The 72,089-nt window shown below is 37.4% G+C and overlaps 5 protein-coding genes across 5 annotated transcripts in view; all 5 read right to left on the bottom strand.

The window, feature by feature from the left end:
• The window catches only part of SPTA1 (spectrin alpha, erythrocytic 1), a 96,942-nt gene extending 83,376 nt beyond the window's left edge, over nucleotides 1-13,566 (bottom strand). The window contains exons 1-10 of the mRNA XM_017503691.2: nucleotides 13,451-13,566; nucleotides 12,078-12,317; nucleotides 10,354-10,479; nucleotides 8,528-8,668; nucleotides 7,595-7,741; nucleotides 5,252-5,385; nucleotides 4,539-4,683; nucleotides 3,005-3,159; nucleotides 1,414-1,549; nucleotides 1,205-1,306 (exon numbers count right to left, since the gene is read on the bottom strand). Of these exons, the coding sequence (XP_017359180.2) occupies nucleotides 1,205-1,306; nucleotides 1,414-1,549; nucleotides 3,005-3,159; nucleotides 4,539-4,683; nucleotides 5,252-5,385; nucleotides 7,595-7,741; nucleotides 8,528-8,668; nucleotides 10,354-10,479; nucleotides 12,078-12,317; nucleotides 13,451-13,474 (1,350 nt within the window). The 5' untranslated portion in view covers nucleotides 13,475-13,566. The remainder of the gene's footprint in view (nucleotides 1-1,204; nucleotides 1,307-1,413; nucleotides 1,550-3,004; nucleotides 3,160-4,538; nucleotides 4,684-5,251; nucleotides 5,386-7,594; nucleotides 7,742-8,527; nucleotides 8,669-10,353; nucleotides 10,480-12,077; nucleotides 12,318-13,450) is intronic.
• A 9,025-nt stretch (nucleotides 13,567-22,591) lies between these two features.
• On the bottom strand, nucleotides 22,592-24,774 carry LOC108286126 (olfactory receptor 6K2). The gene has a single exon (XM_017503748.1). The coding sequence runs from the start codon at nucleotides 24,710-24,712 to the stop codon at nucleotides 23,708-23,710; it is 1,005 nt and encodes a 334-aa protein (XP_017359237.1). The 5' UTR covers nucleotides 24,713-24,774; the 3' UTR covers nucleotides 22,592-23,707.
• Nucleotides 24,775-38,286: 13,512 nt separating this feature from the next.
• On the bottom strand, nucleotides 38,287-39,278 carry LOC108286125 (olfactory receptor 6K3). The gene has a single exon (XM_017503747.1). It carries the CDS (start codon nucleotides 39,258-39,260, stop codon nucleotides 38,313-38,315), a length of 948 nt encoding a protein of 315 aa, XP_017359236.1. The 5' UTR covers nucleotides 39,261-39,278; the 3' UTR covers nucleotides 38,287-38,312.
• Nucleotides 39,279-42,678: 3,400 nt separating this feature from the next.
• Nucleotides 42,679-45,066, bottom strand: LOC108286115 (olfactory receptor 6K3-like). The gene has a single exon (XM_017503740.1). It carries the CDS (start codon nucleotides 45,064-45,066, stop codon nucleotides 44,116-44,118), a length of 951 nt encoding a protein of 316 aa, XP_017359229.1. The 3' UTR covers nucleotides 42,679-44,115.
• A 22,291-nt stretch (nucleotides 45,067-67,357) lies between these two features.
• LOC108286124 (olfactory receptor 6K6) lies at nucleotides 67,358-68,528 on the bottom strand. Its single transcript, XM_017503746.2, has one exon. The coding sequence runs from the start codon at nucleotides 68,374-68,376 to the stop codon at nucleotides 67,417-67,419; it is 960 nt and encodes a 319-aa protein (XP_017359235.1). The 5' UTR covers nucleotides 68,377-68,528; the 3' UTR covers nucleotides 67,358-67,416.
• Nucleotides 68,529-72,089: the final 3,561 nt, after the last annotated feature.

The following is a 72,089-nucleotide window of genomic DNA, read 5'->3' as shown; positions in this document are numbered from 1 at the left end:
TATTAGAATCCCATAGTTGTTGAGTTTTCAAGGACTTTGAGTTCTGCTCTTTCTTTGACAGAGCCTTGTTAAAAACAAAGCAAAACAAAACAAAAACAAAATTTATATTATAATGTTCCCACAGAGTTCTGGGAGAATTCGAAACGTGGTTACCTCAACCTCATCCACAGCACAGTGCTAGAGGCTGTGCTTAGTATCTAGTGAGATGCAAAGAGGCATGAAGCTCTTACTGTGACTATCATTCTAAGGAGTGTCCAGACTCTGCCACTGGCACAAAATCTCTCTGGGTCAGGGTGCAGAGGTGAAGCCCCGTGATGTAGAAGGTTTGAATGATGGCAATACTGATTTCTTCATTCAATGGAATGCTGGATGTTTAAGATTGTTCTGTTAGTTGATGTAAATTTGAAAATCACAGATACAGGAATGTCAGCTTAATCTGAGGTAGTATTGAGAAAAGAAGAACAAGTACAGATGTCAGCCACCACAGGCACTGTGCTAAGCACAGTAGGGGATCCAGAGGTGAATAAGGTGCAGTCCTCCTAGAGTTTACAGTCTAGAAATGAGAACGAGAATGTCACAAAGCCAGGCATATGTCAGGAGGCAAAATGGCATGAAGGTTTCAAATTAGGTAGAAGTTAGAGGATTGATGAAATAAAGGCTTAGAGATGAGGAAGCACACATTGTATCTTGAAAATTTCAAGGGACTCAACTTAGCTAAACAGTACAGTTAAATCTCTACATCTGTAGGTTCTATACCTGTACATTCAACCAACCATGGATATATAAAATATTTTTTAAAAATTCCATCTGCACTGAACATATACAGATTTTTTTTGCTATTTTTCCCTAACCAATACAGTATAACAATCGTTTACATTGTATTTACATTGTATGAAGTATTATAAGTGATCTGAAGATGATTTAAAGTATACAGGAGAATGTGCATGTGTTGTATGCAAATATTATGCCGTTTCTTGAGCATCTGCTGATTTTGGCACTTGAGTGAGGTCCTGGAACTGATACCCCATGGATAATAAGTGACAATTGTATATGAAAGGAAACAGTGTAAAAGTTGAGTTCATATTATTAACATGTTTAAAGGACTTATATCCTTTTCCCATTCAAAGATTATCATATTATTGTGAGATTATGTAATAACTAAATATATAATTGGAATTTCGCAAACTCTGTTAAACTAGATTACCTTTTCCCGAACTTCATCAGAGGCTTCATGACTGGCATCCAGGAGGGCTTGACCAGTCTCAGCAGCAGATTGAAATCGGTCATCGTAAGAGTCAATTTCATGCTGTGGCCACAAATCAAAATGTCTCAAAATGCAGCAAGAAACCTGGCATTCTGCCAAATCACCTGCCCCCCCCCCCCCCCCCGTACTGGGTAGCCTTTCTTCTCTACCTTATGCTGCTGATGCCTGTCCAGCAGAACTTCTCCACCAGCCACATCTGTTGGCAGCTCATCAGCGTTGATTGCAGCAGTCTTCTCCTTCATCCAGCCTGAGAGTTCATCAAAGTCAGATGAGAACCGATGGTACCTGTGGGAAAAGTGAGGTAAAAGACAGCAAGGAGAAAACAGATATGAAAGGGCATTGACCAAAGAGTTAGGTTTGGGTTGAGCTACCGTGTGTGAGATGCTCCTTGCTCTAATCCTATTTTCCCCTTTTCTTGATGTATTTCCTGTTATTTACAGTCAGAGTTTAGTGGTGCAGGTTCTAAGTCCTTCACTCCAGGTTGTATATTTCTAGGGTAGGTGTGTCACTGTAGGATGTGACCCATGGGCATTACATCTCTACCACCTCAAGGTCACACCTACCCCAGAGGTACTTAAAATGGAGTGAGATGCTCACAATGCAGTCAATAAACAATACATGTTGTTATAGAAATAAGAAGCATCTCATGGGAAGGAAGAACTGAGATTAGCATTAGGATTCCTCATGTTTCTATCTCATCTTTAACTCTATTAATGAGAAACAAGAACTGCAAAACACCCATTTTAAAAAGCTAAATGCTCATCATTTGTTTTTAAATCATAACCACAAGATAAGCACTGTCCTCTGGTTATTTAGGGACTACTGAATAATAAACCATAGGAAGGAATACTGAAATGAGGCCTGGTTATTAGGGGTTTTTGTAAGCTTGTAATCCACATTCAGGAAATAATACTGAAGTTATTTTGATGCTCTAAAGCTTGTATTTCATGTATTTCAGTTCCTTAGCTAGAGCCAGGTTTTGAAATGTTTCTTCAGTTGGTTTTCCAGTTTTTTGAGCCACTTCATAGCATCTTACAGTAATACAAGCAGGGGAAGACGGAAATCCGCAGATGAGTGGAGGTGTGATGTTGATCACAGTAGTCTCCCTTTATATTCAGGAGATACATGTCAATATACCCAGCAGGTGCAGAGACTGGAGATAGTACTAAACACTATGTACACTACGTTTTTTCTTATACCTATATGCCTATAATAGAGTTTGATTTATGAATTAGGCACAGTAAGAGATTAACAACAACAATAATAAAATAGAACAATTAAATAAGAATTACTTAAACATAACCATTGTGATACTAGGACAGTCAATCCATAACTTAGACTGCTACTAAGCGATTAGCAAGTGAGTAATATACAGCATGGTATGCTGGACAAAGGATTCATCTTCCAGTGGGACAAAGTGGACCAGCCAGACATTTTATCATGCCTCTTAGAATGATAAGCAATTTAAAACTTATAAATTATTCATTTCTGGAATTTTCCATTCAACATTTTCAAACTGTGGTTGACTGCTGGTAATTGAAACCACAGATAAGAGGTATGACTATATTATATCAGTCTACAAAGGTCTTCCTTTGGCGAGTTAAATCTTTTGTCTCTACTGAGCAGGCAGGAGAGCCGATTCTCTCGCTATTTGACTCACTTTACTCTTATGTTTGCTCTTGCTATTACATCTGGGCCCTGTAGAGATAGGTAGAGAAATAAAGAAGAGGGATTTCCCACCAATAAGTAGCCTGTAGTTTTGCATATCTGCTGGTGGCCAGGGCACGAATATGCTCCCAGTTGGAGACCAGATCCTCTTTCATCTGCTGGATCTCAGGTGCATCTGAGGGATGGGAAACTGTCAGCTTCTCTGCTTTGGCACATAACTCCTTCACCTTTGGGATAAAAAGGAAACCTAGTAGGAAGCCCAGTTACTCTGACTCCCCTTGGCAAAACTTCGTGGAAGAGGTGTAAAAAAAATCATATGAATAATAATAATTTGTAAATAGACATATGAATATATTTCTATTAATATACCAATGTATTATATTGATAATTACAGCTCTCTACTTTTCCATCTCTCATTATGCTAAGTAATTGACAAAAATGTTCTCATTTTATATTATTCATTTAATAACACCATGAGGTGGCAATTTTTGTTAGTTTTCTTTTCTGTGAAAAGTGAAAGATTAAGTATTTTATTTGCTTAAGATCATTCAGCTAGAAAATGTCAGGAGCAAGGTTCTAACCTAAGTCTTTGCTTCCCCACCCCCTCTTCCATTTCCCTAACTACTGCTGTGGGAGGTAGAAAGGCATTTCTGTCCAAGAGGCCAAGAAAATTTCAGTAATGCTGGATGATTTTCACCACAACCTCTGAGGAGCAGGGTTACTAGGGAAAAATGTGGATATTGGTGGCTTTTCACTTGTGATTAGCCCTTTCATTATATTCAACTACAATCAGATGATGTCTAGGGCTTGGAATTTCATTACCATTACTAATCAAATTATGGGATCTATTATTCATTATTAGGGAAAAAGACTGAAAACAATAAAGAGGAAGAATGAAAGAAAAAGTAGAATGTTGGAAGTTTGCAGAAACTGGACACAGGGATAGGGCTAAAATTAAATCACAGCAGGTGCAGATCTTTCTGTAGGCTGACTCCCCCGTGGACCCTCAGAAGTAATTGGTTTACGTTCTGGCTACATTTGTGAGGGGAAGAAGGAAAGGATGTAAATCATTTAAGAAAATAAGCTTGTTTCAAGTTCTAGCATGCCTGAGGTTTTCCAGGTTTCAAAAGGAAATCTAAAGGTAGGTTAAGCATTAAGTGTCTTGAAGTTTATTTTAAAAGGAGAAGAAAATGTTTTTCTAATCTTGAATACAAAAAGAATCAGGATTCAGTTGCAACAGAACAAAATGTGGTTAGATGAAAGGATAGAGTCTGGCCAGGGTGTATTTCACTCAGTGAGGTTAGGATCCATCCTTGGAGTTATATATATATATTTTTTAATTGTGAAATAAATTAGAAAAACACAAGAGAATATAAACATTTGTGTATTTGTAAATAACAATAATTCAAATGAAAATAAGGTATACCCAGTATCCACGTACGAGTTATGAACTAGAATGAGGAAATATATTCAAATGCCCCATAATTTTTTCTTCATTGAAAAGAGTGAACTTATTGTGCTTTCTGGAGGCATGGTATTAGGAAAGATAACCAACAATTGCCTCTTCTAGCTCGAGAGGCTAACCATTTCTCTGACAGCACCTTACCTTGTCACTCATGACTGCAAGATTTCTCTCAAGTCCCTTGTGACTATGAAACAGTCCTTCAGAGGCAACAAGATCTTTTCCATAGTCCTCCGAGGTGAGTACAGGTTCCTTCTCCTTGATCCACTGGATGGCTTCAGTCACATCCCTGCAGACATTAACAAGAGCTCCAACCAAAGAAGATAGCATGCATTGCAGGGCAAATGGTCCAACAGAGCACACAGCAAAAACTACCCTAGTTTACCCAGGAGCAATTACCCTTTCTTCCTACATAGGAGCAAAAAGTAATATAAAGTGTTCTTGCTTAATGGTTATTTCCATTGAGATGTGAAGGATCTGGGCTTCTTGACAGCTGAGCCTCTAGAGATATGTTCCATATCTGGGTCAGCTCTTTACAAATGCTTTGCTTCTTCCTAACTCCACCTTCCTTCTAATTATTAACCTGCTTCCCTTCCCTCTGCAGAGCTTCTGTTCCTAAATCACCAGTGCTATTTTTTTAAATTATTTTGATCTCCAATCTCTACATCGTTGGCCATAGAGTGGGTCACAGATTTCTTTACCCTCTCCTTTGCTGTCTCAAAGGCAAGTACATGATCCACCTTAGTTTGAAGTGTTGACCACTAATTGCTAACAGAAGTAGAAAGAGCCTAATACAAATGACACAGCTTTTATAAAGCACTTCAGAGTTTTCTATAAAGCAGTGGCCAGGTCTATACCTTTTGAATCGCTGGAGGTCTGCAGCACTGGACAGAGATTTCTGTCTCTGGAAAGCCAGACCATGAAGGCGCTCCCAGGCAGCATTCACCTCATCTTGCTTAAACTTAATTAAGGGTAGCTCAGGATGGTTTTTCTACCAAAAGAAAACAACACTGGAGTTAGACAGAGAAGAGATTGTATTTAAAAAATATTTAAATACTTTTCATTTTACGCTGGTTTATATGTTTTCAGAAGTGAAGACGCACCATTGTAGCCAGACACTGAACTGCATCATAGCCCTAGCCCCTAGCTCCTTGATGTACATTACCAAAACCTAGAAAAATGATCTCTTTTACGTAAGGGAAAGTGCTCTTTTGGGCAGTTCCTTAGTGAGATTGGGGCATTATTGCCAAGAGACCCTGAAAGTACCCTTTTATGTTTTGAAACATGAGAGATAAACTCATCCTGCTTCTACTCAATTCAACACACTCAGTATCCACGGAAGTATTTTATTAGCCTCCCAGATGTTGCATCTGTGCCCACAGCAGTGGACCAGCCTATTAGCACAGGCTTTCCAGCCCTGTTGTTATTTTTAGAGTTCCACCTTGCCAATGCTTGAAATCTCCATGAAATCCTGGAAACCAAGGAAAAGAAGAGGAATTCCTGTTTATGAAATACAATTTAATTTTCTCAAATATTCGTTCTGTGTGCCTTAACTTTTTTGTGGTCTTCACACCTTTGAGATCCAATAAAAGCCATTTTCCTCTTCCCAGAATTATAGAAACATGCTTTCACATATGCTTTTGCAGAACATTTCAGACATTTTTGTAAGCCATCCAAAGTAGTGAGATTTGTGAGTACTAGATTAGGCTAAAAGCATCAGTCTGTTTTGATACTTTGCAGTTTTGAGGCATTTCCATATGCCTAAGTCTCCTTATTCTTCCTGTCCCTATTTCTCTCCATTTTCATTCCCATTCTCAAGTTTCTCCAGACAGAATTTTCTATTTTCTGCTTCTCAAGTACATGGTTCTTTCTATTACAGCAGTGTAGAGCAGACAGTATAATCTAACTGTCTTGAATTTATTCTTTCTGCAGTAGACTGGGAAAAAATGGCATGCTATTTTGCTGCTCATCCCTTCAATAAGTGGAGTATGTTTCTTCAAGTCTTAGATTTCGGATAGTCTTTAACTTGCTTGCTGATAGAATGTAGCAGAAGTAATTTTCTATGCACTCCAGCACCTAGGCCTCAAGAAAACTTTCATTTACAATTCTCACCTTCTTGCAACACTGCATGGTCTACTGAATGATGACAGGTCACCCAGAGAAATCCCCCATCATCCTTACCAGGGTCCCAGATATAGGATTGAGGCCACTTTAGATTCTTCACCCCCGCTGAGCCACCTGACAACTCCAAACACTTAAAAACACCAGCTGATATCAGGAAAACAGCCCAGCAGAGCAGCTCAACCATCTGACTCACAGAGTCATTAACAAATAAGATGCTAAGTTGCCTGATTAGTTAGATAGTAATAGATAATTGAAAAACCCCACAGCAAGAGAAAATTTAGAAACTACTAGAATATGGCCTGAAAAAAAAATAGGAAGACAGATTATTTTTCCTACGCCAGCACTCATTCATCCTGAAGTCTTCTTTTTATTAACGCAGGACAATCATCCTCACTATAGAGTTGCAATCATAACGAAACTATAAATGGAAAAGCAAAATATAGCCAACCATTGGGGTTTATTTATTTTATACACATATACTTACATATACATTTAAACTTACATATATACATGTATGTATATATATATGCATCACACACTTAGGTATTTTCTTAAGTAAATAGAAGTAAAACTACTTCCATTCCTTCCTCAATCCTCCCAAATAATCATGTATAATGATCGTATGTATACACATATGTGCATGTATAATATTATGTATACATATATATGTATATATAATGGCAGTTCAACATTATTTTATATGCCCTGAGACTTTATTTTTGTGCTTTTTTCATGAAGAAAGAGCGCCCTATTAACATGAGTAATTAGTGTACTGCATGGTACAGGAGCTGTTATAAATGGCAATAGCTTCACTGCCCATTGTGTATTTAATTTCTCCAAATATACACACACACACTCTTTCTCCCTCTCTCTCTCTCAATCCTCCATTTCAATAGACTTGTAAGGTGTGGGTCCAGAGGGGAGAGGAAACTGCTCAGAGTATGTGACTCCAGGGACATGCCAGCTTCTGTTTTCTCATAATGCCCCATATCCGTCATATCCCACCTACTAATGGCCGGAAGTTATTCTTAAGGATCAAACCCTTTCCACGGAGCGAGTCTTTTGCCCCCACTCACCTCGGCACACTCATTGGCATATTGGTTCACTTCATCGACTCTCCCCTCTCTAGCTGCCAGGTCCACTTGGAAGTCTTCAAATTTCTTATGCAGAAGTTCTGTGCGCTCCCAGTCTTCACCTAGCTCCACTGATGTCACTATAGCCTCCTGTAGACACAGATAAGTTTATTTAGTTGCCAGCAAACATTTAGGAGTTTCTGCAGGTTAAAAGCTCAAAACCCTTGCTTGCATTCCCAGGACAACTCAAATGGAGATACTGGGGGAAATCGGGAGAAGCTCTCCTGGGAAAGGCCAGCAACAGAAGTAGATTTGTTAAGGTAGCACCTTGGCCCAAAGGAAAGTGCTCTTCTGGGCAGTTCCTTAGCGAGAATGGAGCACTATTGGCAAGAGACCCTGAAAGCTCCCTTTTGTGTTTTGAAACATGAGGGATAATGTTTCTACTCAATTCAGCATACTCAGTATACACGAAAGTATTTTTTTAGCCATTTGCTTATCTAAATCTTTAGTCCTAACTATTGAAGTATTCTTTAAGTATTTAGAAAAATAAAACCCTCCATCATTATAGGCACTGAGAGACAAAGGATTAGAGAAAGAGCTGTTCATACTCTCAGCCAGACCCCAGAGTAAGAGCAAAACATGGAGAGTTAAAAATCATGGAAGCAGAAGAGGGATGAGCCTAATTATCTTTCAATGCATGGTCTTTATATAAGTCTTGCCTCTTCCATATTCAGATCCATATATTCAGACTTACTCCATACAACGTCAACCTCCAGATACCCCTAGATTTTGGCCCCAAATTTCCTCTTCTTCCAAAGAACAAAGGCCGGGAACAGACATCCTGACTTCCTTGTGAAGAGCCTGTGGTAATTTGCTTGGGGTACCTAAGACAGAGGAGTGGGAGGCCCTACGTGCTTGCTGTTTTCAGTTCTTTACCTTGTCTCCGATCCACTCTAAGATGTCAGCACACTTCTGTATGTACTGCTGGAACTGGAGGGCCTGCAGCAGCAGGGCACCCTTCTCCTGGGTCAGCTCCAACAGCAGGTCCCACAGACGGCGTAGTTCCTCTATATGGGCCTTTAGGAAAGAGGGGCAGAACCACTCAGCTGCAGAGGCTGTGATCAGGGAAACACTCAGAGACTTGTGCAAAAAGGGACCTGGATAAAAATTCTTTCTCTCAATTACTCATGCATTAGTTGCTCAACAAACACTTAAAGGAGGAAACAGAATATATATGGAAACAGCTAATAAGCACAGCCAAATGTGAACTTATATAAGATAACATTTTGTAAAAATGCTTTGCAGTTTTAAAGGATGGAAAAATTATAAACAATAAGACGGGAAGGAGGAAGAAAGTATGGAAAAGTGCTCATTTGAACTGAGCCTTACGGAGCAGAAAGATTTTTGACAGTTCAGTAATAAGCATAGCATGTTCTAAGAACAGCAAGCAGCCAGGGCAAAGGCATAGGAGAAACTTAGCATAAATTGTCTGCCAGAAAGTGTGAGAGCTAAAATTTTTATAAGTTATAAGAAAATTATTGGCACCAAAACAGTAAGAGTGTTTTGGGACTACACAGTTTGAAACTCTATAGAGGGCTTTGAATGTCAGATTAACTCAGAACATTATGTACTACCTGTCTTATATAACTGAAATTGCCATCTATGTCATATCTTCAAGATTCTTATATTTTTTAACTACTCCATTGCTCTGGGTAGCATGTGGACCACATATGTCTTCAAACCCTGCAGTGGTACCATTTGCTGTAGCCCCAGTGATTCTGACAGAAATGAAGATGTTTCGAACATTTCTCAAATATTTTAATTAATGTAGATGTTGGTTATATGCAAAACTGTTCATAATACAAAAGTTAGTTCTATTTTATAGAAATAAACAAGTTTTGAGATTCTTCTTTAAAATAAGATGCTATTCTGGCTAAAAATCGGTGTTCCTTGAACATGTTTTGATGACAGAATGGGCTAGAATTGTTATGCTATGTATAGAAAGGCAGACCCAGTTTTAAGAGATATAATGCAAGTTTGTTTTGACAATTAAAAACTACACAAATAGTAAAATGTTCACTCACACAAACTGAATATACAATGTTAGCACAACCATTTGAAAGAGTTCACTGATCAAGTCCAAAAATTGCTGTTACATTAATAATAGTTTAGAGAGTATAAATGCTTATTGAAATAGCAATGATCTTCAGTTCTAGATGTTCAGAGAAGATTTTCTGAATACACAGAATTTTAGGAGTTTTTAGAAGTAATAAGAAGGGACAGTTTGGAGAGGTACAATAGTAGTTGTAGGATATGAGGTGTGAAAAGAAAGAGGCATCATAGACAAAGAAAAAAATATTTTGGAAACATTCAAATGAGAGAGAGCGTTCTTTGCTTGGAGAAGTTAAGAGACAAGGACATTGAGCTTAGAGGGAATAATTAGAAAGAACACTTGGAAAAGCTAATTGAACTGGGACATGTGGAACAGGTTTAGGTGGGCTTGATCTTGAGCCAAATTATCCTGCAATGGTATAGGAGGAATGTTATACCATTTAATGATGGCTTTCATATCATAGTTCTCTTCACCCCAAGAAACACAAAGATATCCCATCATTTTTCCTGCCTCAGCCCCAGTGGAAGATAAGAGGCTGGAGTCCTGGTTCTCAAGCCAGCCACGTCAAGGTTTATATCTGATATAATCAATTAAAACCCTGATAACGTAATCAACAATTGGAAACTTCTTCAAGGACCCATACATATACCTTAGTTTCTTCATGGGCAGAATGACCCTCAGTAAATCGTTCTTCCCTGGTTTTTTCCAGTTCAGACATGACTCTTGATTTTGCTTGCACCTCTGTCTCAAAGGATTTATGCTTCTGATATTTCCCCTAAAGTTTAGAAATCAGAGTTTTTGGCTAATTAAGCACAGTCTTCATGGGAAATGTTCACTCTAGGTACAGCCACTAAATACAGGCTCTCAAAGAGTCCTAGGCTCAGTTAGAGGCCATAAAGAGTCTTTTCCTGTCCCCACAGGAAAAGAAACTTTAGGAAGTTTTCAGTAAATATTGAAAACTATGTTGAGCCATATGACCCATGCTGAGCCTTATTTTAAAGGTTCAATAGACTGCCATAGGAATAAAAGAGCGTAACACACAGTGTCCTTACTCATCAGAAAAGAGGAATAACTGAATTTTTTTGGAAGTAGAGCACAATGAGAAAGATGATAGTTATAATAATGGCTGTTTAGAAAACTCAAGAGGTGTTTTTTTTTTTTTTTTTTTTTGCGTGCTGTGTCTGTTCTTGCGATATATAAATTGATCTACTTAATATAGCACATTATTTTGTTCTTTTTCTAGGTGTTTCATGTCCAAAATCAATTGCTTCTGATTATGACTATGTCACATGATATAATTTTAGGTGAACAGAAAGGGGTAGGAGTTTTCACCAAATTTCTTTTACTGAAACCTCCCATTTGAAGTTAAAAGCCATGAATAACAATTTAGGAAAATAAAACTCTGGTTCACTCATCTTTCTCTGAAGAGCGCCACATGCTTTAATTTTAGATGATCAGAAACGGGTAGGAGCTTTCACCAAACTTCTACTGAAACCTCTCATTAGAACTTAAGAGCCATGAACAGCAATTTAGGAAAAACGTAAGAGCCATGAATAGCAACTGAGTTAACCAGGTTAACTCTTATCTTTCTGAGAAGAGTGGAGAACAGTTGCTTCAGAAGCATTGATGACTCTTCACTCTATTTCCCTTCTTAACACCCCAAAATATCAAAATCACACGGTTTGTCAGAAATTTCTTGAATCTGCAGTTGACGGTTTGCTTGTAGATCAATTTCAGATGAATATTACAACCATCAAATTCTATATAGAACAAATTTCCTTTGCAAATAACACTCCGATGTTTAAGAAATTGAAGACATGGACTATTTAGACAAAGAATTTCTGTTCCTAACATGTAGTCTGATTTTTCTATTACATCACCCCCACTACAGTTAACCAGGTATATACTTAAATTACCATAATGTTTGTTTTGGATCTGAAAAAAATTGATGTGATTTTTTACTTTTGGCATTGATGAATGCTTGACCGTGAAAATATATAAAGTATCCTATGATTTTATCAATAAGCAATATCCTTGGTTAATGATTTAAAACAATACAGATTCTGAATGTAAATTCATTATAAGAAACAGTTCTGTGCTTTCAATAACTGAAAAATTGAAAAATTTGAAAAATCACATTTTGTTTGGTGTTTATGTTCTCAGTCTCACCTCTCCAACTTCATAAGGGAAAATGCACTTGTAGATTTTCTCTTAATTCAATTCTTTAACTTTCCATCCCGCTGACTTATTTTTGTTTCTAAATGGAATCTAATTATACCCACACATACCCATTATCATTAACATAAAGAAAAACCTATTCCCTCTCTAGAGATCTTAGGGTTTGCTCTGGGGCAGTCAAGAGAACTGAGTGACCTGTATATTAGTTGGGTCTTCATAGCTCTTATCACTTAAAATCTTGACTTTCTCCATGATCCACTTCCCCAGATCATCTGCATCTCGCTTGAAAACTTGTAAGTGGTAGGACTCCTCAAGCTTCTGACCCCTCTCAGCGACCCGCTCCTTGAACCTTTGATACCGAGTCAACACCTCCTGACGCCTCTCCTGGATCTCTTCTGCTGTTTCCAAAACCTTTGGCCCGCTGCTCTCCACAACCTGCAAGTTAAAAAGATTCTGTTTGTTGCTAGTTCTCAAATATTTAATGTGTTGCCCCGTTTATCTACGTCAAGGCATTTACTCATGTTGGACCCATGTTCAGATATCCTGAAGCCTGTACTATTGTTAGAAGGGCTGGAGTATATTTATATAATTTTAACCACATAGAGCTACCGTTCGGGTAAAAAGTTCTTGATCATCCAGAAGACTCTCCCTACTTTTTACATAAATTTGTGCTAGGATTTAAGTTCTATAGATATAATTAAATTGGACTGATCACGGAACAATTTTAATTAGCAAAATCACAGATTTCTGGATAGATAAAAAGAAATATAATGTTATTGCTTTCAAGGGCTAAAAAGGTGTTGACAAGTGCTTATTATTTTGAACTTAATAAATAATTAAGAATGGCTTGTATTAATTTAGTTAATGATATATGCAACCGTTTTGCAAATTTTGTTTTCTTCATACTTAAAGCTCATATACTGTTTACCCTTTATTTGCTTTCTCACAAAAACTATAAATCATAAGTTCAGCCATCTTCTACCCAAATATCACACAAATTTCAAATTATTAGCATGTCTGCAATTGGTTTTCGAAATATAAAACCTTTTACTGTCAAACAATATGCAAGTATCTTTTCCCATAGAGGGAGCCAACCTGTTTGTGAAAATATCCAGCAAAATCACCATAGGGTTCACCTTCATTCTTCTGGATATGAACATCATTTTCCCTAGCTTACCTCAGCCAAAATGTTTAATATAGAGTTTAAATTTTAGTTTCCTGTTATTCCTCCTTAGTATAATTGCTACTCTGTGAATTGCTATTACTGGCATGGCTTTAGAATTAGATCATTCCATGGAGACTCATATTGTTAGTGGATATTACTTTGCTTCAAGTTACCTAGTTATTCTCTATGGGAACCGACTTAAGTTATTACTGGGCTTTGGTGCTGCACAGGCATAAGCTCAATGTTATTGTTCACAAAAACAAGTTGAAATTAAAATTATCTGCTTGTGAAAACCCAAAATAATTATTAATGTTCCTGGGAAAGATAGTATGGAAATTTTAAAGGAGACAGCTTTCATAATAACATTAGTGACAATTAGCACAAAAGAGAAATATGTACTCACGGTTTCCTTTGTAAATTGCTCCATTTTTCCTAAAGGTTTAGAACCTGTCAAAATAAAATGTGTCAGAAAGAGAGAGGGAGTGAGAGAGAGAGAGAAATAATTCACATGGAACTGTCCAGTCCAATTCAAGTACAAATACAGAAACGTTAAGTATGTGGGAAAAAAAAAAAAAAACTCTTTCTTGATCCTAGAATCCCACCAGTCACAGACAATCAACATTATCTTTAGAAGACATATTCAGCTGAAGCAACTGCTAACTTTTACAGATATTGGGTGACTCAGCAGTTTTGGGAGGCTCTGGCTCTCAAAGTTACTCAATATGACTTCAAAAAATGAAAGTAAGGTTTTATGGATGAAAAATTAGGGGAAAAAAACCTCACATATACAAACTATTGAGTTCACAAAAAATTTGAAAATAGGGCTGACTTCTAATATATATGGCACAAATTATCCTATTTTATGTATTAATTTTAATGGAGAACAAAAGGAGGTAGACTTTTTTTTCCATAGGCATAGTTGTATTAGACTAACTTACAAAAGTGAAGCAAATAAGCAAAAAGAAAAGAGTGGGGTGGTCTTAGACCTTTCTATAAGGCTTTGGGGCTATCCATGACAAACTTCATTCCCCTTTAATACAATTTGAATAATCTAATTTCCATGATATACCAGAGAAGACTTTGATTCCACATTTGTGGTTTCCCCTGTTCTTGGATGTCACAGAAAAACTGAGAGTCCTTTACATTCTCTTCCTGAAAGTCTGGACTACTTTACTTTTCCATATAGCTTTATTACATTCAATCAAATTTAGTAGTAAAGGCAGGAACATGATTTTAGAGCGTGGACTATAACACATACACACTGAGGAACATTTGTCTGAAGTTGGGATAAGGAGGGGATATGATTTTATCTTTAAAAGAACCAACATCTATCAAATATTTAGATGATATTAAGATGATCAATTTATATTAATTCCTAATCATTAAAATTTCTATGAGGCATGTATTGAGAAAACAGTCCCTAAAAAAAAAAAAGTTTTATTCTATGGTAATCTGGTTTGAAAATATTTAGATAGTCAAATCTGTATCAATATGACTATCGTGGCACTCTGCTACTCATTTTTTTAGTCAATCTCCTCTTAGTCCATCAACATTATTCAACCTGTTTTCCTGTTCCAGAATCATCTTACCAAGAATGCCAAACATGTGATAACCTTGTGACCAAAGAAATAATATGACCCACTGTGAATAGTGCTGCAATAAACATATGTGTGCATGTGTCGTTGTAGTAGAATGATTTATAATCCTTTGGGTATATACCCAGTAATGGGATTGCTGGGACAAATGATATTTCTGGTTCTAGATCCTTGAGGAATTGCCACACTGTCTTCCACAATGGTTGAACTAATTAAAACTCCCACCAACAGTGTAAAATTGTTCCTATATCTTCACATCCTCTCCAGCATCTGTTGTTTCCTGACTTTTTAATGATCACCATTCTTATTGGCATGAAGTGATATCTCATTGTGGTTTGGATTTGCATTTCTCTAATGACCAGTGATAATGAGCTTTGTTCTTATGTTTGTTGGCCGCATAAATGTCTTCTTTTGCGAAGTGTATATTCATATCTTTTGCCCACTTTTTGATGGGATTTTTTTTTTCTTGTCAATTTGTTTAAGTTCCTTGTAGATTCTGGATGTTAACCCTTTGGAACCAACCGAAATGCTCATCAGTGATAGACTGGATAAAGAAAATGTGGCACATATACACCATGGAACACTATGCAGCCATCATAAGGGATGAGTTCATGAGTTCATATCCTTTGCAGGGACATGGATGAAGTTGGAAACCATCATTCTCAGAAAACTAACACAGGAACAGAAAACCAAACACCACATGTTCTCATTTTTAAGTGGGAGTTGAACGGTGAGAACACATGGACACAGATAGGGGAACATCACACACTGGGCCTGTCAAGGAGGGGGGGATTTAGGGGAGAGCTAGCATTAGGAGAAATACCTAATGTGGATGATGGATTGATGGGTGCAGGTGCAGTAAACCACCACGGCACACGTATATCTATGTAATAAACCTCCACGTTCTGCACATGTGTCCCAGCACTTAAAGTCTAATAATAAAAAAAGAAAAGAAAAATACTTACTAATTCTATAATGTTTATAAGAAAAATAGTATGGCCCAATCAGCAGAACTGATCAAACAAAAATAAAAGTGTCTTTTCAACATATGTGTTGGGAAAATTGCATATTCACATGAAAAATAATGAAATTGGACTCATACTATGTAAAAAATCAGCTGAAATGGGATTAAATACTTAAATTACAACCTGAAGCTGTAAAACTCCTTGAAGAAAACCAGGAAAAAAGCTTTATCAATTTTATAATACATAATGAAAATTATATATTTAGAATTATTTTATATAATTTTACAAAGGCGGGAGTAATTTGGAGGGCTGTTGTATTTGGCCATGGCTATCACCTCTGGGAGAGTCTGTACTTTACATGGTAGTTTAATCAGCACTGAACAGCTTGCCTCAGCCTCTGCTCAGGCATTAGAGCAAAGTGAGCTGTTTGGTCTTGCCAATTGCTTCTTGGATATGGTACCAGAAACAAAGGCAACAAAAGCAAAAATAGACAAATTGGACTACATCAAACTAAACATCTTCTGCACAACAAAGAAAACAACAACAAAAAAAGTTCACTTATGGAATGGAAGAAAATATTTGCATATATCTAACAAGGAGGTAAAATCCAAAATATACAAGGAGCTTCTTCAAATCTAAAGCAAAAATGAAAATTAGAAAATGAGCGAAGAACTTAAACAGACATTTCTCCGAAGAAGGCATACAATTGGTTAACAGGAAGAAGAAAAGATGCTCAACATCACTAATTATCTGGGAAATGCAAATCAAAGCCATACTGATAGAATGGTTATTTTCAAAGAAAAAAAAATGATGAGTATTGCTGAAAATGTGGAGAAGTTGGAATAATTGTACGCTGTTGATAGAAATGTAAAATGGTGCAGCCGCTGTGGAAAACAGTGTAGCATTTCCTAAAAACTAAAAATAGAATTATCACATAATCTAGCAGTCCCGTTGCTGGGTAACATCCAAAAGAATTAAAATCAGAATTGTAAGGAGGTATTTGCACTTTTGTGCTTTTATGTTTATTGCAGCACTATTAACAAAAGCCAAGAAATGGAAACAACTGAAATGTCTATGATAGGTGAATAGATAAAAAAGTGGCATTTACATACAATTGAAATTATTAGGTCGTAACAACAAAGGGAATCCTGTCATATATGGCAACATGAGTGAACCTTGATGAAATTATGCTAAATTAAATAAGCCAGTCACAGAAGGACAAATACTGCATGATATCACTTTATATGAAGTATAGAAAATAGTCCAACTCACAGAATCAGAGTAAATGGTGCCTGTCAAAGGCTGAGGGAAGGAAACATGGGCATTAAATAGGTATGAAGTTTTAGCCATGAAAGATGATTGAGTTCTAGACCTATGCAGTACAACATTGTACCTTTACACAATACTGTATTAATGTTAACAATACAGTATTGTACACTTCAAAATGTATTAAGAGGATAGATCTCACGTTAAGTTTCTCACCACATTAGAAGAAAAAGTGCGTAAGAATCACCATAGTCTTTAGAGCAAAATTGCAATATGAAAGTCCACAGGAGACATTCAGGGAAAAGTATGATACATAAAAACTGGTGAGTTACTTCAGTTTTCTGTCATTGCAGGCAGCAGAGATTCATGAGAAGTTGGAATAATTGTAAAGTTTGCTTGAACAGTATTCTGGCTGCTACTCTGGCATTCGATGACTTAATATTCAGTCCCACCCTGGACTCAACGTCCCTTGAAACTAACATTGACTCTTCAGTCTCTAAGCATTGTTTATGATTATTAGTCTATGTAACAGGGCATGTCCCTGAGAAAGATGGAAAGGCATGATGAAAAAGTCCTATACCTTGATGGTTTAACACTTGGACCTTTCACTTTCTTCTTGTACTTCTACAATCTCCCAAGAATATTCATTGGCTCTGATCACACAGAGACTCTTATTTAAAAGGACTCAGAAAAACAAAATGCATGATAAAAACCACGGAAGTATAAAAGGAGGTACAATCTATAAAACTGCATGCTCCAAATTCCCGTCAATGATAGACTGGATAAAGAATGTGGCACATATACAACATGAAATACTATGCAGCCATATAAAAGAATGAGTTCCTGACCTTGCAGGGACATGGATATAGCTGGAAACCATCATACTAAGCAAACTATCACAGGAATAGAAAACTAAACACTGCACATTCTCACTCATAAGTGGGAGTTAAACAATGAGAACACGTGGACACAGGGAGGAAAACATCACACACTGGGGCCCATCGTGGGGCGGGGGGCAAGGAGAGAGAGAACATTAAGACAAATACCTCATGCATGTGGGGCTTAAAACCTAGATGATGGGTTGATAGATGCAGCAAACCACCATGGCACATGTATACCTATGTAACAAACCTTCACATGAATTCAAAAACTTAAAGTAAAAATAAAACACAATAAATAACGGCATGCTATGTGTTATAAATTGGTGCTGAGAGGTTACAGGAGACACTGTAGTGTTGGTTGCAGACAGATTAATTAAAGAGAAAACAGAAAAAGAGTTTTATTTTTTGACTAGAGAACTGCAAACTTGAGTAATAAGTAAATTTTCAAATAAAGTTAAGGGGTAAATAATCTTAGAGGACCTGAAGTGAAGTTAAAGTGAATACAGTAGACTGCAAAAAAAAAAAAAAAAAAAAAAAAATCACAAGTGCTTACCTTCTAGCTCCTATAAATACAGAAATTGTGTAGGATCCTAAATGTCTCGAATCTCTGACAATAAATGCGCCTTCTGTAGACTGCAAAAAAAAAAAAAAAAAAGTAAATAAACTTATTTTTTTGAATTGTATTATCTAAATGCTCTAACCCACATAGAAGTCAAAAATTAGAGAGATTTTAAAATGAGAATTACATACTTAGCAGTATTTAATACAGTTTTACAAGGAATAATGTGGAGGGCTGTTGTAGTTGGCCATGGTTATCACTTCTGGGAGGGTCTGTATTTTACACAGTAGTTTAATCAACACTGAACAGCTTGCCTCATCCTCTGTTCAGGCATCAGAGCAAAGTGATCTGTTTCATCTTCTCCTGGACTCAGAAGCTTTAAGAGATGCATTATATCCCAAAATTCTAAAGTCTTCTCAAGTGGAATCACTAAAATCCATACCTATTTTCTGTGGATCTTTTAGAGTTCAGCTTTTTCTGCTGATTACCAATAAAGACAAATATTTTAACTTAAATGTAAAACTAATTTTTCTCATAGAAGTGTCATTTTATTATTATAAATATTTACTTTTTGATTCTCCAGAAATAGTTTTCGTTTTAAAACTTCTCCAATTTTGATTTCTAAATGGATTACAACAGTAGATAATGTCATTCAAATAATTTTATAAGGCTTTTTGCAGTTTACTGTAGCCACTTTGATTTATCACTTTAGGTTTTCTAAGATTATTTATCCCTTGACTCTTTGTTTACAGAATTGCAAACTTGAGCAATATATAAGTTATCAAATGTATATTTTGCTCAAGTTTGTAATTCTCTAATCAAAGAAATAGAACTATTTTCCTATCTTAATCATCTCTCACGTTCTTATTTTATTATTTTTCTGTTAACTTATTTTGTTTTACTGCTCTGAGTAAGGAAACCCTAAAACTATAGGTTTTTAATGCAATTAACTATGTAACTGAAATTGGAAGACAGCTTAGGCCAATAGAAAATACATTGCATTTGAAGTTAAACTATCTGGTTTAAATTCTGGTTCCAGCATTTAATGATCGGATGATTATTGGAAATTTACTTAAAATGTATTAAGCATATAATAAGGATAGTAATGACTAATACCTAGTCCGCAAAATCATTATATGGCTCAATTTAGGTGGCAGACTAAAAAGCACTTCGCATGTAAGTCTACGTAGTAAAGTAATTATTATTGTAAACTGATTTGAATAATACCAACTGCATATATTTATGCACTTACATTTATACATTGAATCATTCAATTTTGAAAATCAGAATGTAAATGACATGGATCTGATATGGGATAATTTCTCATAAAGCTAACCACTTATCTCTTAAAGTATAATTTTGCAATGTATCATTAGCATATCTTACATAAAATTGCTTCATGCTCCTGTCCACTAATAATCACCTCTGATTACAGCAACCCTGAAGAGAATTATCTCAGCCTAAATTATCAGAAGCTTTACACAACAAGCATATTTGGTGACATGGTCCCACTCAGGGAAATAAAAAGAGCTCAGTGAAAGAATATAATTTCTCATTTGAGTAGAGGCAAGCAGAAATCAAAGCCAATTGTGGAACTAAACGTATCATTGCCTTCAAGGTCATGACTAAACTATGAAGTTTAATTACTATATTTATGGTACTAGATTCTCAATATATTAATGAAAGCCCTATTTAACATCTAGGTCCTGTCAGTCATAGAAATCTAAGTGGATTACTTGTTGTATAGCTTTATTTTACTATTACAAACCGTCTCCATGGCCATGTGCTGTGACTCATGCCTGTAATCCCAGCACTTTGGCAGGCTGAAGCAGGAAGATGACTTAAGGTCAGGAGTTCGAGACCAGCCTGGGCAGCATGGTGAAACTCCATCTCTACTAAAAAAGAAAAAAAAAAAAAATTAGCCAGGCAAAAGTTATGGTGGTGAACACCTGTAATCCCAGCTACTCAAGAGACTGAGGCATGAGGTTTGCTTGAACCCAGGGAGGCTGAGGTTGCAGTGAGCAAAGATCATGCCACTGCACTTCAGTCTGAGGGACAGGGCAAGATTCTGGTTTTTTTTTTTTTTTTTTAACGTCTCTAAGTGCAAATATACTATACATGTTATCTTTAAGCATCCCCTCCCCGATGCTTGCCATTCTCTGTTGAATAATATGGGAATGGTCTGAGTTTCCCTTTCTATAATGTATAGCTTCGAGAGATAAAGACTGTCTATAATTATTCATTTACCCATCCAGAAAACTATTATAGAGAGTTTCTATGGGCAAAGCATTCTAGTAAGCATTGGAAATGTGGAGATGAAGAAAGTAAGATACGCTCTTTAAAGTAGTATACAGATTAGAGAGAGATAAGATACATAAACTGTGACATAATAAAGTATAAAAGTCATGCCAAATAGAGGGTCCAAACAATGTGTTATAGAAACAGAGAAATGTGTGTTTACTGCAGTATGAATAGGCTGTAGAGGACATCATGGGATAGACAATATTTTATGCCTCTTTCTGGATTAAAAAAATAATAAACCAAGGACCTGTGTATGGTTGTATCCTAAATCAACCTCTGAGGACATTGACTAAGTCCACAGAGATAATAAGAAAGACTAAACATCATTTACTACCTCTACACCAAAAAAGGAAGCACAGCAGCAACAAACACACTGAAAAGGTTAATGTAAGTATTTCAGTAAATATTCTTTGATAATGAAGAGGTGTGTATTTGGTCTTATCTGACATGACGTGTGAATATCATTGATTGGAGCATGTGCTTTTTTATTGCTTCCTTTATCTCTTTATTCTTCAGACTACAGATAATTGTATTGAAGAATGGTGACAGCACTGCAAACATTAGGCTGATGTTTGTGTCCCAGAAAAAAGGAGTACTTGGCAGAGAAGAGCAGGTACCTCAGGGCTACACTTCCAGAAAAGATTAAGAAAACAGCAACATGGGAAGCACAGGTAGAAAATGCCTTTTGGCATCCATCAGCAGAGCAGTTTCTTAGGATTGCTGCAATAATCTGGACATAAGCCAAAGTCACCAGCGTTATAGCTGTATGATCTCCACAGCATGTACAATGTCCACAAGCTTGATTAATACAACTGTGCCAGTGTCCACACATGCTAGATTCAGGTAAATGAGGAGCAGGAGGATAAAAAACAAAAGCCCACCCTCCTGCAAGCAAGGAAAGCCAGTGAATACACATTCAATCACTGCTGTCCGATTCTTATTTATCGTCTTCTCAGCTGTGAGGCAAAAAAGAATAAAAGAGGCTCTAGTTTAGCAAACGAATTGGATATGCAATTTATTACATTTTCGTTTGCTTATTCAAATATTTAGCAAGTGCTTACTATGTTCCATGTACTGTATAATATGCTAGAATAAAGAGTCACCATTTTAAAAGCCAATATTCCAAATACATAAATTGCTGCATTTGTCATAGCCGGTCACATCATGAGATGCACCTCTGGTAGAGGTGACAACTGGGTGAAATGGACTCCATGAGGGTTCTTACCTTTGGTGGTTTAATGCTCTAGTTTGTGCTAGTTGGCCTCCTGCCAGGAGGTGCCACTTTGCAGAGAACATCAGCTGTAAAAATTTGATTAATAAGTGCAGTGCAATTTTAGGTAAAATAAATATATTCAAAGTTATCAGGGAATAAGTTAGCAGCTTCTGTCCTCTGCAAGCCAGAAGGCACGTGTTTCCTTAATCCTATGTATTCACTAAGAGCAAATTTACAAGGTAAAAGGAACATCATCAACACACAATGAACTTTTTTTTTTCCATTTTATTTTCTCTTGTTTTTCCCTCAGCTTGGGTTTCTTTTTTTATTACATGCATGAACACACACACACACAGAGCTAGTAAAATTACTTTAATGTTTATAATTTGAAATGAAGGTATGTTTAACCACAGAAGGATTTAAGGCAGGGTAATAAAGCAATCAGATTTAAGTTGTAAGAATAGCTCAGTTTGCAGTGGAGAAAGAAGCTTGAAGTTGAGAAAGTATGGATGTAAGACAGGTAGTGTTGGCTATATTAATTTTTAGGGATATTGATAATATTTAGGAAACTATTATTTATTACAAAACTTAAAAGTAGAGAGGACAGAGAAAAAATGGTGTGACCCTTTCACATAACGGAGCTTTATGTGTATGAGCTCTGTAACAATATTGCACTTACAATAGCATAAATTAGTCAATCAATTAGAAAAATAATGACATTTTTCATGTCATTTGAAGAACATTAAAAATATGCGGCTTAAACTCAGTGATACTTCTTGCATTTCTTTTTCCCTCGTCCTCCTGTTCTTAAACTAAGAAGTATTCTCTGAAGCCTTTCTTTTACCCAAACCCCTGCACCCACGATCAACAGCTTTTCTCGGATTATTCTTCTCTTCTGTATCCCAGACTTTTATTTGATAGCATTAACCCTTTTTATATGATCTCTCCTTAACTTTTGCCTTTCTGTTTGATTTTAAAATGTCATGAGATTTAGGGTTAAAAGTAATGAAAGAGCTGCGGCACAAAGCGGGGGAATTCACACTGACAGCTATAGGATTTGTTTTGGCAGGCTAGAGAAGGGTGAAAATTTATTAACATTTGCTCAGTAATAAGCTTTATCCTATTCTGACTGAATCATGAGCCCTGGAGAAAAAAATCACTTTTTATGAAGCATGTATGATATGAAGACTCAGCAAGAGAAAGAAGCATCGATGAGGTAGGATAAAAAAGAGTTCATAATCCTAAAAGCCAAAGGAGAGCACTTGAAAGAGCCATTGCCTAATACAATTGATCAATTGTCTAGAAAATCAGAATGCAGCATGGTGGTATGTTGGTTTATTCATTCAACAAATAATTTTTATGTTTATTAATATGTACAATGCATTTGGTCACAGTGAATGCAACATCTGGGCTTTTTATTTATCATGAAAAACTGATTATTTAATAAGTAACTTAAATTGTTTACTGATTAATACTTGGATAATCAATTTAAAAATTTGAGTCATTCTTCAACTGTAGAAGCTGGAGGCACCACGGATAAAACCTAGTCTTTTTAAAGGATACTTTTAAAATTATCATGTCTTACAGACAAATATTTTGATTGCTTTAAAATTAAAGTGAATGTTTATGCAGAACATTTCAACAAAATCAATTCACTTTAAATAACTTGAGTGGCAGAAAGTTTAAAAAAGTCAGATTGAAAAATATGTCTAGTTGAATAAAGATTAAAGAGAAACTATTGACTTTAGCTATTAGCGAAAATTTTTTTTGGTGAGCGTTGGGAAACCAGTTTCAATAAAAGGCTGATAGAAAAAGACAGACGGTTGATAGCTGAAGGTGAAGAGGAATGAGCAACTATACAGAATCTCAGCTAAGATATATTACTTGACGTCTCTGGTCTTACCAAAAAAAAATGTCTTAGCTTGACCTATGTGCTTTTTTAGAGCGTCTTTTATTTCTTTATTCCTCAGGCTATAGATAATGGGGTTGAAGAAGGGAGACAAAACTGCAAAGGCCAGAGCAATGGCTGTATCCCAGAACAAGGAGTAGGTGGCAGAGAAGCTCAGGTACATGAGAGCCACACTGCCAAAGAAGAGCAAAAAGACAATGAGGTAAGAGACACACGTGGAAAATGCTTTGCGGCGGCCTCCAGCTGAACGAATCCGTAAAATTACAGCCACGATACCAATGTAGGACATGAAGATGAGCATCACAGCTGTAATAATCTCCACTGCATGGATGACATCCACTACCTGAATCATGACGATGGCTCGTGTGTCTGTGCAGGCCAGGCGCAGCACTGGGAGGAAGTCACAGAAGATATGCTCAAGGCGATTCGAACCACAAAATGGCAGTGTAGAGATCCAGACAATCTCAGGAAGGGGTGTGGTAAAGCCACAAACACAGCAACTTAAAGTCAGTTGGGCACATAGCTTGGGGGTCATGATAGTGGGATAATGAAGAGGGCTGCAGATAGCCAGGTAGCGGTCAAAGGCCATAGCTGTCAAGAGACACACCTCACTGATGCCAGTAGAATGGAAGAAATACATCTGCAAGAGACAACCATTGAAGGAAATGCTCCTTCTCTCACTAAGCAGGCTAGAGAGCATCTTTGGGATTGTGGCTGTGGTATACCAAATCTCCAGGAAAGAAAGAGCACTGATAAAAACATACATAGGAGTGTGGAGTTGAATATTCAGATGGACCACTGTGAGGATGATCAGGTTTCCAACAACAATGAAAGCATAGATGAAGAGCAGTGGAACAAAGCACACGACAGACTTAATCCAGGAATAAGGGAAAGCAGAGAAGATAAACTCCTGAGCAATGGTTCGATTGGGGCACTCCATCTCCAAGCTGGAAGTGAGAGTTTCAGTTTCCAGCATACTCAAGGCTTCCAGGAGGCATCGACTATTGGTTAAAGAAATACACTTATAAGAAGTCAGCCTCTGGATAGAGTTCTGTAATGGGGATATAAAGGGAGACAAGGAAGAAGGATATGGTCCAAATTCCACAGTTACTTACAACTTAAGTTGTCGTGTGGAAAAAAAAATCAGAAAACACAGTCAATATTTTGGATGTGAGATTCTCAAATATTAACATGCATCAAAATCACCAGGAGGACTTGTTAAAACTCAGATTGCTGGTCCTCATAATGAGAGTTTGTTCCTAATCTATAGTTCTGAGGTAGGGCCCAAGAATGTTCATTTCTAACAAATTTTCAGGCAATGGTGGTCCTGCTGGTCAGGGGACCATATTTTAAAACCATTGTGTTTAGGCAATCATAGAATTAGACAAGGCATTCAAGGAATCACAAATAATTAAGACGACATTCTTTCCCATATTTGAATCTTATCTTCCCACACTGTTCCAAAATTTTTTTTTCTCAAGCTCCCAGTTTATTGGATTCTTGGCATATGATTTGAATGGCATATTTTTTATAATAAAGACAAAGCCATTACTGGTGAATTCTTTCAACCCTCTTACTTTCTCTGATAACTCTCCCTCTCTTCATATGTATATTCTTAATCATAATGCAGAGAATATTTGGAGAAGAAAAGCTATAGAAATAATCATAAGTTATTTTACCTTCTTTTAAAAGATGGTCCATTCTATCTCCTTCACTTCCTTCTCTTCTACGTCTTCTTGGTCAGGAGATCTTGAAGGGATTTTGTACCAGAAGGCTTTGGTCAAATGAAGTAATTCATAAAAACTAACTATATTAATAAACAAATGCTTAATATAGTTATACAACTGCTCTGGTACAACTGAATGGGGTAGTTGGAAGGGCAGACCTGCAGTGCCCTGTAGAATACAATTTAAACTGCACACATTATAGGATATTGCCCTATTAATTTATTCTCCTTTCAGAATGATTTGTTTTACTCTCTATCTCTTCTGCAATTAAACATGCACATTTCTTCTTATCTTGGGACAAAATGCTGTTTCTATTCAGATTATTTCCCTCCTTTGTAACAACTGCATTATTTCTCTAATTTATAAAAGGTATTTATTCTATTCATTCTTCTTTGAATCTGTTTGAATAATTTATCCACCCTCAACTTCCCATATCTCTCTTTTAAGGTATACCAGCAACTTTCTGACTGAACTGTAATGGCCTCCCTCTGTCTTCATTACCACTAACTTCCAAAGGTCAATTGTCCAATGCGTGATCTCTCTCCTTTTTTCCCTATTCGATGTCGAACTATCCTGGTTTTCCTCATTGATTAATTTTTTTTATCCCAAGTATAAAGATAAACCCAAATTTTGTCATCATTTGATCTTTTCTCTATATTTCCTTTCATACAGAAGAATCTATTCTTTCAAGGTCTTATTTATTCAAGATTATTTATCAACTTGTATTGGCCTTCTATTCTCCATAATTATTATGACTCCAGAATTTCTTGTTTTTGATATCTCTCATAAGCTCCACATTTTTTTCAGGACTCTTACTTAGAAACCTCACTTTGACCCAAGCATACATCCTTACCTATTGCTGTTAAATTGTGTCCCCTGAAAATTTATAGATTGAATTTCTAACCCCCGGTATCTCAGAATGTGACTGTACTTGGACATACAGTAAAGAGGTAACAAAGTTCAAATAAGGAAATTAGGATGGTCCTTAATTCAATAGAACTAGTGTCCTTATAATAAGAGGAAATTTAGACACAATTTTGGAGGGAGAACCATATGAAGTCTCAGTGAGAAAACAGCCACCTACTCAAAGTCAAGAAGAAAGGATTCAAAAGAAAGCAACCCTGCTGAAAACTCAATCTCAGACTTCTAGTCTTCAGAATTGTGAGAAATTAAATTTCTGTTGTTTAAACCACCCACTCTGTAGTTCTTCTTATGGCAACCCTCGCAAACAAATACAACACCCTTACCCTCAGCACTAAACCAGATTCTCTCACTGACTTTTAAAGTTTTTGTCCACCTGGATAGCAACTGTACTCATGTTATGTATATTATTCCTTATACTCTAAAACCAAATTAATCATCAAGGTCTGTCTCATTTATTTATTTTTTACTATATCTCTTGTATCTTTTACTCCACTCTCTTTATCCTAATTGAATGCCCAGTCATAGTGTGTACACTATTGCAATGAGTTTCCAGAAATTTCTGCATCCAGTCTTAGTTTTGGCTACCCAAGCCTCCATTCTCTAAAAGTCAGCTTTGTGAAGCATTAGTTTCCTCTTGTGACTCTCCTCTCAAATCTATACTTAAGTATCATTTTCTCATCATTTTCTTCATCCAAATTGGCCCTTCTTTGTAAGTGAAACAATCTCAAATCCTCTAGGGTAACTTTTTCCTAATCACTGAATCAGGAAATAATAAATCCCGTTTAATGTCTGGCAATGATCGTCTTGCTTTCCATATGCCTTAGGAAATGGAAATTTATTAATAACTTCCTATTTATATTAGCTATGCATGCATTTATTACTTGATTATGTGACTACATTCCATCAAACTCCTATTTCTTTTTACACATAAAAGAGAGCATCATCTTCCTTTAACATGATCCTAAAATTGATTTGTTGTTATTTTCTGCAGAAAATAGAGAGACCTTGTCTCCTGTTGCTATGGAAACTTGCAAATTATCTATCCAGTTTAGCAAAACTGTTATTTCAAACATGTAACATATGTTTTTCTGGTCTCTGAACATTCCTAAAAGGAATCTCTCCTTCCTCTCCTTTCCTCTCTAATTTCTGAATTTCTGCCTCCATTTTTCTTAATTTCTACATGTTCTTTTCTAGTTTTAACAAGCGTGTGTTTGTGTGTGTGTGTGTGTGTGTGTGTGTGTGTGTGCATATAGAGATGAGTGTGTGTGTTATATAAATATTCCTATAGAAGTATTTTTCTTTTTAAGTGTTCTTGAATTTTTACATACTCGTGATTTTTCCATAAGTCTTGATGTCTCTAAAAGCAGTCACCACATCAAACTATGGCCCTCAGAATAGGGTTTACAAATTGAATCAGGCTATGAGTTCAAGAAGGTGGCTTCTGAGCAGACCAAGACCTATTCCCTAGTCTTTTGAAGGGTTGCAATTATGACAAAGAAATAATGAGGAAGATTTAAAACAAAAAGAAATAGATTCAACTTTACCTGTTGAACACCATCTACATGCAAAACTGAGTAATAATAAGTCTAGCACAAATGTCAATGATATTAAATGCCCAACATATAACTGGAAATCTCACCTGATTTCTGCAAAATTTATTTCTGAAATATTTCAGAAGTCAATCACAATGCTGATTTGTGGTTTTAAAGATATCCTTTGAGCTTTGACCCTATTTGAATCCCACCCATTTCCTAGGACATTTAGTAACTGAAATCTTTACACTTTGTATTAACGTGCCCTATAATACTCTTTCCTAAGACGTCCTCACTCAAAACCTTCCCAACAGCTATTTTCAACATCTGTAGGCCTATTTGGACATCCATTTTTACACAGTTGTGTTATTCTCCCTCTAATTAACTGTTAACAACCTTGCTGCCATTGGGTTATGGAATTAAAATAAACATAGATGAAGACTATCTTTTCTACCCTGATATGGGGTATATAAAGCTACTAAGATAAGCTTTCTTTGCTCTTCTGCCATGTTTCTGCCCTGAGTCCCTCAAGATGAATTTCCTTTATTCAGTGATATATAGCTCTGATTCTTTCTGTAGAATTCTTCTCTCTCTTTCCTTCTCTCTGTCTTTATCTCCTTCTATCTCTTTTTCCCTCTGCATGTGTGTATGTGGATATCCTTTCCTAAGCATAACTAGAATGAGAAAATAATCTCTCTTGGGAATTCTACACAGATGACTCAAGATGTAAGTAGGAAAACAACTATCCCTATAATGGCTCTGATTGGGTAAAGCAGTTTAGGCTGGTAATTAGGGAAACCCTAGTCCCAGGGAACTCCAATTTACAGAGCTGTAGACATCAGAATAAATATTCTTTTTAAAAACTTCTTTTTTCTTTGGTATTTTTTGTTGGCTTGAATTTTTTTTTTTTTAATTTTTTTGAGACAGAGTTTCACTCTTGTTACCCAGGCTGGAGTGCAATGGCGCGATCTCGGCTCACCGCAACCTCCGCTTCCTGGGTTCAGGCAATTCTCCTGCCTCAGCCTCCTCAGTAGCTGGGGTTACAGGCACATGCCACCATGCCCAGCTAATGTTTTGTATTTTTAGTAGAGACGGGGTTTCACCATGTTGACCAGGATGGTCTCGATCTCTTGACTTCATGATCCACCCGCCTCGGCCTCCCAAAGTGCTGGGATTACAGGCGTGAGCCACCGCGCCCCGCCAGCTTGAATTTTTAATGAATCAAAATGCTAAATAAAATCCGTGACCCAGACCTGAAGGATGCTCATACAGAAGAGGGAAGGAGATAACGAAAGGAGGGAGCTAGACTTACACCCTGTTTGTTTCCAGTCCTTTCCCCCACCTTAGAAAAAACAGTTGGTCCTCCACATGTTCCATCTACTAGTTCCTATTGAAATTTGGGGCCAATATTTTATCTAATAGTGTTGGTTTTCTCTTGTTTTACCTTCTTTATGCACAGAGGTCAGAGACATTTCTAGGCAGAGAATGACAGGCAGGGAAGTCTCCCAAGACTAAAGCAAATTAACAGCATTGTGTGCCAGTCCCATCAAAATTGTTTTCACTTTCTTTCATTTATTCATTAACATTTTGAGAATAAAAAGATTAATACGATTTGATTCCCTTTTAAATAAAATCAATATCTAATATAGAATATAGAAATGCTGACAAATTAGTATTTCACAAAATGTTACTCTCCCAAGTAGATTTCAAAACAAAGTTCTGGAAGGGGGCAATTAATTGTCCCTCATTAATTCAGAGGAAGCTTGATCAAAAATAACTGCATCTGAAAGAACATAGCTTCCTAGGATCCCCGACCTGGAAATCATGAGATGAAGATCCAATTTCAGCTCTGTTCAACTCCCAAAGAATATCCTTTTATGTAGGTAAGGACCAGAAGAATGAAAAGCAGAAGGCCTTCCTACAGGCGCTGGTGTCAGTAGGGTGTGTGCTCCCTTCCTGTGCTCTGCAGAGCTGTCTCTGAGCAGGTGCTGTCTTCGGAAATCAGAATCTGACAGATTTTACCTTTCATTTTAGGAACCAAGTTCCCTGTTTCCTTTTCCAGCCCTTCTTTTCTCTCTCTACTGATTTTTAACACCGTTAAGACGTTTCTTACATAAAATTCACAGTTGAGGTTCTAATGTGCGGGATGTGTTCATTTTTAATCAAAAATATCTGTTATTCAAACCAAACAAACACACACACAACTATGTTCAGGAATATGACTCTTCCTATGCTTTCCTCCTGTTAGTGTTTTTCATGTGTGTTTTGGATGGGAAAGGGAAAAGTAAATGGGTGAATTTCTGTGAAATTTTTGTACTTGAGATGAGGAGGGGGCCATCAACATAATGAAGACAGCTATGCAATGAATTAATCAAAAGGGTCTGGCAATCCACAGGTAATATGGATAAGAAGAGTTGAAGATCAAAGACCAGTGGTTACAGACACCTTCAGAAAACATTATTTGTTGACTAAAAGAAAACTAGGCCTCAGGAAGAGAAGCATCACACACAGGGGGCAGTTGGGGGGGTGTAGGGTAGAGACAGCAGGAGGTGGGGAGGGATAACATGGGGAGAAATGCCAGATATAGTATGCACCTAAACTTAAATTAATTAATTAATTAAAGAAAACTAGGCAAACTAAGTCGTTATACAGATGACCTTAATAATAAAAGATAACATTTATTAAATACTTACTATGGGTCAGGAACTGTACATACTATGTAAACTCATTTAAGAACTATGATTACACCAATTTTGTAAATGAGAATACTGTGGTATAGAGAGGTTAAGAATCCTGCCCAGTGACACATAACTAGTAAGCATTAGAATTAGAGTTCAACTCTAGAAGTTTAATGTCATAGCCTCTGCTATTCTTTACTTCCCTTGCCTCTGTTATTTGAACCATGTTTCTTTTTTTTTTGACAGAAGAGTGGCTACTGGGCTAAAACTATTGTTTTAGCTGTGTGCTCCTAGTCACAGAGAATGTTTCAAGAAAACCTACTCTCTGCCCCATGAGGGAGAAATGATTAACTACTTTCTTCTACCTGAAGAATGGTAATAAGAAGTATTTTACTTTTTCTGGAATTTTAATAGCATTGGATAAAAAAGAATAAAATATGGGATGCTCAGTAATCTGGAAAACAGCGGCGTGGTCCTTTGAAAGTAGGCAAAGGTGGATGCTCTTGTAGGCTTTACAGTTCTTTAATTGTAATTGCTGACATTGTTTAAAAGGTGTCTCTAGAGGAAGCTTGACATGAATTTAACTTATAGGTTATAAAGAGAATACCATAGATTATTCTTATCGATTAAAAGGGCTTTTAACGTCTGTGAGTAAAACACATTAAAATGATTTTACATGTTTTGTTATAATCTACTTTTTCATTGTCTAATATATTAATCTCATATAAGCACATGGCTACTTAATAGAACAGACTTTTTCAGGGGTCTGTCCCAAGTGCCAATCTCATTCTAGCTTTTATGGAATGATATAGTAATTAAAGATGCAATTGCATATTGAAAGCCTTAAAATGTTTTTACAATTCTTTAAAGCCTAGAAGTAATGACATTTATTTAGTAAGTTATGTATTCCTGAGTATAAATGTGATTGAATAGATATTTGATAATATTTTTAAGGTTCACATAACTTATAAGAGTTTTTTTAATCAATTCAAATTATATGTATTAATTATTTGAAGAAAAAACATTTAAAAAGAATTCCTTCATTTTTTATGGGCATATCAATTTTATAAGTTTATTTTTAATTGAAACATCTATGTTTCTATTGTCATTTATTATTTTATATTTTGTTCCAGAATTTTTTGAATGTAGCCATGCTTTGAGCCCTGAAGACGGTACATTCTCTTCTTAAATTTATCCTGCCCATGATATGGAGTAAGCTCTTTTTCAAAAAGCTCTAGTTTCCTGGGATAACATGGGGAGAAATGCCAGATATAGTATGCACCTAAAGTTAAATAAATAAATTTTAAAAAAATTAAAAATAAATAAAATTTCAAGAAAAATAACTATTAGTAACTCAAATGAACTTTTTAGGAAAATAAATGACATTTTTTTGTCCTTTGAGTATTATTTCATATGAGAATAGATAGCTAGAAATCTATTTTTCCTAAATTATGCTTTACATTGACAATTTCAACTGCATGCTAACATTGTTTTTCAACATACAATGTTTAGCAATTTTGTCATTAAACTATATTTTACACGTACATCAGTTAGGCATGATCTTAGCTTATTTAATTCCTGATTTAAAATACTATTCTCCTGGACTTTTCCTTATGGTTACAAAGTAAAACTCTAAGTTTCAGGCATCACTTCCACATTCAAGGGAGAATGTTGTATGTTTGGGAGGCAAGAGCAAAATCTATCCCCAAAACCCTAGTGGATTTCTGCCTGTATCATAATGGAAAGAACTCATTTACAAAGGTGAACAAAGAGTATTGGTTTGAATATGGTTTTTGGACCCTACAGTTAAGCCCATTTTTAGATCTGGAATTTAAAGATTTGTGCAATTTTAAGTATTGGATTTGTTTTATGAGACTCTATAAAGAAATTGTAGTTTTTTTTACATAGTAACAAATTTATTTGAAAACACATGATTACATTTAATTCTGTTATTATTATAGATTACAAAATCAGATGATAGCCTTCAAGTTGTTTATAAAAGCATGTATAGGAAATTATGTAATTTCAACCATTTGAGATTTATTTTAAAAGTTCAATATTTTAGTAAATTATGTCACATAAATTTTAATTTTGTTTATTTTTATTTTATTTATTTAAAATTTTATAAAATTTTAATTTTATTTATTAAATTTTAATTATTTAATTATAATTTAATAATTAGAATGAAATATGTGGTTTTTTTGAATGAATTGAAATTCATAAAGAGCTCAGCAGAAAAAAATTGGCAACAAATAAATAAAGTAGTTAACAACAATGACAAGCTACAATTGGCCATTACATATATGTCAGTTTATTGTACTCTGGTAATTTTCAAATATATGCATATATGTATTTTTTGCCTAATTAAATTGGCAATGAATATAAGGAGTGATATACACTACGTGGGATAATGTGTTGAAACAGAAACTTCCATGAATTCTGCTGGATATGCAGTGTTTTAAAATATTTGGAATGGTGTTTGTCATTATCTACTCAATTTTTAATCTTGAATACTATTGGATACTGTAGTTATACTTCTAAGACTTGATCTCCCAATAATATTGCAGTATTCAGATTTATATATAAGGTTTCACTGTAGCCCCATTTAAAATTAGAAGTATTTGAAAACAATCTAAATTTCCATCGATAGGAATGAAATAAATAACATAAGGTGCATGGAGACATAACACAGAATATTATACTACAGCTATTTTATACAGAAAATAATAGATCTGTATGCTGTGACTATAATAATAAAGTCATAAATCTTGGAAAGACATAAACATTGTCAACTCAGAGAGCAAACATCAAAACATTGATTTCATGGGTTTTTTTGTAGAATATGTGTTTACATCTAAATCTACATTGAAATTTATTTTTATGTATTTCCCTTTAATTTTACTTATTCTTCTTTTTTCTATACACTGTTAATTTGACAAATATTTTCTCTATGTATTTTTATAAAACACGTACTTTTGTTTCATACACATGTACTTTTTATTTATGTAAACTGTGTTGATTTCATTGTATTGCTTATTTTTATCTTTTAGTATTATTTAAGGAATTATTTTTGTTTCTTCAAGTTCAATAGCTCACAATATTTAGCAACTGCGTGATTCTCCGAACTATTCTCGACATAGGTTAAGTACCTGTTTTCCCCATAAGAAGCTCCAGATTGTCTCCAACTACCTAACATTCTGAACAACATCTTCATGTATGTCAACTTACAAACATGTGTAAAAATGTCTTTGAGAAACATTCCTAGGAGCAAGATTACTAAAACAGAGGATACACTTGAACTTCATTTCTACCAGATTTCTCTCCAAAATGGCTACACCAGTTTACTTTCTTATCAGCTGTGCATGTATTTCTTTGTCTCTTCATCTGCTCCAACACTTGGCCTTAATAAAGATTTTTAAGCATCTCTTCATGTAATTACTAGACTTTAGAGTTTATCCTCCTTTAAATTGTTTGTCTATATCATTCACCAATTTTCTTCTAAGTTTTCTCTGTTTTCTCACTCCTTTAAAGAAGTCATACATTTTTCATAAGAGGACAATAAATTTTCCACCCAAAACAAACTAAATAAATGTCTACTAAGAAGTGGTATTATGATTTCAGGCAAAGATACACTGACCGACTTACCTAACGCAGCCATTTCTAGTTATAGAATATAAAATGTTCTGTGATTCTTCCATCTGTTGTACGTATTTCTTATTTCTACTGATATGAGGAGCTTTTGGATTTAGTTTTTATTTTATTTTAAAACTTTTTAAATGCCATAACTTTATTTTCAAGCACAGATAAGGATGATTACAAACGACAAAAATGATGAAGAAAATGTTATGAAAAGAAGAATGCAACTTTCAAAGATTGACTGCCTTGTATCTCTTCACCACCCAGCACTCAGTTTCACATCTTCAGCACCTGTTCTATTTATAAATAACCTAAAATCTCTTTAATGGATAAAAACTCTTTAGTATATAAATGAGCAGCGAGTGTGGTTAAATAACACATTTGACACAGAAAATCTTTCTGAAAATGATAGAATTGTTTTAAAAATTAACTAACAATACAATTCTAAGTACACACAACTCAATAGACAATATTCAGATAAGTACTATATATTAAATTTATGCAATTTCAGAATGGTACATTGTCAAAGGAAGTACACACACAACCGAGTACAGTAACGTATGAAGCGTTTTACACATGGGTACTAAAGCAACAATTATTTAGCTTTGTGCTAGTAAATCTGTAAGTCAGAGGCAACAATAAGATAGGCTAGACTTCAGGCTCTAGTCTCTGCCACCAGGCTTCAAGCAGGTTGGGTTCAGGTAAGCTTTACATGTTCTCCTTCTCTGAGCCAGTGGCTCTCTGGCATGGCTTCATATGGGTTTAGCGTTGAAAGGGAAGGAGCTACCTGCGGCAAGCACGATATGGTTTTGTTGTGTCCCCACCCAAAATCCTATCTTGAATTGTAGTCCCCAGTGTCTAGAGGATTAAGTGCCTATAGTGTTGCTATTTGTCAAACTCCTCCAAGCAGTTTTTAATCTTGGTTTATTCAGTTTCCTTATTATTTTCAGTGAAAAGTTAGGTCTACTACAAGCTATTTTATTTTGGTTAGAATCATAAATAGTTGTCTGATTTAGTTTTAAGGCAATTTTTTTTATTGTTAGCTCTTGTAGCAACTTTATTTTCTTCTCAATCTGCTATGCTTTCTCTTTCTGCAATATCTATTTCATTAATACTACATTTCTAGGATTTAGTTTTCTTGTCATCAGTCTTGATAGGGCACTTTATTATTTTTTGAGCTTTATGACACTTTCTGAAGTCAAAATTCTAAATCTCTAGTTTAGTTTTCTGGAATATTCCATTTTCTCCTTCTTCCGTTGCATTTTTATATTTTGTAACTTTTTATTATCACTAACTTTGCCATCACAAACTAACATATTTCATGTATTAAAAGTTCTCTATGCTTTCATTATATATTTAAAATTATTTTTGTGACTCTTGTTTAGAGTGATTAATGGCTAAAGATTTGGTATTATTAACAGAAGATATTTATTTTAAAAATTACATTAGCCTGTGTCCAAAGCTGCATCACGTACCTGAAAATACACTCTTCAATGTAGTTTTCATACACACATACAGACACACACACACACACACACACACACACACCCCTCCAAATGACACATGCTAAATACACACACAGACACACACATACATATACAAAGCATTTGGGAAGGGGTTTAGGGGACATACCCTGAAAACAAGCAAAATGCAAGTACTTGTGAGTACAGTTCCTAAAGGTGTCCACTGGGGTAAAAGTTGTACTCTATTGTCTCTATGGATTCTCCAGAACCCTTGGTCCATCCTCTTCCACAACTCATGTTGCCAGAAACCTAGTAATGCTAATATAGCAGGTTCGAATTCCCATGAGAAAAATAATACATTTCCCGAGGACGCCATCATGAGGCTGTGAAGTGCAACCTTTAGTCAAGTACAGGTATTTTGGTGTAAGTTTTTGTTTTCTTTATTTACGATTAATATGAACCATATTTAAAATGATTAGGAAGGAAACAGGTTAAAATGTTATGTAGGATTGAAAGGTCATCTCCCCTTTCTTAGCTGCTTTTAATTTTAATGGTTTCCTTGTTAGATTAGAGCTCTAATTCATATAGAAAAAGGAATATAGTGAATGTATATTATGAAGAATCACCATTGTGCATTTTTTCCTTTGTTTTTATTTTTTTCCTTCAGTTTTTATTTTATTTTAAAAGACTTTTTAAATGCCATAACTTTATTTCAAGCACAGATCAGGTAAAGATGGCTATGGGAACTTAAACTAGAACTTTTGAAGTTAAGCTAGCCCTGCTTTATATGGCATGCAATCCACCAGGTGAAGACTAGAGAACAAATATGTAGGTGAGCAACTTCCTCACCTAATGTGCTAGAAATATTTCAGATATTCATAAATTTCAACCTCCCCATCTCTAGTTGTTCTCAGTATGTAGAACATACAAATATGTAGGTGAGCAACTTTCTCACCTAATGTGCTAGAATTATTTCAGATATTCATAAATTTCAACCTCCCCATTCAAGTTGTTCTCAGTATGGAATTTCCAACACTTAACTGAAAAGATTACTTCAAATTGTCTTCTAAATAGGCCCTTCCTTTGCCTCTATTGAATTTTTTTGAATTTTATTTTTTTCTTTACTATGTCTTCAAGAAACCATTTAGATTTTGTCTGTTGAAGTCACTCTTCTGTTTGTCAAGATTTATATAGGTTTTTAGGGTTTTCTTAGGGGAAGCAATGTGATATACGTTAGAAAGGGTTGTTTTATGTTTTGTGTGTTTGTGTTCACATGTTGACATGACCACTGGGGGACCACTCAATAAGAAATGAGAATCATTATTAATATTATTGGGCTTAAAGCCTTTAAGAAGTTAATATGATCTAGGCTTTGGTCATTTTATTGGACTTGTTAAAGAAGAAAATTTAAACATGAGATACAATCACTATATTCATTTCAAAATTTTACTTGTATGTATTAAAGACAATTACAATAATTGTGCATAAATAATTATAGAAAATTAAATTAAGGCAATGTCAGATGATATGGAAGGAAGTGGAAAGTTTCTAAAATTATTAGTCAAAAAGTTAAATTAATCATATGTGTTTTTGAAACTACCATTCAATGAGTACACCAGAGATTTTTTTTAACTGTAAATAAAGAAAGTGAAGATGCTTCACCCTGGAAAGGGCAAACCATAACTAAAATCGATATTTGTGGATGCCAAAGCATATCACTGTAAATAGTATCCTATATTGTAGTTTTCTTTTAAACATGTGTGGCAGTACTAATAATGTAATCTTACTAAACAGGTATGCCTATTATTCTAATGAATAGGTAACTACATAACTAAAAATAAAGATATAAATTAATTAAATATTGTTTTGGCTTTTTCTTAGATCTCTATTTTTGGAAATACCCAATCAGGTAATCCATGATTCATAATTAACCAAAAAAAAATCTTTTCTAAGATCTGTCACCTAAAGACATAATACCTCAGAGTACATTGTCAGCTTCTGAAGTGCAAACTCTATAATTCTAACCCTCTAAAGTGGCAAACAAATTTTCTTTAATCACAGCACTTCAGAAGAAAGAAACTACAGTTATTAAGCCACATAATGAGGTTCTTTATGATATGCACAGCAAGTTTTATAATGATAACACGGAGAGTATAAATATGTTTTTCTAGGTATAGGGAAAATAATTAGGATGGCAGTGTGACAAAGAACTAGGTATAGAGTAATCTCATATTCTAATCTGTTAGACAAACATTAACGCCATGGAAAGGGCTGGGTGCAGTGGCTCACACCTGTAATCCCAGCACTTTGGGAGGCTGAGGTGGGCAGATCACCTAAGATCAGGAATTCGAGACCAACCTGATCAGCATGGTGAAACTCATCTCTCCTAATAATACAAAAATTAGCTGGGTATGGGGGTGCATGCCTCCCAGCTACTAGGGAGGCTGAGGCAAGAGGATCGTTTGAATCCGGGAGATGGAGGGGTTGCAGTGAGCCGAAATCATGAGCCAAGATTGTGCCATTGCACTCCAGCCTGGTCAATAAGAGTGAAACTCCAACTCAAAAAAACAAAACAAAACAAAACAAAAACAATGGAAGAGAACCTGTGGCTCTGAATTAACCTCCAGACTTGGTCAACACTTTTTGAAGACAGAGCAGTTTTTTAATTGCACTCTTCATGTCCTTGTTTCTCAGGCTATAAATGATGGGATTGAAGAATGGAGCAAGTACAGTAAACATCAGTGCAATGGCTATGTCCAAAACCGGTGGATAAGTGTCACTGAAACGCAAGTACATGAGTGATACACTGCCAAAGAATATCAGGAAGACCATGAGGTGGCCTGCACAGCTAGAAAAAGCCTTTTGCCTCCCTTCAGCAGAGGGAATCCTCAGTATCACAGTGATAATTCTTATATAGGACAGGGCAATGATTAGACCGGTAATGATGATGGTCACAGCATGGATCACATCCTCAATCAGAATCATGGATGTGTCTGTACAGGCCAGGCTCAGCACAGGGACCAAGTCACAGAAGATCTGATGGATTTGGTTGGGTCCACAGAAAGGCAGAGTAGAAATTATCACAATCTCGGGAAGCAGGATAAGGAAACCAAAGATGCAGGAAGCTGCAGAGAGCTGAGCACAGAGCCGGGGGGTCATGATCATATGATAGCGAAGAGGGCTGCAGATGGCAACATATCTGTCAATGGCCATGGTGGTCAGCAAGATCCCCTCTGAATTTCCAAGTGAGTGGAAGAAATACATCTGCAAGAGGCAGCCAGTCATGGAGATGGCCTTCTTTTCACTGATGAGGTTGGAGAGCATCTTGGGAATGGTGGCCGTGGTGTACCAGATCTCCAGAAAGGAAAATATACTAATAAAATTATACATGGGGTTGTGGAGATGGGTGTTCAGCCTTACAGCAGAAAAAATTAATAAGTTACCAATGATAATAAAAGTGTAGATGAAAAGTAAAGGAAAGAAGTACAGGAGACTACCATCCTGAAGCTGAGGGAACCTAGTGAAGATAAATTCAGTCACTGTTGATTGGTTTCTGCTCTCCATATTTCTAGTAAAGGTGAATGAAGGGGATGGCATAGTCCAGCTCATGAAGAGGTGGAGAAAAAAATAAATAAGATGTACAGGTAAACAACTTTGAGGAATAAAAAGAACTACTTGAAGGCTCCATTTTTTTTCTGACTTTAAACTACTGTACATATTGTGCAATATTTGATTTTTTTCATACTTACTCCTCCATAGGCACAACTGCAGAAATAGGCATCTCCAAATGTTTTAATAGTAAGAAAAAAACTAGCTAAAATTACTTTTAGCTTAATCTCTAATATAAATATCTGCATTTATAAGTTATACACATTTACTATATTATGACATAATAACAAAAAAATATATATCTTATAAAATAAATTGTAAAATTAAAAAGTATGACTATAAATAAACATAATAGAAGTTATATTATGCCCTTTCCCAACCCGACTGGGCCGTCGTTCACATGCTCTTTGAAAATCTCTTTTCTAAGGTGTTAGAATGTAAACCTGAAATTGACACGGAAATCGTAAGTCTATTACTACCTATACGTCTTCTGGAAAATTACTTAACGTCTCAGAGTCTCAAGTACTCATTTGCAAAACGGGATTAAAAATAGTACCTATCTAACAAGGATGCTGTAGGATTTAGTAAGTACCTGCAGACAGATTTGAACAGTGTTTGACAGGCAACTTCTGGAAAGAGTGACACAATTACCTCACCGCATTTCTCATTCTCCTTTAACACTGCTGTGAGCTTCCTCCCGAGCATTAAGCTGATACTATTCTGCTCATGTTCAACAATGCCCTGCTAATTTCTAATGGAAACTATCCAGTCGTCTCTGGCACTTGACACTCTTTGAGACTTTGGTCCTCTGTTTCCACGACTCCATTCTAAAGGGGCATGACTCCCAGACAGCTTCAAAGGCAGTTCTAGCTTTGACTTTTGTTCCTATTTTATTTATTTGCATTTGTACTTTCTTTCTTCTTCTGCCTCTTCTGTCTTATATTAATTTGTGTTGTTTTCCTTAAACTCTTTCCCAAAAGTTTATTTCCCCAGGTTCCTATCATCCACTCCAACCTTATAGTTCTATACGCTCTCTTAGTGATCTCAATCACTTACAGGATTTAAACCATTAATACTTCTAAATGTTTTTCTCCAACCAATCTCTCTTTTATAAGCTTCACACCAACTATCTGACTCTTAACTCTCTGTAGCTTTGCCTGCTGACATTCTCCCACTCCTCTCTCCCCTGCAATCCCATTGTTCACGTTGCTTTCTAAAATCACAGTTCCCTCCAGTTTGTGCTACTTCCTCTGACTTTAAAGTAACTTACATCTCCCTGCTCGGCCCCCTCTCCTCACTCAAAAGCAATATATACTGTTGGTTAAAAGTCTAGATGCCAGAAAAAAATTGCTAGCATTTATTTTTTTATTTTTTTCCCCATTTATTTATTTTATTGCATTTTAGGTTTTGGGGTACATGTGAAGAACATGCAAAATTGTTGCATAGGAACACACGTGGCAGTGTGATTTGCTGCCTTCCTCCCCATCACCTACATCTGGCATTTCTCCCCCTGCTATCCCTCCCCAGCTTCCCACCCCCCACCGTCCCTCCCCTATTTCCCCCCAACTGACCCCAGTGTGTAGTGCTCCCCTCCCTGTGTCCATGTGCTCTCATCGTTCAACACCCGCCTATGAGTGAGAACATGCAGTGTTTGATCTTCTGCTCCTCTGTCAGTTTGCTGAGAATGATGGTTTCCAGGTTCATCCATGTCCCCACAAAGGACCCAAACTCATCGTTTTTGATGGCTGCATAATATTCCATGGTGTATATGATTTAAATCCTCTTTATGGCTTGCCACCTCTGTGACATAATATGAAGTTACTCAGCCTCTCTATGACTTTAACATCTCATTTTTAAAACTGAGAACATATTAATATTAGTTAATGAGGTCCTGAGAAAGACTAAACATTTTATAACAACAATAGAATTGTATAGTATAATATATGGTATTATTGCCTCACTAATGCTGGGATGATTCCAAGCACATTATATATATATATATATATATATATATATATATATATATATATATTCACCTCATGTTCTTAATGCTCTAATGAGGTAAAATTATTATCCCCATTTTACAGATGAGAAAACTTAGGCATAGACAGGTTAAGTTCTTTGTCTAGAAATTCTCAGCTAATGAAGGGCGTAGTCAGAATTTAAATTTATGTGCTGAATCTCTAGAGACGCACTGTGACCCACCTCTAGATTGACTACCTCTAGCAATAGGTATAAATGTATTTTAAAACCTTTGTGTCAGGAATATAGGAACACTTGGAAATGTTGAGTGCCATTATGCTGTATTGAAGCATTCATCAGGCTCCATCATCAACTTACTTGTTTTACCTTCTCTAGACTGTGAGTTTCTCCTTCAGGGATGTGAATGTTTTTTATCCCTCATAGTGACTACAACAGGGTTAGTATGTAGAGATGGTGGGTATTAAATAAATTAACTTGGAACTCAGCCATTTGGTACAATTATAATTAAACGCACAAGACAGCCCTGAATATGTGAACTAAGAAAACAGGACTGTTTGAAAAGGGAAGTATAACAATTCAGTTCTAATGGGAGCCGCAAGCAAGTCTGGACTAGATGATCTCTCAGAAAATGGCATCACAAATGTGGCATGCTGCTTCATATATACCCACGCCCAGGCCCACACTGAATAGAACTTCCTCCTATAAATGCCTTTGCCTTCCACCCTTATTCGATGTTCTAAATTCTTTAATAATAAAGTCTTCAGGTTATGAGATTATTATTATTATTATTATGCATAGCAAGTGAATTCATTCTCTTCATGACTTGGTCATCTACACTCACCTTTGCCAAAGAAAAACAGGGACTTCTCAGTCTGTCTGAGTCCCTGCATCCTTGATATTACTTCAGCCTCTTCAAAAAGGGATTTATAGTCTCTCCACAGAGCATCCTAGAGAATAACAGGATGAGGAAAGGGGCTCTGTGGGGGATTCTTCCCCTGCGCTGCACTGAAGTGGATCACCTTTTCTCATGGGGTTAATTAACAGAACGTTTCCCCTCTTACTCTTGCATTGTTAGATTTTCAGATCAACGCTGTCAATAAATATATATACCTTTCCCGATTGTATTCATCTTCCCAAATTTGTAAGCTTCTTTCCCCAGTGCTTTCATGATGGTCTCAGCTGTTCCTGAGCTTCTTTCTCCAGCACTTTCACCATGGTCTCAAGAACAGTTGAGACCATCATGAAAGTGCTGGAGAAAGAAGCTTACACTACCAGTGTACTCAGCACTACCAGTGTACTATGCAAAGGGCAGTTTTGACATGGTCCTGTCCTTCTTACATGAACAGAAAGATTTGGAAAGCCTTGAAGAGAGTATACTAACACCAGAAGATCATCTTGAAAAGCTGTTTTACAGAAAACAAGGCCGTTTCAAAATAAACATGTCACTGGGGATTTAGTGCCAATACTGAAGAAAGCGAGGAAACCATGTCTTTTTATTTGTTTTACACTTCACATGCCATGAGTGTCTATGGGTCTTTCCTACCTTGAACAACTCACACTGGTTCTGTTGACTTCTCTATTGACGATCAATATCTCATCTTCTTCCACAAGAGTATTATTTATATCATGTGCTTCATCCACTGATCTGTCGATAACTCAAAGTTCTCTTTTTTTTTTTCTTTCAAGGTTAATTGCTTTTATCATGTCATCTTCTTCGGGAAATATGTATTGAGTTCTCAAATAGGAAAACATACTTTCTGAGTTTTGTCTAACTTTTCTGCTTATGATTTGGGAACCTATTTTGGTTATCTAACTTGTGTTGTTGTTTTTTTTTAATTCAAAAATGTCAACAGGCCAGATTCTATTTCCAGTGATTTTGCATAATATAAAACAGTCTGTTTTGATCCCATGACTCAAGAATTCTCAAGCTCACAAATAGTTTTCTTTAATTTTATCTGTTATTTTCCTCTGTTTATCACTTTAGAATGTGCTGGAGACTATTTTTAACCAAATAATTTTATTCAACCAAATTGGATGAATTCAACCAAAGCAGTCAAAGTAAATGAAATTTGAATTCAACTTGGCTCCAGGGAAATAATAACAACAAATATACTATAAATAATAATCACAGCTAAGTATTCCTGAGTATGAGTTTTTGTTTTTAATATATTACTCTTTACTAAAGCATTCTTTAAAACATCAATAGCAAATGATAGTAATTAGTTGCAAAGACATTAACAGAGAACACCTATTTTGCACATGCTCTGTGTCATGCATATTCTAAGCACTTGCATAGAGTAACTCATTTAATATTCATATTAGTATTTGAAGTCCTACTTTTAAAATATTACTTTTATACTAATAGATGATAAAACTAAGATGCAGACAACTTACTTTTCAACTTGTGCAAGGTCACAAAGCTAGTATGCGGCATCACTGAAATACAAACCTTAACCTCTTCCACAGAGCTGATTCTTTTAACTACCATGGTTTATAATTCATAGTTGTTATTAATGCTTATGCACTACAATAAGCATTTACATGAAAAGTTTATATACAAGTAGTAAATTAATGTTCATAAAATACATTAATTATGTTTAACGGCTTAAGCGTCCTATTTCCTTTACAGAGTTTATCCATCTGTATAAATCTAGACAGGTCCATGCTATCTTAATTTAGCATGCATAAGCAGGATATACATGTATATGGGAAGAATGAGGATAAGGAGATACATAATATCAGTGTGACAACGAATGGATTATATATTAATTATATGGTTTATTGTGTTAGAGTAACATCCACAGTGAAAGATGCCTATGATCTAGCATTAATCTGCAGATAAATTAAACATCTTCTGAGGGCAGAAAAGCTTCTTAATTGCAATCTTCATGTCCTTATTTCTAAAGCTATAGATGATAGGGTTGAAAAAGGGAGCAAGAACTGCAAACATCACTGCAATAGCTGTGTCCAAAATTGGTGGGAAAGTGGCAGAGAAACGCAGGTACATGAGGGATACACTGCCATAGAACATCAGAAAGACACCAAGATGGGCTGCACAGGTAGAAAAGGCCTTCTGGCGGCCTTTAACAGAGGAAATTCTCAGGATCACAGTGATGATTCTGATATAAGAGAGGGCAATAATCAGCACAGAGAATACGATGGCCACAGCATGAATCACATCCTCAGTCAGAATCATGGACGTGTCTGTACAGGCCAAGCGCAGCACAGGTTCAAAATCACAGAAGATCTGGTGGATTTGGTTGGGTCCACAGAAGGGCAGTGTGGAAATCCATACAATCTCTGGGAGCAATACAAGAAAGCCAAAGATGCAGGACCCTGCAGAGAGCTGAGCACAGAGCCTGGGGGTCATGATGATTGGGTAGCGGAGAGGATTACAGATAGCAACATACCTGTCAATGGCCATAGTGGTCAACAAAATCCCCTCTGAATTTCCCAGTGAATGGAAGAAGTACATTTGCAAGAGGCAGCCAATCATGGAGATGGTCCTCTGCCTACTGATAAGGTTGGAGAGCATCTTGGGAATTGTGGCAGTTGTATACCAGATCTCCAGAAATGAGAAAATGCTGATAAAATTATACATGGGGTTGTGGAGACGGGTATCCACCCTGATTGCAAAAAACACAACAAGATTCCCAATGACAATAAATACATAGATAACAAACAATGGAATAAAGAAGAGGAGGCCACCATCTTCAAACTGTGGGAATCCAGAGAAGAGAAACTCTGTTACTGTAGTAGTTTGGTTACTTCTCACCATGGTCTTAGCAACCTTAACTGTTGCTGTTACGGATACAAAGACACAGCTCACTTCCTAGAAGAAATTGACAAAGTCAGATGTGACACTGAGTGTGGCTAGAAAAAAGGGTAAAGTTTTCAGGCACAAATATCAACGTGAAGCCTTGGAAGGAAACTCTATACTCAGCAGCAGAAAAGAATTAAGCTACCAGAAATTGGCCAAAATGGAAAGAAGCCATCAGTGAGAAATTGGGCAGTGGAAGATCTGGTATCTTGTCAGTCAGGTTAAAAGTCAGTCCGTGACAAATACTGAAAGAAGCAGAGATTTTTGATAAATAACTAAGTCTCAGCATTCAGATTGTTTATACCCTGACAAAGACCATCACCATAAGAAGGCAAGAGCCAAAGTGAAGGATTCTAGCACAATTTCTGTCTCTTGATACCACATCCCTCACGAGTGGCATAAACTATAATGATGCTATTTCTTAAAGTAGTGCAGAGAAACTCATGAGCTGCACTCAGGGCTTATTGTCCAGGAAATTCAGAAGTTAACCTAATAGACAGATTGAAAATTAGTTAAGCAGAAAGATTTAAAGCACAAAGGAAGTTTGAAAAATAGTATCTCCTTCAGGGTAATGTGGAACCTTTTAAAAATGAACTCCTTAGACAAGAACATTGCTTATGCTGTATACCAGCACTTCTCCATGAAGATAGCAAATATCTTTCCTCAGCTAATACTATTTTAATATTTATAAATCATGAAATTAAAACCATGTAATTTTAGCGAGAAATAATATTTGAAGTTTCAAATTAAAACAAGGATTTGAAACATAGATTGAGGAAATAAAAATATTTGGTACAGTCTGGTATTTGCCAGGCACCTCATTACAGAACAAAATATATATCATGAACACATTCTATCAATAACTAGTTCATATTAACAAAGTTTGACAAATATTACTTTGGCAGCTTCTGAAAAATCAAGTGCCTACAGAGAATTAGGACATTTTGATTGTTTTTATATATGGTAATCCTTCAGATTTTTATAAAGATTGTTGCAAACAAAAATATTAGGCCGGGCGCGGTGGCTCAAGCCTGTAATCCCAGCACTTTGGGAGGCCGAGGCGGGTGGATCACAAGGTCAAGAGATCGAGACCATCCTGGTCAACATGGTGAAACCCCGTCTCTACTAAAAATACAAAACATTAGCTGGGCATGGTGGTGCGTGCCTGTAATCCCAGCTACTCAGGAGGCTGAGGCAGGAGAATTGCCTGAACCCAGGAGGCGGACGTTGAGGTGAGCCGAGATCGCGCCATTGCACTCCAACCTGGGTAACAAGAGCGAAACTCCGTCTCAAAAAAAAAAAAAAAAAAATTACTGCTCTACAGATATTAATCATTATTGATTTATTTGTTGTTTATAGAACATCTGGCACGTGGATAGCTATAATCTTTCTGTCTATTATCTCTATTTATATCTATCATCTATCTGTCTTTTCCTGCTTCTCTTAATTGTTTCACTTTGGTAAATAATCTTTCAGAGCAAGCTTCAACTTTTCTCTTGTAGTGCCAGACTACCAAAACACCTATGTTTTGTACCTCTTTGATATTATTCAGAATATAAAACATGTTGCTAAAAAAGTATATGAGAAAGGTGATCAACAGTCAATTCACGTGTTTTTTAAATATCCTTATTATTTTCAAGATACAATTCTGAATTCATGAAGCTGGATGCTGGATGCTAGAAAATTAGCAGGTTCCTCTTACTCCAAACTGGTTATCATTGATGAATTGACTGAGAAAAAAAGAAATTAAACTGAGAACCAAATAGAAATAGGCTTCTGCTACATTATAAGGTAGTTTGTCAAGAAATAATAATTTGAGTATTGACAGTCACAGAGCTAGACCTTAAATCTGTTGATGCAGAATGGATACCGACCAGAAAAATTCTTTTGGCTTTTCTTGAGCAAAGTACTAGCTAGGGAAGAGAGATTAAACATAAAGCAGAAAAATGAAACAAAACAAGATGAAACAAAAATGTAAACAAACCTTGATATCATTTGGAGCCAGTTTAATTTATACATTGATTAGGGAGAAAATAATTTACTTTCATTACTCTATGAGCAGAGAAAATCCATAACAATGTAAAAAAAATCTCAAATCTAAAGAGCAAGTTTTGAAATAGAGTATATTCAAAGGCACAGCAGAATGAATTTTTATATATTCTCTTTGTATGTAACTATCTTATATATATTTATCTCAGTTTATTTTAAATTGATAGATACAATTACATGTTTTCATTATATATAAGATGTTTTGACATATATATTCGGCTTAATTATCTTATACACTGGATTATATTATAGAAAAAAGGAATGTTAATATATACACCTGATCTGATTTTAGTTTTAAGTTTAAAGATGATTCTAAGAATAAACTATGGCTTTTCCTATTGAAAATGAGAGGAGGCTTATAGATTACAGATAATGGCCTAAATGCTAAAACACTGTATAGGCAAATGAGTGGTCTAATTATAAAAACCATTTTTCCATTTTAAGTTATTATTGGTTTATTTATTTACATTTATTGATTTCCCATTGTGTGTCAGTTTATAGTTTACTGGGCTTCGAGAATATAGAACCAAATAAAACATTAAAAATAAAGAAATGTTCTAACCACAATGAATTAAAATTAATGAAAAGTGAAGAATTTTGGAGGAGGCGTAGATTTGGAGTCAAGTGAAGAGATAGGCTTAGAGTGGCTGACTTTGGAGTACCAATGGGATCTTAAAAGGTATCCAGGGAAAGCATGTAATAAAGTAGAAAGTAAAGTGACAGAAAATTGCAGCCCAGGAAAACACCAGTATATAAGAAGAAATGGGGAAGAGGATCATGAAAAGCTAACTGGCAAAGGTGCATCAGAAAGGTAGAAAATTTGAAGAAGAAAGTAGTATGTGACAGTTTCAAGTCTTGAAGATTATTCAAGTAATACAGAATAATTTAGATGGAGTGATTTGAAAATCATTGCTAACTATATCCAGATAATTTTCAGTGGAATATGATGAAGAAGGAAAGCACATGCGAGTGGGTTAATTCATTTAAATGTAAAGAATTTATGGAGCACATAATTTAGAGAAAGTCCATAGTAGAAACTGGACTAAAATAAGTTAGTATTTAAGAACATGGAATTTAATTATAGACTGCATGAGTCTGAACCATGGCTCTACTGCTTCTTAAATCTGTGATTTCTCGGCAATTGTATAAACTATATATATTCTCAGTTTCCTCATCTGTAAAATGGAGATAATAAAAACACTAAATTTGCATAGTTGCTGTAGAATTACATCAGTTTATACAAACAGAATGCTTAGAACAGGGACTGGCACATCCAAATACCGTTATGGAGAACAAAATCCCTTTGCTACTCCTATATAGGCAATGGTGTCTCTGGAAAGACAGGCAATTAGAATACAGTATATAAATGCTATGAGAGTTAAGTATAGGATACATTAGTTCTAGGCTTGGGAAAGACTGAGATAAACAATTTGTTTCTGAAAATCTAAAGTATATATAGAAGGGAGACAGGCAAAAAGCTATAAGGAGGTGTTTCAGAAAGAAAGAATATCAAGTATAAAGATTTTTTTTTAAAACCCACAAAAGTAGACTGATGCATTCCAGAAATTAAACTCATTGCCTCTGGGCAGAACAGAGAGAGAGAGAAAGCAAGAGAGAGAGAGTGCATGTGTGTGTGTGTGTGTGTGTGTGTGTGTGTGTGAGAGAGAGAGAGAGAGAGGCAGAGAGAGAGAGAGAGAGACTATGATGATGATGCTTTAGATAAATCTGAAGAAATCAGCAAAAAGTTTATCTTGAAAAAAGTAGTAAGTTTTGTCTTGAAGGAATGAGACTTTACCCTGCCAGAAATCAGGAAACTACTGAAGAATTTTAAAGGGAAGTAAATTTATTTGACAAAGCTTTAGATTTTCAAAAGTGAGTCTGGTTGCATTATGTAGAATAGATCAAAGCAGAGATGAGTTGAGGTAGAAAAACTAGGTTAGTGGATAAAAGGCCAATATATAAAGAAACAATTACTGTATATATTATATATACTAAGAATGAACAACTGGAAGATAAAATTTTAAATATTATGATTCACAATAACAAAAATATAAAAAGTTATAAATCTCTCAAAATATATTGCAGAATCAATATGCTGTACTCTGTAAAACACTAGTGAAAAAAATCAAAGAACACTTAAACAAGTGGAAAGATATTTTGTTTATGGATAGGAAGACTTTATATTGTGAAGATACCAATTCCCCAAAACTGGTCATTCAATGCAACTTAAACCAAAATCTCAGTAGTTTACTTTTGCTTTTGTTTGTGTTTTTATTTTGAGTTACTGACAGGAGAATTATAAAAACTATGTGAAAAGCCAAAGGACATTCTTCACAGAATTAAAATAAAAACTATTTAAAAATTCACTTGTAACCAAAAAAGAGTCCAAATAGCCAAGTCAATCTTCAGCTAAAAGAACAGAGCTGGAGGTATCACATTACCTGACTTCAAACTATACCACAGTATAGTACTATACTACAGTAACCAAAACAGCATAGTACTAACACAAAAACAGACACATAGATCAGTGGAAGAGAACAGAGAAGCCAAAAATAATTGCACATCTCCATAATGTGCACATCTACAGCCATCTGATTTTCAAGAAAGCTGACAAATTAAGCAATGAGGAAAGGACTCTGTTCAATAAATGATGCTGCAATAACTGGCTAGCCATATGCAGATTAAAACTGGACCCCTTTCTTATACTGTATGCAAAAACAAACTCAAGATGAAATAAAGACTTCAATGTAAAACCTAAAACCATAAAAACTTAGGAAGGTAACCTGGGAAATACCATTTTGGACACAGGACCTGGCAAATATTTCATAATGAAGACACTGAAATCAATTGCAAAAACAAACCAACCCACAAAAATCAACAAATGGGACCTAATTAAGCTAAAGAATTTATGCACAGTAAAAGAAACCCCATAAATAAGTGTGAAAAGGATATGAACAGACATTTTTCACAAAAGACATATACATGGCCAACAAGCACATGAAAAAGTGGTCAACATATTATTAGAGAAATGCAAATAAAAACCACAATGAGATACCATCTCACACCAGTCAGAATAGCTAAACTGGTTCAACCATTGTGGAAGACAGTGTGGCAATTCCTCAAGGACTTAGAAATAGAAATTCCATTTGACCCAGCAATCTCATTACTAAGTATATGCCCAAAGGATTATAAATCATTCTACTATAAAGACATGTGCACATGTATGTTCATAGCAGCACTGTTTACAACAGCAAAGAACTGTAGTCAACCCAAATGCCCATTGACGTTAAACTGGACAAGGAACATGTGGCACATATACACCACGAAATACTATGCAGCCATAAAAAATGATGAGTTTGTGTCCTTTGTAGGGACATGGATGACTCTGGAAACCATCATTCTCAGCAAACTGATATAAGAACAAAAAATCAAACACCACATGTTCTCACTCATAGGCGTGTGTTGGACAATGAGAACACAGGGACACAGGGAGGGGGGCATCACATCCTGGGGTCTGTTGGGGGGGCCAAAGGAGGGGCAGCAAGGGGGTAGGAGGTTGGGAAGGGATAACATGGGAGAAATGCCAGATGTAGGTGACGGGGAATGGAGGCAGCAAACCGCATTGCCATGTGTGTACCTATGCAACAATCCTGTGTGATGTGCACATGTATCCCAGAACCTAAAGTGCAATTAAAAAAAAAAAGTCAAAAAAATAACACATACTGGCAAGGTTGTGGAGAAAAGGAAATGCTTATACACTGCTAATGGGAGTGTAAGTTAGCTCAGCTATTGTGGAAAGCAGTGTGATGATTTCTCAAAGAACTTAAAACAGAATTGCCATTTTACCCAGCAATCCCATATTGAGAATATACGCAAAGGAATATAAATCAATCTACCATAAAGACACATGCATCCATATTTTCATCACAGAATTATGCATAATAGCAAAACATGGATTCAACCTAAATATCCATTAATGGTAGACAGGATTTTTAAAAAATGGTACATATACACAATGAAATACTGTGAAACCACAAAAGAGAATGAGATTGTGTCCTTTGCCATAACATGGATGGAGCTGGTGGTCATTATCCTAAGCAAACTAACATAGGAACAGACAACCAAATATCACATGTTCTAACTTATAAGTGGGAGTTAAATTTTGAGTTCATATGGACACAAAGAAAGGAACAGCAGACACTATAAAAATAACTACTGTAATTTTTTTTAAAAAGGAAACAAAATACCTGACAATACTAAGTCCTGGGCAGAATGTGGAGCAACTAGATCTTCCACAGATTGTGGGAATGCAAAATGTTACAACACTGTGGAAAAGAGTTTAGCAGTTTCTTATAAAGTTAAATATACACTTACTATTAACCCAGAAATAACACCCCTGGGTATTTACCCAAGAGGCATAAAAGCTTATGTTCACTCTGAAACCTGTAATCAAATACTTATAGTGGCTTTATTTATAAAACTGGAAACAACCTAAATGGTGGTAAATGGGTAAAAAAGTGATAAATACATTTAATAAATAGAATAGTACTCAGCAATAAAAATTAATGACTGCTGGTACACACAGTAACATGGATGAATCTTAGCTATGTAAGTGCAAGAAGTCAACGTCAAAGGCTACACATTATATGACTCTAGCATTCTATGAAAGGCAAAAGCATAGGAACAGAAACAGATAATGATTGCCATGCCAGAAGATCTGGTCAAGGAAATGTCAATTTTGAATGGCGCAATTAAGAAATTTGGAGGGGGCCGGGCGTGGTGGCTCACGCCTGTAATCCCAGCACTTTGGGAGACCGAGGCGGGTGGATCACGAGGTCAAGAGATTGAGACCATCCTAGTCAACACGGTGAAACCCCGTCTCTACTAAAACTACAAAAAATCAGCTGGGCATGGTGGCGCATGCCTGTAATCCCAGCTACTCAGGAGGCTGAGGCAGGAGAATTGCCTGAACCCAGGAGGCGGAGGTTGCCGTGAGCCGAGATCGCGCCATTGCACTCCAGCCTGGGTAACAAGAGCAAAACTCTGTCTCAAAAAAAAAAAAAAAAAAGAAATTTGGAGGGGAGGCTGCAAGGACTGGACTTTTTCCTTGTCTTGATTCTGGTGATTGTTACATGATTATGTGCAGTGTATTTACTGTCTCTATACAGTAAGATGACCCCCAGATCTCCACTGATCCACCTGACCCTCAACCTTCATTTCATGGGATAAAAGAAACAGGAGAATCACCTTTTTTTGGAGGGGGGTTAGTCATTTGCTCATACTATCAAAATAAATGATTAAAGGGTTCCCTGTTACTTTCATTTTGGCTCCTTGTTCTTTTACTCAGCTACTGGTGGCAGTTCAACTCTCTCTCTCCCTCTGTCTCTTCCTTTCTCTCTCAGCTCAGTTGAGGTCCTGACAAATTGGGGCAGTAAGCAAGGTACCTAATCAAGAACAATTCCATTCTGCAAAAGCAAAAAACATGAAGATCTTTTGGGGTACTGTAGGGAGGTGCCAGAGGAATCTGCAGGACATTGTAGAGAGATGCTACCCGATTGTTTGCAGAAGTCTGAAGGTCCTGCAGGGCACTTTGCAATTGATTTTTGGGAAGTGCCAACGAATCCCAACGGAAACTTCTTTAAACATACCAATGAAACTGGCGAAGTGCTAGTAGAGAAGGAATGGGGTATTCTTGAAGGATGCTAGCATACTGTTTAATAAACTATTTGTTCTGAGGGAGAACTTTAGTTCTTTTCTTTAACTCCTGTTTGTTAAAGACCAGAGGGGCCAGGAGAAAGCTAAGAAAGCTTGGGTGAAACTAGTCTGCCTTGTACAGCCCCTAGAAGTCCTGGCCAAAAAGAATAACTGCCTGCCTCAGCCTGCTGCTCCTCCTGGTTCTCTAACTCCTGCTCCTTTCCCAGAAAACTCATCACCAAATCCTGATGGACCAGCCTCTATAAGTGATAAGGGTTCTCTCTGCCCCTCCCTGTGGGTCTAGGGGTGAATTAGAGGTCTTCATTGACTTTTGCCCAGACCTATCAGTTTTCAAAAATAAACAAAACTAGGGGTTTGGACAATGCCCTTCTGTACATAGGGGACTAGAGATTCTAAACCACGGTTAACACTCAAAAGGGAAACAAAAGAAAATTGTACATCTTAAACTTTTTAGCTACCCATTCACAGGTGACTGAGTCTCACTGGCAACAAAATGAGGATAAAACATATAATACTTTCTGTTTCGAGGTCACCATAACTGGTATTCTTGCCCAAGCCCAATTATGAGTGGGTTCCATCAGACCTCTATAAACCTTCACTGTTATAATCCCTAATGTTAAATGTATTAACAGTACTAATGTGTAGTCTATGTGTACCTCTGCAAGCCTTTGCCCCCATGCTGTGAAACTGTTGCAGTTTAGCAAGGCATATGGAAAACTGTGAACCTACCTGATACACGGACATTAGCTATTAGTCTGGCCATTTGTTGGAGCCACTGGGAAGCCTAGTATTGACATGTAGAGGCTCCACTATGAGGACAAGATATTTAGATAGAAACCAGTTTTTTTCCCACTAAGCTTTTTGTTACCCATGTGGATGCTTACCAGAGAGGTGAGCATAGGGATGCCAACACGGAGAGCATAACCGATAAGCAGACCGCCCTTGTCAACTAAACACAGAGCCCCAGAGCAAGCTATGTGTGACTGATCACCTCCTTGATCCACAAGTCTGGCCATAAAAATCCAGACGCCATCTTAGACTGGGCCTCCACACATGGACTGCCACTATCATCAGAAGTCTCAAAAACAGAATGAAAACCTGGTCTGCTTGTCAAAACCTGACTAAGGCTAACCATACTGTGCCCATGGACACAGTTCAAAGCCAATGGGCCAGGATGTTCTTGGCTTGTCCCATTCAAAGGGTTCCTCTAGATCCTGATGACGGCTGACGCTTTCTCTGGGTTTGACCTAGTCATTCCTGTCCGTTTCACTGACCCAGGCCTCTCTATCCATGTCCTAGAAAAACACATTTGCTTTCTGTTCATTTTTCCTGAATACATCACATCTGATAATGCCCCCAATTTTCCACCCAAGCTGCACATCAAGGAGCCCAATCATGGGCCATAGGATGGATTCTCCATGCTTCATAGCATATACAAAATAAACAATAATTATTTTAAAAATACAATATTTTGATGGCTACAGGAGACATATTGATAACAGTAAACTAAAACTCAGCAGCTGGGGAGACATGGGGAAAGGGAAGTATACTAATAATCCTTTTTTCAGGCTTGCTCTTAGAAGTTTTCCCCTTCCTCCAAAAAAGAAAGAAACAAATAAAGAAAAACAAATCAAAAATGTTTCCCTGTGCTGCCTTTCCAAGCTGCTGCGAACTGATAACACTGACTACGAGATAAGAGAGGATGGTCTCAGCTTCTACACATTCCACAAAAAACACCTGCAGATGTCATCCACACGTGTAAGACCCACAGACAAATGCCGCAGACAAAACGATTTAAAAATGCCTCAGGCAGTTACTCTAAAACTAAATATTAAACTAAATTATTCGAACTGAACTGGAAACCCAAGGGCAGGAGGTCCCACGATGGGGGGCTATTTTGGGGCCCCTGCTAACCTGACTACCTGCCTAATGTATTCCTGGCTTGGCATGCCTTAACAATGTTTAATCCTTTGTTTACAGGGGACCATATGAGTCCTCTGAAAAGCTGCTTCTTGTGTGTGTACCCCGACTGCCATGGCAATGCTAGAATCCTGGGAGGCCTTTAAGTCAGCTTATTGGCAAAGTTGCTTTGCTTCCGAATTGATGTTCCAGGCAGGGAAAAAAGATTCATATAGAAATAAGAGAACGCCTTCTAGCTCTTTAAAGTAGATCCTAGTGGGCTTGGTAATATCTTTTCCTTGCTTGGTAACAGTTGGGACTCAAGTTCCATTCACTCCTCCAGGCAAGCCTGATCGTCTTACTTGGAATGATCTTGATTATAGTAGAGGTCTACTATTGCCTCACTCTACGTACCTGTGCTGTTGCTGTCACAGCACCTCAGCATCTGATCCAACTCAGGTCCATGTTAAAATAGCCTATATTTCTCACTCCTGTCCTAAAATATCAAGTTGAAGAATTCCAGCTCTTGGTTAAAACCTACGTGAGAATTTTTCAGGCTTGAAAATAGGCAATGACAAAGGCTTCACCTGGCAGGCTCATGGGAAGGCTGCTCTCCCCACACCAGACTTGGCGCAGGACCAAGACTGCATTGCAGTCTCCGCAGTTAGTCAAGGACTCAGGAACCCCTGGCTGGTCATGGCTTTTGCATATTTATATTCCTAGCCCCAGAGCCTTCATTCTAAGTCTCTTTATCTGAAGACGCTGGCTGAAGTCCTTTTAAAGTGTCTCTGCTGAGACCTCTGCTGTGGCAGGGGATGCACGGGGTGAGGTGGTAAGAAGAGAAAACTTTGAAGACATATTGCCCTTCTCTGACCTAGCCCAGCACTTTTCCACTTCTAGCTCCCTTCCTCCCCTTCCCACAGGATCCATAAAATTGCTGCAACCATTTTGGGGGACTCCCTCAGCAGTGGAACAATCCCCAGGTCTGCACTGATCCACTTGACCTGCACACAAGTCCACGGGGGAAAAATAGAAGAGAGAGGCGTAGCACCTTCTTCAGTTTTAGCTTGTTGCTCACATTATCCCCCTAAGTGATTAAAGACTTCACTGTTAACTTTCATCATGGCTCCTCATTGCTCTACTTGACTACCCCTGCACCTCTCAGCTCAATGCTGTCTCTCAGCTCCACTGAGCCCTGACCTACACACCTGAGGAGATTAAAGGAAGAGACTTATATACTATCTCAATTTTCAAATTAGTATAGAGATGACTGCTACTAATTCCAGAAATTTGAGATCATTAGGCCCTCTAAAGCAGTCAGAGCTTTAACATGTTTCTGGCATTCCTATTTCTTCAAAGTGTTTGGTGCTAAATCTTTTAATAAAATCAGGTTACCTGTGTTTTGGCAAAATCTATGTTCTACTCTACAGAGATTAATACCTCAATTAGAAGTTTATCTGTTGGAAACTCAGAAGGAAAGACATAAGCTCACCCAATCCCACTGAGAGAAAGGAAGGTAAGCATAAAAAATTGATCTGGGATAGAGACTGTGTTCTGTTTGAGTCAATACTTTGGCATAAGATTTTTAGTAATAGACTATTCTGATATACCTGACCTCTCTTATTAATGATATTGATGGTTTATATTTATTTGGCTCAAACCAGGTACCAGTATGTGCAATGGCGTCCTCCCCAATCATAATTATACAGAAAAATCTGAGGGTATGAAAACAGAGAAACAACGTTATGACCAGTGAAAAAGTCTCAAATATTCAATATGTCGTGCTCCAGAAAAAATATAAACTTACCCTAATTTCTAATCCTGTTTATCCTCTCCTCCTCCACCAAGACTAATTCTATTCAGCCATCCATGCAGCCTCAACTATGTCCCCAAATACTGTTATTTAAGTCAATAGAAAGAGCATAGGCTAAGTGTCCTTTTCCCTTTAACTATTTGGCAATTTACTTTCTCCTTGACCCCTGACAAGCCTACACCTTGAACCCATGTGCATTCTCCTCTTACCTCCAGCAGAGACAATGAGGTCCCTACCCTTCCATGGATTTATGAAATTTAAGTCCCTTCTGTTCAGCAGGAAGCACTGTTACACCTGTTTCTAAAGGTCTCTCGGGGAGATTGCTCTACTGGGATATTTCCCCAGATAACTAGAGAAAAGCAGCAATTCCATTTCCCCGTGGCTTAATTTATGGAAACCTCCTTCTCTGATATTTTCTCATTAGTTTTCCATAGTATCAGGAACTCCAAGCATCTAAGTAAAGGCTTTTCCTGGCAGGCTCATGGGAAAAGCTATTCCTCCCAAACCAGGCTCTACGCAGGACCAATGCATTGCAGCCTCTGAAGCGAGTTAGTCAAGGACTCAGGTTGGTCATGCTCTTTGCATATTTATATTCCTAGTCCCAGAGTCTTCAGTCTGGGTCACTTTATCTGAAGGCATTGGCTGAGGTCCTTTTGAGGTATCTGCTATGTCATAAGTGTGTCATAAGTAAAGTATGGACCTCATTTGATAGATTTGCTCAGAATCAACAGATTGTATGAATACACGTTCTTTTGAAGAATTGCTTTTAACAGAATTAAGAATTTATTTATTTATTTATTTTTACTTCACTATCCTCTGAAACGATAGTCAATTTCTTCAAGGTCTTTTCATTTTTGTGGAAGAAGACATAATTCATTGCCACAACACCGTTGATCACATAAAAGGCAATCCTATAATTAATTTGTTTACTTAGCTCAAGATACTTTTTTTTTTAACCACTGTTCTAAATATAGACCACTATTCTATTCTTTTAGCCCACACATACATGATTAGTTCCAGTGGTTCCAAAGTAGATTTTAGCATAATGTGAAAATACCAATAATCTATATATTGCAAAGAAAATTATACTATCTTAACTCTTTCCTGTATTCATGCTCCTTGCAAGGTGAATTGGCAGCTCTTGCCATCAAAAGATGGAATCTCTTTCCCTCCCTCTATGTCTCCTTGTGACTGGATTGGGCCACAACAGAAGAGACTGTGGGTCAGTTCTGAGCCTAGGCCTCAACATATCTTGTTTGGATACTCATACTCTGTTTCAACACCCTAATCAGTAATTGGGAGAACACAGAACCAGACTCCCGGTGAGTAAGAGGCCACATGAATGGTAATAGAATTGTCTTAGGTAATCTTGTCCCAGTTCAGCCTGCTCTAGCCAACCAGTTGCTGACCTTGGATACATGAGTGAACCAGGACTAGAGAAACTACCCATTTAGTTCCAGCCCAAATAGCTAACCCATGAAATTCTGAGACAAACATATAGGTTCTGTTTTAAGTCATTAACTTTGGGGTGGTTTGTTATACAGCAAAAGATAACTGATAAAATATATTAAATCATCCTTCCCACCTCCACACTTTTGTTCCAAGTACAATCTACTATTCATACCATACCAGGAATGTTATTTTAAGAGTGTCTTACTTAATATCTTCGTTTGTAGGTTGCATTAAACTCCAATTTCTCAAAGCATGACCTATAAGATTTTGCATATTTTGCCTCTAGCTTTCATTTCATGCCTCTTACTGTGTCCCGTCTACACATGCCTACATTTTGTTTCTTTAATGCATCCAGCTGTTTCTAACCTGAGGGAATCTGCACAAATGACTTATCTTACATATTTTTCTGGGGGAGTCCTTCTCAATCTTTAAGTTTCGGTTTAAATTCTACTTCATGGATGAAGTCTTCTCTGTCTCTTACTTCTAAGTGGAAATTCATGTTTATTCATTCTTCTGACTCATATTGCTAATTTACTTTAAAAGGATTATACTATTTTGATATCTTAGCAGGGTTAAAGAGTACATATTTTCTTCATCACCTTAAAATTATCATATGCTTTTAAAAATAAAACTTGGCTTTTAATATAATGCAATTATTTATCATAAAAATTAGAAAACATAGATAATTAAAAATAGAAATCATGTGTTAAATTTGTATTCAAAGGTAATTTAAATTAGGTTAAATTTAATTTAAATTTGGTTAAATACCTAATCTCATTTTGTTTATAAATTGAAGGTCACAACATATTAGTGAGTGAAATCAGTTCCAAAGATGTTTTTAACAACACAGAATAAGAATAAAACAGAATAGAAAAGATCAAAAATATTGCATATTGTTTTGTAAAAATGCTTTTCTATTAGAACTATGAATATGAATATATAAATGTATGTATGTATGTTCTAAGTTATGATTTAAAGTATATTATTTATTGTGAATCACAGTCAACAAACTTTTTAGTGATCCCACTTGCTCCTTCTTACGCTAATTCTCTTTCTCATTGGTGGTAAAATTCTATTAAAAAGTTGCACATGTATTTTCATTCTAGCCTTCACTCCTGAGATCTAAGTCATGGAACACTCTAAAATATACAAAACTAAACTTCCAGTATTACTTCTCCCAACATCTTCCTGCAGTATTCTCTATGTCAGTACTCTTATGTTTTTCATGGCAACTCCGTCACTTTCCAGTTGGTCATCCTCAAATGCCCTCTCACAGTCAATTTGCAGTCTACCAGAAAATTCTCTTGTCTCGTTGTCAAACTGAATCTAGACTTGGACCACATTGCTCCATCTTCATTGCCACTATCCTGATCTGAACCACCATCATCTCTCACTATAGTTATCATAGTAGCTCCCCAAGGACTGAAGCTTCCATGCTTGCCTCCCTTCAATGTCTCCTCAACATAGAGATGTGCCTAACTGTTAAACTCAACATCAGATGATGTGTCTTCCCTCTGTTCCATACTTTCCAATGACTTCCCAATTCTCAGAGTAAATTAGAAAAATCTAAATCTTGTAATGACCATCAAGTGTCTATATTGGGGTGTCCAATTTTTTGGCTTCCCTGGGCCACACTAGAAGAATTGTCTTGGGCCACACATAATATACACAAACACTAACAAGAGCTGATGAGATGAAAAATGTCACCAAAAAAAATCTCATTTTAAAATAAAGTTTATGAATTGTGTTGGGTCACATTCAAAGCTATCTTGGGCTGCATGCAGCCTGCGGTCTGTGGGTTGGACAAGCTTGCTCTGTATAATCCTGTAGGGTCCATCCCTACAGGGCTCTGTGAGCCCCTTTTTGCTGGTGCAGAGACCAGAAATTGTAGAAATAGAAGACACAAGACACCGAGATAGAGAAAAGAGAGTTTGGGCCCAGGGGTCCACTGCCAACCAAATCGCAGAGTCCTGCATAGCCCCTAATGCCTGGACACTCTCACTTTTACTGAGTTGCAAATCTGGGGGCCAGGTAAGTAGGGCATAGGTAGGGCATGGCCTTGGTGGTCACAGACTGGGGCAGGGTAGATAGAGCATGGCAGTGATAGGGTCAAGTACATCACGTGTCATTCAGGTAGGGGCTCAGGAATTTCTGGCATCCAAAGTGAGGTAAGGAGCATAATGCATCAGCAGTTTTTCCATACTTACAAAGAAAGAACTAAAACATTAAGATTTTACTATTATTGATTTTCTAAGAAAAAGAAACCAGGTGCATAAGCAGAACACGAGAGTAGACATGGAATGTGATCACTGGAGCACAGCATCACTTAGAGACAATTAAGCCCCCAGATGTCTGTGGGCCTGCCTGACAGCCATCGGGCCTTATCACAAGAGCTTGGAGAAGCGGAGTTTTCTCCTAACTCCTCCAGGGAAGAAGACGTCTCAGTCATCTTGGATGTCTCCTTCCCTAGCTGGCTAAACAGCAGGTGCTTTCCCAGCGCTGATGCTGTGCACAGCCAACGCGCCCTCCAGCAGCGCTTATGTGGGTATAACAGAGGGCTTAAAGCATCTTGCCTTAGTGTCATTCATTTCACAATGTCACCCCAGGTTCACACTTCTGACCTGAGAGGCATTAGTAAAAGAATTAAGATCATCTATGAATAACTAAGATCACATATGAATAATAACTACTATGGTTATATTTCTAGTTACTTTCTTCATTATTTATATGGAAATAGGCTGAGGCTTTTGGCTCCTGCCTCAGCACTTATGGGGTGTTCTCCCTACATAATCTATGTCTTTTCTTTTCCCCTGAACTCATCCTATAGTTTTTCAGATGTGTCCCCAACTCCATTTCCACCACATTAGTCTCCTGATTCCTTAAACAGACCAGATGCTCACCCACTTCAGGGCTATTTCACTAGCTTTTACTGCTGCCTGGGTTATTCTCCCTGACAGAGCAGGACCATCGCCATCTTGGACAAGCCCCTCATTCTAAAGTTTGCCTTGTTAAAAAAAACCACCTAAATCCGAAGGGCATCAGCCTAATAGCTAAGGTCAGCATGACCGTAAACCACAAATAACACCTCCAGCCAGAAACATTCCAATCTCCTCCCTGACCAGAGACATGCTAGCTCCAAGATAACCCTGCTTTGGCTGGGAAGATGCCAGCCTCTACATAACCCCCCTCCAGCCAGAAAGATGTCTGCCCCAAGATAACCACCCCTTCTCCCAGAGACATTCCAACCCCACCATAAAACTTCTCCCTCACACAGAAATATTCCAAGCTTGTAATAAGCCCTTCACCCTAAAACCAGCATATACTCTTAGTCTGTAAAAGAAAGTGCTGCTAACCAAAATCAGCCAGAAACCCCTCTCAGGTTTCATCTAAAGAAAACCTGTCTTTGACTGTTAAGCCATGTTTCATGTTTCTTTCCTTTTCTTTAACTCTTATACTCCCTCTACATGGCTAACTTCAATTTCTTCAAATCTTTATTCAAATTTGACTCTCTAAATAAGGTTCAACTTTACCAATCTATTTTAAAGTTATTATCCTGCCATCCATACCAGATCATCTTATCCTATTTTGTTTTATATTTCCTACAAAATACATAGTTTCATGTAATTGTTATACTTTTTTGCTTATTTTTAGTATGTATTTTTTAAATACCTCTCCTCATTATAGCATAAGCTACATAGGGCAGGGAATTTTTTTGTCAGTTGTACCCCAATGACCTAAAACATTGCTAGGCCAAGTAGCCTCAGTAAATATTTGTTGCATGAATGAAAAAAAAATGGGTTATATAATTATTTCTTTAGTGGGTTAGCATCTTTAAAACTCATCAGGTCTTTAGAGCCAATAATAAAATTATTTAAGAGGATCAAAACCTATTATTCGTGTTTTTGTTAGTAAATTTACATATATTTAATATTTTTGTTTGTATTAAGATAATTTATTAGAATACCAGATCTACTTTGAAATTATAATTTTAAATTTGTAATTGAGAAATTAACTTAGGCTTTGAAAACTTAACTTCAGGTTAAATTTAATAGTCTATAAAAATTACACAAATATTCAGCTATTTTAGTTGAAATCTTACTTCATTGATCACAGTATTGAAACATTTAAAAGGATTTAAGATTTGCTTATTTATAATTTTCTTTTTAGATTGAAAAGTTTATTTTAAAAACCTGATGAGACGTTAAGTCAGCAAATTGAGATACTCAAAAATGAAATACATATATCGTATTTATTATTATACTAACCAGAAAGCATAAGAAAAGAAAGTTAAGACTTCCATGAGCTTCTGAGAAAAGGCTTAATAGTAGTATTGTGTGTGTGTGTGTGTGTATCTATGTGTGTCTGTGTGTGTGTGTACCTGTTTGCTAATAAATGTTTGCATGGCAGAATTTATTCTGCCATGGGACCTCTACATGGAGAAAGCTATTGATATCTACCAAAAAAGTCAGACAACTGTGAACTGCCAGTGGATGCAATAAACAGATAACATTATTTTGAAACCACAGTATCAGAGGCTATACACAAATAAGAAATCAGCTTGGCATACGGCAAACACATTTTTTTTCTCTTGATTTTTATACAGACAACAAAATAGGTCTATGTTGAAACAGGAGAATATGAGGGGAACATCTCCTTGTTTTTCTTTTAAAAAACTTTACATAAAAAATAGAGGTTCGTAAAAACTAATTTGTACTCTAGCAATTTTTATCTTAATTATTCTTATTGTTTCAAGACTTGTCTTACTTCAACTCACTCTTCACATAGTCACTGAAATAATCTTTCCTCAATACAAAGCTGTCAATCCTCTGTCTGAAAACCTCATACTGGCTCTCTACAGGGTTCCAAATCAAATCTGAACCTTTAAGGAGAACAGATAATATGGCTGTATATGAGATTTTAAAAGTATTTTGTCACCCCAGTATCTTATGATTGTATTATCCTCAACAGTCTTTCCTAGTATGATAGAAAATGATACCCATATAATTGTTCTGTGTTCTGCTTACAGAGGCAGTAGGGAGATAAACAGGAAAACTAGCATTAAGCTGTATGTCCAGTACAGTTTGCAATTAGAAAACTGAAACCTGGAAAATTTTTTAAAGGTAGGTCAATAGGAACTTGAGTCTTTAAGAAGGGAAAAAGATACCTATAGGAAGGCAATTTGATAGAGAGTCTTGGGAACAAAGGTATACCTTACAGGACTCTCACACTTTCTGTAGGAGTGGATACCCCAGAATCTCAACCATAAGCTCCACTAGTTGTTCTGACATTTCTTTATTCTTAAGAGTCTGTCTTGATGCCACTAAATACAATACTAACAACCTAGATTCTAATTTAACTCAGAAATTAGCAGAATTGTAGAAGAGTCATAGAGCTAGTGGGCACAATTTGGTAGAATTAGTCCAGGTGTTATGACTATCTCTAATTGTAGGGTACACACTCACCAAAGCCCTCCATCCCTACATTATGGTTCTTTCCTCTACTTCATGTGTTGTCACAATCTCAACAAAATTTCCATAAGTCTTTCCTTTAAGTCCAATAGAAAATAATACGGTTCTGTGAAAACTGTCCCCCAATGTCTAGTAAACGAAGTCATTCACTCATATCCCAAAGTAAAGTCCAACCCCTCAGTCCATAGCTACTTCTTCCAGAAACCAACAGAGCCACCTTCTCTTTTCCAAATGTCTCCATCCTCCTTGCTCTGCAGCCCAATAAGTGGGAAGGTTGTAACCACAGTCAAGTCTAGGCTTCACAGGGAATAGCTAAGTGGGAGAAAGGCTTTCTTCTAAAGAGTTCTCTCCTGGGGAATTAGGGGAAAGCAACTCTATGCCCCTTGTGTGTAATTAGGAAAAGACTTGCTGCCACATTCCCGTTTCATGAGGTCAACACACCTATGGGAAGCTAGGTTTTTAAGTCAGGATAGAAGTGAGATGAAAAGAGTACTTCTGTCCAAGGGGTAAAAGAATTGTTTTAGTTACAAAATATCTGCTGAGAAGGGTGAAAGATAAGGAACAAAAGGAATGAAACTAACAATTTGTGGTTCAAAGGCAGGAGAATTTACTCTTTGGAGCAGTTTAGTAATCGCACAGCACAACCCTGACGTGTATTGCAAAAAATTCAGCCAGGAGCTGTCCAGCACAGCTTAGCAGAATTTCTTCAAAAGGATCCAGGGATCACAGGGCCATTTGCAGTGGTGGCAGGAGTGAGGGGCTCTCACGAGATTTCACTGGATTCAGGGGTTCCAGCAGCAAATATCCATCCCCAAGGGTATGGAGTCAGGAAAGGACTGGAGGGCAACCTTTGCTGCTACATGAAAGCTGTATTTGTGAGCACACATGAGCTAGCCCTTGGACAGACCTGAGAATTAAAAAAGAAAAAAAAAGTCCTCATTGACATCAAAGGCTGCCCCTTCTCATTCTGTCTCCTTTGTTCCCACAGGGCTTGAACCACTGATTCTCTCAGCCAGCCCAACCAGTCAATCAGTTGGTCCAATAGTCAAGAACAAAGTTTGGATAGTTGACAGATAATCTGCAGAATTATATTCTGTGTTCTGGCAATCAGAAGAATGAGAAAACATTTCTGCTGTCTGTGGATTCCTGCTTAGTCTAATGAGAGATGTGGGACAAACAAAACGATATTAATAGCAAGAAAAACAAAAAGAAAAAAAATCATGGAAATAAGGGCCAATATTGGTCCTAAAATCAGTGCCAGAGATATTAGTGTGAGGAATCTTTCTTGAAGGCTGCAGTAATTTGGAACAAGGTTGAGAAGCTTGGGGCAACAGTATTAAAAATAATTATTTCTGAGGTTCAGCCATAGAGGTTAAGAATATCTTTGTGAAAAGAATCAACATGCAGGATTGAGAGGGAGAAGAGAATAGAAAAGGGTACACATCCGAAGAGATTTCAAATGCACACGAAAAACTTCAGAAGGTTTAGAGAGAATAAAATGGCCTAGGTCTGGGAAAAATGAGTCCATAGGGATTATCCCATCTCATGACCAGAAAAACAGTAAATTTGATGGGTAACAACATTCTCATTAATAGCTGCTATTAGATTCTAAGGTCTCCAAAGCCAAGACCATTCATATGATAGCCACAGAGTGAATCCTCCATACCTAACAGGGTACCTGACATAGAGTTACTGCTCAAACTTTTAATAAATAAATAAATCTTGATGACTGTAGGCATAAACCCTTTCACCACTCAATGTATAATAATTTGTGGTTACATTTACTTATTGAATGCCATATTTCCTTTAGAACTTTTCTTAAGTTTAGTGATTAGGATGAAAGCCTGTGAACTAGGTGTGAGATCATGGTCAATAAAGACATGGCTCTGGGACCAGACATAATGAATTTCTGCCCTGGACTCATAATAATTATCTCTGTGTACTTGGACTAGTTGTTGCAACTCTGTATATCATGTTTCTCATGTAAAAAGAAGTTAACATTTATTAAATAGTATTGATAATAAATGAAATAATACATGTTAGGGAAAACACCACATGTTTTCACTCATAGGTGGGTGTTGAACAACGAGAACACAAGGACACAAGGAAGGGAACACACTGGGGTCTGTTGGGGAGTGGAGGGCAAAGGGAGGTATAGTGCACAGTGGGGAGATTGGGGAAGGATAACATTGGGAGAAATACCTAATGTAGGGGATAGGGGGATGGAGGCAGCAAACCACCATGGCATATGTATACCTATGTAACAATCCTGCAAGATCTGCACATGTACCGCAGAACTTAAAGTATAAAAAAAAAAAGTTAGCTTTTATGAATGTTAAATAGCCCCAGGACTAGAATTATCTTAGTCATCATCCAATCCAGCTGTTCCCAAATCTTACCCATCATCTGAATTTTCTGGAGGTTTTCAGAAATGCAAATGTCCAGGCTTCACTTTCAGATTTTGTGAACTACAAATGTTCATAATCAGTTTTAGCAATCACTGATCTAATCCAACTACATAATTATAGATGAGGCTGAAGGCCAGCAAATTAAGTACATCATCCAAAATGGCACAACTTAGTGTCAGAAAAAGATATAAAACATAGTCCTTAAATCTCCTTGTCCAATAGTCTTTCCATGATGCCATAATCACATGAAGACTAGGGAATTCATTGAGGAAAGAATCATTGTCTCCTGGGACTCATTGAAAACTGGTAAGGTTTCATTAAACTTTGGGGAAAAAGTTTTCATAATTTAGTTTTTTGAACATCAAGTAAATTACACAAAATCATATACTTATTGGGGACGGAGACTACAATAGTGTACCTAATGTTAAATCCCAGCTCTGTCACTACCTTTGTGACCTTAGGCAAGTCATTAAACTTCTTTGAGTTTTAGTTTCAACATTTAAATAATGGTGATCCCTGACCTATTTACTTCAAGGTATTTTAAATTTCAAGAGGTTTTCATCATTCTCAGCAAACTGACACAAGTGCAGAAGATCAAACACCGCATGTTCTCACTCATAGGCAGGTGTTGAACAATGAGAATACATGGACACAGGGAGGGGAGCACTACACACTGGGGTCTGTTGGGGGGAAATAGGGGAGGGATGGTGGGGGGTGGGGAGTTGGGGAGAGATAGCAAGGGGAGAGATGCCAGATGTAGGTGATGGGGAGGAAGGCAGCAAATCACACTGCCACGTGTGTACCTATGCAACAATCTTGCATGTTCTTCACATGTACCCCAAAACCTAAAATGCAATAAAAAAAGAGGTTTTATATCTGTAAAAATATTTTAAATAGTAATGTGCGTGAAACATATAGTGGGCTGTTATTGTTATTAATTTTGGTGGAACCCCTTTGGATCTAAGATTCTATAACACATCATGTATACAAGCAGTTCATGTTTGCTGAAATGAGTTTGGGAATTAAGTGAGCTAAAAGTGGAGAAGACCTCTATCTAGTATCAAGAAATGATTTACTTGAATGGAATACTGAATGACAGGGGATGCATTTCGAGAAAGGGAATTGGAGAAGTTAGCAGCAGCAACTTTCAGAACTTTCATGTCTGTCTTGCCTCTTCTATTCTGCTTCCTGGTCCCACTAGCATGTCAGATCACTGAAGAGACAAGCAGGAACCTAGTTGCTAGTGCAAGGAGGAAGCCAACCTGTGCTAAAAGCAAGAGGGTCCATCTCTACTGCTTCAGCTATCACCAGCATGGTAGAGGCATTCATGTGAACTGGCCACCCACTTCTCATCCGCAGCCTGCAGACAGCATTTTATCATTCTTTTTAAAAATAATAGAACAAGTAGCTGCAGCAATAGGAAAAGAGGATACACATGGAAAAGATAAGTAACACTGACATTTTGCTCTTCCAAGAGGCTTTTTAGGATCTCCAGGATCGATATCTATTTCCCAGTCCAACGAGCCCTCTTCTGATAGTGGAAAAGCCTTCCAATAGCATCTTTCATGTCCTTGTTTCTCAGGCTGTAGATGATGGGATTGAAAAAGGGAGCAAGGATAACAAAAGTGACAGCAATTGCTGTGTCCCAAAACACTGAGTAGGTGGCTGAGAATCTCAAATACATGACAGCCACACTGCCAAAAAATAGCAAGAACACAGCAAGGTGAGCCGCACAGGTGGAAAAGGCCTTGTGACGACCTTCAGCTGAGCGCATTCCCAGAATCACCATAATAATTCGGATGTAGGATAGAGCAATGACCATGAAGGAGGCTAGGATTTCCACTGCGTGGATGGCATCCACAATGACCACTAGGGATGTATCTGTGCAGGCCAAGCTCAGCACAGGTGTGAAATCACAGAATATCTGGTGGATCTGGTTGGAGCCACAGAAAGGCAAGGTGGCAATCCACACAATCTCAGGGAGCACAAGGAGGAAGCCACAAAAGCAGGATCCAACTGTCAGCTGGATACAAAGTTTGGGAGTCATGATGGTTGGATAACGGAGAGGATTGCAGATAGCTATGTACCTGTCAATGGCCATTGCTGTCAGGACACAGCCTTCTGTGATACCAAGTGAATGGAAAAAGTACATCTGCATGAGGCATCCAGCCACAGAGGTGCTCTTCTGCTCACTGACTAGGCAGGAGAGCATCTTGGGGATGGTGGTTGTGGTATACCAGATCTCCAGGAAGGACAGGACACTAATAAAAAAATACATAGGGGTATGCAGGGCCATATCCACCTGGATGACAATGAACATCATTAAGTTTCCAGTTAGGATAAATCCGTAGATGAGAAGCAAGGGAATAAAGAATGAGAGGCCGCCTCTGTGCGGATGCGGGAACAGAGAGAAGAGGAACTCTGTCACCATTGTCTGATTCCCACTGGTCGTCAACTGTGTCATCTGTGAACAGAGAAAAGGAAATAAGAGACTCCCAGAATTGGAATGTTGATCACCCACTGAGTTTTCTGTAATGATTTACTCAAACTGATTCTAGAATCTTCCCGAAGAGACCAGTTAGAAATATCTCTTAAGCTTTACCTCCATGCCAAAATCATCTGAAATATTTACTGATGGACCCCTAAATCACCTTTTCTTTGTGGTAAATATCTTCCATTGATGTGCACAAAGCAAAGCAACGCACACATTTCATTCTCTGGAAATATTTTCTGTAGGTTTGGTCATTTTTTAATTTCTAGTTCCGTCCCTCTGTGTTTAGCCTTAAAACTTGTACCTTCGTTTTAAACTATTTTTTACTCTTATTTTTCAGAAAAGTTATTAATTTAAACATATATTATTGGAGCTCTTTTTCCAGCAATGTTTATGTTGCTTCACCATCTTCCCCAGCACTGATATCTAACCTGAGCCTAAAGAATTCAACTTTGCTGGGCATGGTGGCTCACCCCTGTGATCCCAGCACTTTGGGAGGCCAAGGCAGGTGTATCACCTGAGGTCAGGAGTTTGAGACCACCCTGGCCAACATGGTGAAACTCTGTCTCTAATAAAAAAAAAAAATTAGCCAGGTGTGGTGGCAGGCACCTGTAATCCCATCTACTTGGGAGGCTAAGGCAAGAGAATCACTTTCCATTCAGTCTTTAGTACTTACCCTGCCTGACACCATGAGAATGCTCCTCAAAATCTCTGCAGCCACCTGCCTCTTCTCCTAGCTTGTCAATAAGGGTATAAATGTCTCTGAGGCCTCTTCCAGGAATATCTAGAATGGAAAGATGGTCTTTCCTGGGAATTTCTCTTTGTATGATGTAATGTCCAAAGGAAAATCATGTATCTTTCTCTCTCCTCTAAGGGACAAATTAGGAGAAAAATGTTACCTAGTAGACATTCCCCAGGGTCAGGTTTCATAAGTTGCCCTGGGACTATAAAATCTTTTCTCTCCTATAGGAGTAGAGTATAAAGCTGGGGACTGGGGCGTAGCTGTGGGGGTCAGAATAAGCTTCAGCCAGGATCATGAATCTCTGGAATACTCAATCAGAAAACACTCCTTTCCTCTCCACTTTTACTCATTTTCACTATGATTTCTTTTCCCTCTGCTGATACAATCAACATCATCGTATTTTTAAAAAAATCTATTTGTATGCTAAAAAAATAGGTAGCATGGTAAGATTTATGTGGTTTGCTTTTCATCACATTAAAAAAAATAACTATTTGAGGCCGGGCGCGGTGGCTCAAGCCTGTAATCCCAGCACTTTGGGAGGCCGAGGCGGGTGGATCACGAGGTCAAGAGATCGAGACCATCCTGGTCAACATGGTGAAACCCCGTCTCTACTAAAAATACAAAACATTAGCTGGGCATGGTGGTGCGTGCCTGTAATCCCAGCTACTCAGGAGGCTGAGGCAGGAGAATTGCCTGAACCCAGGAGGCGGAGGTTGCGGTGAGCCGAGATCACGCCATTGCACTCCAGCCTGGGTAACAAGAGTGAAGCTCCGTCTCAAAAAAAAAAAAAAAAAACTATTTGTATAAGTTAAGCAAGACTACAGTGATTCCCACTTGGCAGATGAAGAGACTCAGAGAAGCCAAAGGCTTTCTCCAGTTCACACAGGCAATACAAGGCATGGAAGAGACTGAACTTTAATCCTCTAAATTCAAATCTAGGTAAACACTAGCATTACCTTTCGATTATATCTCTAGTGATTAGGCCCAAGTATATATTCCCTGGTCTTTTGAAAAGACTTGATCTTTTCTTACCTTCCAGTATTGACGGTAGTGGTGAACCATCTGAAGTGGCCACTACCTTCAGGCCCGCTGCAGCAGGAAGGTGTGGCTGGGGTGGGAGCTGGGTACAAGGGGGAGACCTGCCCCTTCTGAGTCGGGGTGGGGGCTCCCCAGGTGTCACTGCAAGCCACTGCTGCAGACCCAGGCATCCTTGTACTCGTGGGACCCAGGAACAGGTAGGTGCTTCTGGGTGCAGCTGCATTCACCCATACCCAGGCTGTAGATCTGGGCCACCTGCTCCATGGAGCAGACAGAAGCCCCCCCCCCCAGGAGGATGGGGCTGCAGCCACCCAAGTCATGACTGCAGATCACAGACTCCCACTCCCCCATGCAAGTGCAGCCACCCAAATCATGGATGCAGACCCAGGCATCTCTTCACTCCTGGGGGCACAGGAAGGTCCCCTTGCCCTCACAGGCTTGAAAGCACCTGCTCCTGCTGCCTGGCTTCTCCCTGCTGTCGATGTCCACTCCAATCTAGGAGCAAAGTAGGGATGAGCCCTAGTGCTATTGCAGTCCGTCCAGGTGTGCACACACTAGGGGCAGGGCTGATACACCAGCCCCTGGACGCCTTGCCCCCACTCCAGACTTTGGGCACCAACAAACATAGGAGGGAAGCCGAGGGAGCACTGAGGGCCCCCCTTCACATTTATAGCCAGGGAGTCATGAGCGGCAACAGGAGGCAGACGGATTCCTGGGCAGAAGAAGGAAGGTCCCTGGTGAGATCCCACATTCAAGCCAGGGAGAGCCTGAAAACTGGGGGTGCTGAGCTGCCCCACCAGAGTGGGAACTGGTGGCGCCTTTTCCAGACTGCCCATGGCTGCCCACGGACCAGTAGGAATGCAGTTCCTCCCCTCTGAGACCCATAGAAGCCCGGGGCTCAGCCAGAGCAAAAGTCCAGGGATAACAACGTACAGACAGGAGCAACCCACTCTAGGGCCTCCTCTCTGCTGAGAGCTGCAGAGATGACAGAGACAATGGGTGATGACAGTATGACCTGCCTACAGAGAGGAGCTACCCTCTCTGCCAATAGATGAATACCTGTGGGGGTGACTTGCCTAGCAGAGAGGAATTAACCTCTCTGCTAGAAGCTGAACACTCATCAGAAAACCCAGGCTGCAGAAAGGAGCTGCCCACCGTGTGTTTACTCTGAGCTGTTCTGTCACTCAATAAAGCTCCTCTTTGTCTTGCTCACCCTCTGCTTGTCTGCATACCTCATTCTTCCTAGGCACAGGACAGGAACTCAGGACCCACCAAAAGAGGCTAAAAGAGCTGTAACGTAAACGGGGATAAGACATGTCCCTTGCTCACCATGTTGTGGTGAATAGAAGGAGAGACGAGTTACGGCCATTCAGGGAACCCAGATCTGGGAGCTTCCTAAGCCAGGGCTGTGACTCCTTCTTTTTTTGTTTGTTATTGTTTTTGTTTTTTTGAGGCACAGTCTTGCTCTGTTGCCCAGACTGGAGTGCAGTGGTGCAATCTCAGCTCACTGCAACCTCTGCCTTCTGGATTCAAGCAATTCTCCTGCCTCCGCCTCCTGAGTAGCTGGGATTACAGGCGTGTACCACTATGCCCGGCTACTTTTTGTATTTTCAGTAGAGTCAGGGTTTCACCATGTTAGTCAGGCTTGTCTCGAACTCCTGACCTCATGATCCACCTGCCTTGGCCTCCTGAAGTACTGGGATTACAGGCGTGAGCCACTGTGCCCAGCCTGTGACTCCTTCTTTGAGGCCTTGTGGTTCCTAGCATCTCCAAGTTTCAGGGCACCACCACGTTCTCTGGTGCCAGCTATGGAAGCTGCTTGTGGTGCACCTGGTCAAGCCACAGCCTTGTGGAGAGCCGGTGCCTATGCTGGCATCTAGAGCTGCCCACCCCACTGCAGCAGCCG

The sequence above is a fragment of the Cebus imitator genome, unplaced genomic scaffold (assembly GCF_001604975.1).
Source record: "Cebus imitator isolate Cc_AM_T3 unplaced genomic scaffold, Cebus_imitator-1.0 Scaffold313, whole genome shotgun sequence".
NCBI lineage: Eukaryota > Metazoa > Chordata > Mammalia > Primates > Cebidae > Cebus > Cebus imitator.
The sequence above is the reverse complement of the archived record's forward strand: the minus strand, read 5'-3'. Positions and strand labels throughout refer to the sequence as shown.

Coding starts and splice junctions, on each gene's coding strand:
- LOC108286125 (XM_017503747.1), bottom strand. CDS start 39,260: ATGGAGAGCAGAAACCAATCAACAGTGACTGAATTTATCTTCACTAGG.
- LOC108286124 (XM_017503746.2), bottom strand. CDS start 68,376: ATGACACAGTTGACGACCAGTGGGAATCAGACAATGGTGACAGAGTTC.
- LOC108286126 (XM_017503748.1), bottom strand. CDS start 24,712: ATGCTGGAAACTGAAACTCTCACTTCCAGCTTGGAGATGGAGTGCCCC.
- LOC108286115 (XM_017503740.1), bottom strand. CDS start 45,066: ATGGTGAGAAGTAACCAAACTACTACAGTAACAGAGTTTCTCTTCTCT.